This window comes from Salvelinus namaycush, chromosome 19 (assembly GCF_016432855.1).
Source record: "Salvelinus namaycush isolate Seneca chromosome 19, SaNama_1.0, whole genome shotgun sequence".
In the NCBI taxonomy this organism is placed as follows: domain Eukaryota; kingdom Metazoa; phylum Chordata; class Actinopteri; order Salmoniformes; family Salmonidae; genus Salvelinus; species Salvelinus namaycush.
This window is the reverse complement of record NC_052325.1, coordinates 52,000,340-52,072,428: the sequence shown is the minus strand read 5'-3', so window position 1 is coordinate 52,072,428 and position 72,089 is coordinate 52,000,340.

Below are 72,089 nucleotides of genomic sequence, written 5' to 3'. Positions count from 1 at the left end.
GCAATCACAAGTGAAATATACCAAAACACAGCCGTGACTATCGTATCAGATTTTGAAAATATGCTTTACAGAGAAAGAAATCCAAGCTTTTGTGAGTGTATCAATCAATGCTACAACAGTTAGCCCCAAATTAGCATGGTCACGAAAGTCAGAAGAACAATAAAATTAATCGCTTACCTTTGATAATCTTCGGATGTTTGCACTCACGAGACTCCCAGTTACACAATAAATGTTATTTTTGTTCGATAAATATTACTTTTATAACAAAAAAACGCCATTTGGGTTGCTCGTTATGTTGAGAAAATTACAGCCTCGTTCCGGTGCTGAAAGGCAGAAGAAAATTCCCAAACGTATCAGATACAAAAATATTACTAAAAATATTTATAATCATGCAATCTCAAGTGAAATATACCAAAACACAGCTTAGCTTGTTGTTAATCCACATATCTTGTCAGATTTTGAAAATATGCTTTGCAACGAAAGCAATCTAAGCTTTTGTGAGTGTATCAATCAATGCTAGAACAGTTAGCTTTATATTAGCTTGGTTAGCTTGGTCACGAAAGTCAGAAAAGCAATAAAATTAATCGTTTACCTTTGATAATCTTCGGATGTTTGCACTCACGAGACTCCCAGTTACACAACAAATGTTATTTTAAAAAAACGCCGCTTGGGTTGTGCGTTATGTTCAGAAAACTACAGCCTCGTTCCATTCGACGAACATTCCAAAAAGTATCCGTAATGGTTGTAGAAACATGTCAAATGTTTTTTATAATCATTCCTGTGGTTGTTTTTAACTTCTTCTGGCTGCAGCCCGGTGTCGGTACACTTATGACAACAGCCAGCTCAAAGTGCAGGGCGCGAAATTCAAAAAATATATTTTTTAAATATTTAACTTTCACACATTAACAAGTCCAATACAGCATATGAAAGGTACACATCTTGTGAATCCAGCCAACATGTCCGATTTTTAAAATGTTTTACAGGGAAGACACAATATGTAAATCTATTAGCTAACCACGTTAGCAAAAGACACCACTTTTTTTACTCCAACAGTTTTTTACTCCATCAGTAGCTATCACAAATTCGACCAAATAAAGATATAAATAGCCACTAACCAAGAAACAACTTAATCAGATGACAGACTGATAACATATTTATTGTATAGCATATGTTTTGTTCGAAAAATGTGCATATTTCAGGTATAAATCATAGTTTACATTGCAGCTACAATCAGAAATTGCACCGAAAGCAGCCATAATATTTACAGACACCAACGTCAAATACCTAATTACTCATCATAAAACATTTCTGAAAAATACATAGTGTACAGCAAATGAAAGACAGGCATCTTGTGATTCCAGACAATATTTCCGATTTATTAAGTGTTTTACAGCGAAAACAAAATGTAGCGTTATATTAGCGTAGCCACAATAGCCAGAAACACTTGGGCGCCGACGACCAGTTCACATGCACGACAGATATTAGAAATAGCATCATAAAATGTTTCTTACTTTTGGTGATCTTCCGTCAGAATGTTGGACAAGGTGTCCTTTGTCCAGAACAGTCGTTGTTTGGATCTGGAACGGCAACTTTCCCTCTTCATTTAGCATGCGCACTTGCCAAGTGGCACGGATCTCTCCAACGTCAACAAAGTCAGAGAACGGAACACGGCAAAACTCCCGAAAAAATTTCAATAATCTGATTAAACTATATTGAAAAAACATACTTTACGATGATATGGTCACATGTATCAAATAAAATCAGAGCCGGAGATAGTAGTCGTCCATAACGGCAGCTAAACAGAAGGCAATCCCATTGTCCACCTCGCGCTGCCAAGAGTACCGGAAATGAGGGACACGTCATACAAAGAGCTTGTATTCAAATTCAGATCAAGATAAACACGAAATGTCTTCTCTCACAGCCTCTTGACATCCAGGGGAAGGTCTATGAAGTGCACGTAGACTCTTACGTATCATGCCCATGTATAGGCAGGAAGTAGAACAGAGCATCGATTTCAGACTTTCCACTTCCTGGTCAGGAAGTTTGTGCCAAATGAGTTCTGTTTGACTCACAGATATAATTCAAACGGTTTTAGAAACTAGAGAGTGTTTTCTATCCAATAGTAATAATAATATGCATATTGTACGAGCAATAATTGAGTACGAGGCCGTTTGAAATGGGCACCTTTTATCTGGCTACTCAATACTCCCCCTGCAGCCCAAACAGGTTAACAAACATAATCGTTAATATTTCAACCAGACCGTAACCTATTCAATAAGAGAGAAAAGGAAAATGGAGAGCTCCCCTCTCGCGCGCAGGAACTATTCAGAGGACACCTGACTACTTTTGAAAAATCTCATTCATTTTTCAAAATAAAAGCCTGAAACTATGTCTAAAGCCTGGTCCCAGCCTGAGGAAGCAATTGGAAAATGAATCTGGTTGATACCCCTTTAAATGGAAGAAAGACTGGCCAGGAAACACAGACAAAAAAAAATATATCACTTCTGGGTTATATTTTCTCAGGTTTTCGCCTGCAGAATCAGTTTTGTTATACTCACAGACAATATTTAGACAGTTTTGGAAACTTTGGAGTGTTTTCTATCCTAATCTGTAAATTATATGCATATTCTACGATCTGGACCTGAGAAATAGTCTGTTTACCTTTGGAACGTTATTTAAAAAAAGAAAATCTGACCCCTAGCGTCAAGAGGTTAACCACATTAGCTCACGAACTAGCAGAGAACTCTGGGGTGGATAATTCTCTAACAAATTGGTTTGATAGTGTGTTTGGGAAATGGAAACATTTCATAATCACTGTGTTGTGGGCAACTTTCACCTGTATGAGTGTTTTGGTTCTGTGTGGATGCTGTTTAAAACCTGTTATGGCTGCAGCCCGGTGTCGGTACACTTATGACAACAGCCAGCTCAAAGTGCAGGGCGCGAAATTCAAAAGATATTTTTTTTAAATATTTAACTTTCACACATTAACAAGTCCAATACAGCAAATGAAAGGTACACATCTTGTGAATCCAGCCAACATGTCCGATTTTTTAAATGTTTTACAGCGAAAACAGCACGTATATTTATGTTAGCTCACCACCAAATACAAAAAAGGACAGACATTTTTCACAGCACAGGTAGCATGCACAAAGCCAACCTAACTAACCAAGAACCAACCAAACTAACCAACAAACAACTTCATCAGATGACAGTCTTATAACATGTTATTCAATAAATCTATGTTTTGTTCGAAAAATGTGCATATTTCAGGTATAAATCATAGTTTACATTGCAGCTACAATCAGAAATTGCACCGAAAGCAGCCAGAATAATTACAGACACCAACGTCAAATACCTAATTACTCATCATAAAACATTTCTGAAAAATACATAGTGTACAGCACATGAAAGACAGGCATCTTGTGATTCCAGCCAATATTTCCGATTTATTAAGTGTTTTACAGCGAAAACACAATATAGTGTTATATTAGCTTACCACAATAGCCAGAAACACAAGCCATTCCCCAGTAGCAAAAGTTAGCGATCGTAACAAACCAGCAAAAGATATATAATTTTTGACTAACCTTGATATTCTTCATCAGATGACAGTCCTATAACATCAGGTTATACATACACTTATGTTTTGTTCGAAAATGTGCATATTTAGAGCTGAAATCAATGGTTATACAGTGTGCTAACTTAGCTACTTTTTCCACAACGTCCAGATATTTTTCTGACACGTTTTCTGACACACATATTCTGACCAAATAGCTATTCATAAACATAACTAAAAAATACATGTTGTATAGGAAATGATAGATCCATTAGTTCTTAATGAAATCGCAGTGTTAGAATTCTATAAAATAACTTCATTACGACATCCAGCTTCGGTATAGCTAGAGTACCCAAAACTTGGGCGCCGACGACTACTTCACATGTACGACAGATATATGAAATAGCATCATAAAATGTTTTTTTACTTTTGCTGATCTTTCATCAGAATGTTGGACAAGGGGTCCTTTGTCGGGAACAATCGTTGTTTGGATTTAGAACGGCAACTTTCCCTCTTGAATTAGCAAGCACACTAGCCAAGTGGCACGAAGCTCTCCATGTCAACAAACGGAAGAGAACACGGCAAAACTCCCGAAAAAATTTCAATAATCTGATTAAACTATATTGAAAAAACATACTTTACGATGATATGGTCACATGTATCAAATAAAATCAAAGCCGGAGATAGTAGTCGCCTATAACGACAGCTTTTCAAAAGGCAAATCCATGTCCCTCTACGCGCCTTCCTGAAAACAGGAAATGGAGGACACGTCATTCCATGGGCTGTAATTCGACTCCAGATCAAGTTACACAGTCCATTTCTTCTCTCACTCCTTGTCGACATCTAGTGGAAGACGTATGAAGTGCATCTAAACTAATAAATAACATGGACTTTAATAGGCAGCCCCTGGAACAGAGCCTCAATTTCAGACTTTCCACTTCCTGTCAGGAAGTTTGCTGCAGAATGAGTTCTGTTTCACTCACAGATATAATTCAAACGGTTTTAGAAACTAGAGAGTGGTTTCTATCCAATAGTAATAATAATATGCATATTGTATGAGCAAGAATTGAGTACGAGGCCGTTTGAAATGGGCACCTTTTATCTGGCTACTCAATACTGCCCCTGCAGCCATAAAAAGTTAATTCCGTGTATGAGAGATTTGGCTACCAGGACTCTGGAGAGGTCAATGACGCAACAGATGGTGAGATACGGACCGATTCCGAGCTCCGGCCAGTGGGATGACGAATACAGGCCTCCAGGCCTAGGAGATGGCTCTGTTTCTTTTAACTACGAGGGGCCCATGTTGGATGAGACTGTTTTTGATGGTTAAGTCTTTTTTTTTTATGAAGATTGTAATAAAAATCCTAACAGGACACGTTATGATTGGATGTAGGCCTATAACAGTCATTGATGAATATTGAATGTACATACATGTATTGGTTTGAATTATTCTTGTGTACATTTATGTTTCCATATAGTATTCGAGGTTTCAGTGTGTATTATTTAGTCATTAACTTCTCTGCGCTACGGATACCGGTACCGGGTTTAAATTCGACAACATACGGTGATCGCCACAAATAGTCATATTAAACATTCCTGAAAATACAAGTGTCTCACATGCTTCAAAAGCCTAAAATCTTGCTAATCCAGCTGCGTTGTCAGATTTAAAAAAGGATTTACTGCGAAAGAATACGATGCGATTATCTGAGCACAGAGCCCCATACCAAAACACTATTTCAACCAGCACAGGCGTAACAAAATCACACATTGCAATGAAATAAATCGTTTACCTTTGAAGATCTTGCTCTGTTTGCAATCCCAAGGCTCATTGTTACACAATGAATGGTCTTTTGTTCGGTTAAATCCATTTTTATAGCCTAACACGAAACATTTTGTGAACGCTTATCTCGTTGAATTTCGTGTCATTCAATTTTCGACGAAACATTCGACGTAAATACACAGACTAAACCTGACTTTATCCAGTCATGTTTGATTTCCTTGCAATCAACTGTTTGTTTGTAACACAACCAAACTTGATGGGTCATTTCGCGGGACGTATTGACCCAAAGAAACCGATTGGAAGACAACAAGTAACGACCTCATTGTGCACCAATTATATGACCGCTGTTTCGTTGATTGACTGTATTTTAACCCAATGACCACTGATCGTCTTGAAATCTAGCTGGGTAGATAGCCAAAGAGCAGATGTAAACGGCAATATGTAATGTTTCTGTGTTGGAAGACCAACCCATGTAGTAAACTCCGGCGTAAAGACGGTCATTCGCCATTGAAGATTCATACTGGAAGGAGCCAAGCTCGTTACGCACAGCACTATTCTGGTAACACGCATCTTCAGCTGTTTATATATCGAACATCATGGCGAATAAGTCAGGGAAAGATAAATCTAAGACTAGATATACCAATGTAGACAAAATTATAGAGGAAATTGATCGTGAAAGTGAAACATATGCTTTTGGAAGACGACTCAGTTAGCGACCATGACTCAAATGGAAGCATATTTTTTGAACGGAGAGGACATTGTTTTGGACTGGTAAGTTCTTCTCATGCTAATGCCGTTGTTTGAAATTAATAATATAAAATATTATTTGTGATTGTTTTTACATTTTATTTGCAATATATACAAATTTAATGAAATGTGTAAAGTACACTGTTCATATTTACTCTTGAGGTGCTGTCCTGTTGCACCCTCTACAACCACTGAGATTATTAGTGTCTGACCCTGCTGGTCATCTATGAACTTTTGAAAATCTGTTCTGTTATAATCTCCACCTGGCACAGCCAGAAGAGGACTGGCCACCCCTCATAGCCTGGTTCCTCTCTAGGTTTCTTCCTAGATTTTGGCCTTTCTAGGGAGTTTTTCCTAGCCACCGTGCTTCTACACCTGCATTGCTTTAGGCTGGGTTTCTGTACAGCACTTTGAGATATCAGCTGATGTACGAAGGGCTATATAAATTGATTTGCTTTGAAAGTGTGTAAATAGTTACCCATGTTATTTTGTAAATGTATATATTTTTTTTCTTCATTTTTTTTTTTCAATCTTTTTTTCCCATTTTTTTTCCTTCATTTTTTCCCCTCCATTTTTTAGGGGGGTGTGTTAGAATACCATTTTGGTATTTTGTATATAGTTATTTGTTTCAAAATGTATACCTTCACCAATTTGGCCACTTGGGTACATTTGGGCTACTTGTGTGGGACACCTGGGTGACTTCATGATAAATGTCATGTAGCACACTCATTTTGGAAGTTATCATTCTGAAACTTTGCACAAGTACTGTTGCCCTCTTATGTTTTTCACTGAAAGTGTCCCCATATCCATATCTGAATGTTTGTTTTATCTTGTTCATTTTAAAGATGATGATACAACAATTAAAAAGAAAGAACGTATGATTTTTTCATTGTATTATCTAAACCAGATCTATTGTGTTATATTCTCCTATATTCAATTCACATTTACACAAACTTCAGAGTGTTTTCTTTCAAATGGTACCGAGAATATGCATATTCTTGCTTCTGGGCCTGAGCTAGAGGCAGTTAGATTTGGGTATGTCTTCAGGCGGAAATTGAAAGAAGGGGGGGGGTAGCTGTAAGTTAAGGGTGGATGTGTTGATGGAATTTATAGGTTTAAATGAATGACTAGAATATTCCACCCTGAAGCCATATAATTGTATGAAATTGATTAGAAATATAAAATGATAATCAATTACATGTGTAGTGCTAGTCAGTAAAATTATAATAAATTATGCGTGTAGTTTTAGTCATGATGTGTGTAGTTTTAGTCAGAATTAGGGTAAAACAATATAACTGTAACAATGTCTCTAAAGTAACTTAAACACAGACTGTCTGAGCAAGATTCGGTGCCGACCTTGGCTAGGGGCCACTGAGAGATTTGGGAAAGGACAGGGAGTGCTTCTCACGGTCCCTAATCATTGTCGGCTGGGTAGTGGGACAGTGTGTGCGTAGGATACTTAATGTTTGTGTGTGAAAGTATGTGCGTAGGATACCTACTGTTTGTGTGCAAATGTATGTGCGTATGAATTATGTTTGTGTGCAAGAGTATGTGCGTAAGGAGCTAGTATAAAATGAATGGTTTTGTACAACTAACCAGCTCGCTCGTGAATAAACCTTATTGACTATTTTAGTTGGGCCTCCGTCTGTTTCATTTCAATCAGTATCTTACAAATACTGATTAGCAGACTGAGTAATTTAATTGAATTGGTTAATGAACATCGAGAACATAATTCTCATGACACAGTCCCAGCTTTGATGCACCTGTACTGACTTTGCCTTCTGGATGATAGCGGGTTGAACAGTCCGTGGCTCGGGTGGTTGATGTCCTTGATGATCTTTTTGGCCTTCCTGTGACATTGGGTGCTGTAGGTAGAGGGCAGGCAGTGTGGCCCCGGTGATGCGTTGGGCAGGCCACACCACCCTCTGGAGAGCCCTGTGGTTGCGGGCGATGCAGTTGCCGTAACAGGCGGTGATACAGCCCAACAGGGTGCCCTCAATGGTGCATCTGTAAAAGTTTGAGAGGGTTTTAGGGGGCAAGCCAAATTTATTCAGCCTCCTGAGGTTGAAGAGGTGCTGTTGCGCCTTCTTCACCACACTGTCTGGTGGGTGGACAACTTCAGACTGTCAGTGATGTGTACGACGAGGAACTTGAAGCTTTTCACCTTCTCCACTGCGGTCCCGACGATGTGGATAGGGGCTTGCTCCCTCTGCTGTTTCCTGAAGTCCACAATCAGCTCCTTCATTTTGTTGAGGGAGAGGTTATTTTCCTGGCACCACTCCGCCAGGGAGCTCACCTTCTACCTGTAGGCTGTCTTGTCATTGTGGTATTCAGGCCTAATACTGTGGTTTCATCTGCAAATTTGATGATTGAGTTGGAGGTGTGCTTGGCCACGCGTTCATGGGTGAAAAAGAGTGCAGGAGAGTGATGAGCTTTGAGTGCACAATGGTGTTGAACGCTGAGCTGTGGTCAATGAATAGCATTCTCACGTAGGTGTTCCTTTTCTCCAGGTGGGAAAGGGCAGTGTGGAGTGCAATAGAGGTTGCGTCATCTGTGGATCTGTCGGGGCGGTATGCAAATTGGAGTGGGTCTAGGGTTTCTGGGATAATGGTCTTGATGTGAGCCATGACCAGCCTTTCAAAGCACTTCATGACTACAGACGTGAGTGCTATGGGTCGGTAGTCATTTAGGCAGGTTACCTTGGTGTTCTTGGGCACAGGGACTGTGGTGGTCTGCTTGAAACATGTTGGTATTACAGACTCTGTCAGGGACAGGTTGAAAATGTCAGTGAAGACACTTGCCAGTTGGTCAGGCATGCTCGGAGTACACGTCCTGGTAATCCGTCTGGCCCTGCGGCCTTGTGAATGTTGACCTGTTTAAAGGTCTTACTCACATCGACTGCGGAGAGCGGGATCACACAGTCGTCTGGAACAGCTGGTGCTCTCATGCATGATTCAGTGTTGCTTGCCTCGAAGCGTGCATAGAATTAATTTAGCTCATCTGGTAGGCTTGGCTCACTGGGCAGCTCACAGCTGTGCTTACCTTTGTAGTCTGTAATAGTTTGCAAGCCCCGCCACATCCGACAAGCGTCGGAGCCGATGTAGTAGGAATCAATCTTAGTCCTGTATTGAAGCATTGCCTGTTTGATGGTTCGTCGGAGGGCATAGCAGGATTTCTTATAAGTGTCCGGGTTAGAGTCTCGCTCCTTGAATGCGGCAGCTCTACCCTTTTGCTCAGTGTGGATGTTGCCTGTAATCCAAGGCTTCTGGTTGGGGTATGAATGTACGGTCACTGTGGGGATGACATCATCGATGAAGTCAGTGACTGATGTGGTGTACTCCTCAATGCCATCCAAAGAATCCCGGAACATATTCCAGTCTGTGCTAGCAAAACAGTTCTGTAGCTTAGCATCTGTGTCATCTGATCATTTCCATATTGAGCGAGTCACTGGTACTTCCTGCTTTAGTTTTTGCTTGTAAGCAGGAATCAGGAGGATAGAGTTATGGTCAGATTTGCCAAATGGAGGGCGATGGAAAGCTTTGTATGCGTCTCTGTGTGTAGAGTAAATGTGATCTAGTTTTTTTCCCCAGTTGGTTGCACATGTAACATGTAACATTCTAGTAGAAATGAGGTAAAACGGATTTAATTTTCCCTGCTTTAAAGTCCCTGGCCGCTAGGATTGCTTCTCGATGAGCATTTTCTTGTTTGCTTATGGCCTTATACAGCTGGTTGAGTGCGGTCTTAGTGCCAGCATCGTTTTGTGGTGGTAATAGACAGCTGTGAAAAATATCATGAGATGCTCTACCTAAGGCGATCAAAACCTCGAGACTTCATTAATGTTGTGCACCAGCTGTTATTGACAAATAGACACAGACCACCACCCATTGTCTTACTGGAGGCAGCTGTTCTATCTTGCCGATGCACGGAAAACCCAGGCAGCTGTATGTTATCCATGTTTTCGTTCAGCCACGACTCGGTGAAACACAAGATATTACATTTTTCAATGTCCCGTTGGTAGGATATTCTTGATCGGAGCTCTTCCAGTTTATTATCCAATGATTGCACATTGGCTAATAGGACTGATGGTAGAGGCGGGTTACCCACTTGCCGTCGGATTCTTACATGGCACCCCAACCTTCGACCCCTATATCTCCGTCTCTTCTTCATGCGAATGACAGGGATTTGGGCCTTGTCCGGTGTCTGAAGTAAATCCTTAGCGTCCGACTCGTTAAAAAAAAATCTTTGTCCCGTAATCGCTGTTCTGATATCCAGAAGCTCTTTTTGGTCATACAGGACGGTGGCTGAAACATTATGTACAAAATAAGTTACAAATAATGCGAATAAACACACAAAATAGCACAATTGATTCAGAGCTTCAGCCATCTCCTCCTGTGCCATTATATCAAATAGTTATATGAATAGTATTTTACAATGATGATATATTTAGCAAACCTGTCTAAATATAAAAAAAATTATCATGAATCGTATTCCACCTATTATTGAAAGAGTTGTGGCAATGTCAGACGAATCCAATTAAAATAAATTGAGCTGTTTGGTGGCCATATTGGGAAATATGTATCCTATGGTTAAATCAGCAGTAGCTAGGCATCATTGTTTAGACTTTTTTGTAGCTTTATGTAAAGTTTGGTGCACTGCATGAAGGTATTTTGCGAAAATGTGTTACCTGTACCTCTTTGCTGGACATAATGAATTACTATGGTATTTCATATAGACCTCATAGACCTCCCGGGTGGCGCAGTGGTCTAGGGCACTGCATCGCAGTGCTAGCTGCGCCACCAGAGTCTCTGGGTTCGCGCCCAGGCTCTGTCGCAGCCGGCCGCAACCGGGAGGTCCGTGGGGCGACGCACAATTGGCATAGCGCCGTCCGGGTTAGGAAGGGTTTGGCCGGTAGGGATATCCTTGTCTCAGTATGTCAAAATGTAATAAAATGTATGCACTCTACTGTAAGTCGCTCTGGATAAGAGCGTCTGCTAAATGACTAAAAAAAAAAAAAAAAATGTAAAATGTCATATACGGTGCGATGTACAGAAGAGGTTTCACATCACATGTCTTGATGTTAACACAATTTATAAAATCATATTGCATATCATTTTAATGAATAGACATCAGTGAAGAAATTATAGAAATGTGATGTTCAGTCTATTTTAATGGTTATTGCCTAATGTGAAAAAGGTGTAATGTACTGTAATTTACAGTACTGTAACATACTACATTCAAAGGGCAATTTTCCAACATGTATCTTACATTTCTTTCTATTGCATTAACTGGTTGTTAAAATAACTAAATTGAGAAGATATTGTTGTGTTTTGATGATTAAACTAATGTACTCATTATATTTCACAGTAAACTTTTTGGATCAATGGTTGTGTGGTGAAAGATGTCTACAAATGGAATGAATGCACAATGAAAGCTTTTGAATGTAAGACTGTCTGCGTTACAAGTGTTACCAGTTTGGTGTTTTGAAAGTGTTTTGAAAATTCACCACATATTTGTGAATATAGTAACAAAGCAATAGAAAAATACTATTGAAAATAGGCTGCAGGGACTGAGTCTATGATGACTCTATATAGCTTTGAAGAAACTTCCCCAATGGTTGTTCTCTGTGAAATGGAGTAGTTGTCATCCAGGGTACCATGTGATAATAGAGCACATCACTATACTGTCCATTCAGGCTCGATATACCCCAAAATGCATACATGTGTGACCTTTGACCCCCAAGGTCCATAGAGATGTCATTACCATTCCAATTGTTTCTTACAGTACCTTAATATGCGTTGTAGTATGAAGTTATGAAAATGTCAAATTGTCTTAGTTTGAGGAGATTGTTCCCTGATAGTACAAAATTACATTTCATGCCCTCAATTCTGTTGGCCCAATTAACCGCATAGGAGTCATAACATACTGTATAATGCAGTGATAACCACACTTAGCTACCTCCTCATTCGTGGCGATCAAACCAAAATATTACCCACAGACATGGACCGTAATGAAAATCATCATTCGACTTTTGCCCCGGTGCGCAACTTTCACTAGTGACAGAGGGGACATGTCCCCCCACATTCTGAAATGGCATTTTTGTCCCCCGCAGTTTTATCATTGGATGTGATACAAAAGGAGGCAACGGTATGCTTTCGGACCATGTGGATGGCTCCGAGCGGTCGGGTAGGCTGTTTGTAGTGTTATCTGGAAGAAAAATGAATAAATAATATATATAGGTAAGTCAGGGAAGTCAGGTACCAATACAAGCAGTCAGTCAGGAAAGCAAAGGCTAGCTTTTTCAAGGAGAAATTCACATCCTGTAGCTCTAACTCCAAAAAGTTTTGGGACACTGTAAAGTCCATGGAGAACAAGAGCACCTCCTCCCAGCTGCCCTCCCAGCGATTCCCTGATCCACCTCTACACAGACGACACCATTCTACCTACCTCATCCCCATACTGTTTTTGTTTTATTTACTTTTCTGCTCTTTTGCACACCAGTATCTCTACTTGCACATCATCATCTGCTCATTTATCACTCCAGTGTTAATCTGCTAAATTGTAATTATTCTCTCCTATGGCCTATTTATTGCTTACTTCCTCATGCTTTTTGCACACGCTGTATATAGACTTTCTTTTTTCTACTGTGTCATTTACTTTTTTATTGTGTTATTGGCTTGTTTATTGTTTACTCCATGTGTAACTCTGTGTTGTTGTCTGTGTCACACTGCTTTGCTTTATCTTGGCCAGGTCGCAGTTGCAAATGAGAACTTGTTCTCAACTAGCCTACCTGGTTAAATAAAGGTGAAAAAAAATATATATACATATATATGTCCCCCCCACTTCTAAAACCAAAGTTGCGCCCTTGCCTTTGCCACCCCAAGGTGGACAAATATGTGAAATTTGGCCTGCTGGCCCATGGACTTTTATGGTTGACTCATTGACTCATTCATTTACTTTTACACAATGGTACATTTCATTACTAAAGTCATATTGATTAGATCAAATTTCAGCGTCAGTGTGCAGTATTTCAACAGCTCAGCTATGAGTAGGGATTATTTCTGTGTGTGTGTGTGTGCCTAATTTCAAGGGTAGGGTTTGGTATATTCCTGGAATCTTTTCGAAGTTAACCAGTAAACTACCAGAATTTTCCAGTTTTTATTTTTAGAAAAAGTGGCATTTTGGGTGCTTCAGATTATCACAGGTGTCTGTAATTATCTCTGGCCCTCGGAGTGATTTTTAAATATAAATATAAACCATAAACTTGAATACCATTGATGTTTGATATGAGGGTTTCAGCATGAAATATCCTTTATTTTTATTTTACGCTCTTATTTATTCTAATGTCAATATGTCTCCTGTAAATATTTTGATACCAAACTGGTGTCAGTTGGGATAAAAGTCAATAGTTGGAGGAGTTGCAGAGTTAATTTAAAATAATGCCATTGTTGATTAGATGCTTTCTTAATTAATTTGCCTATTTTCTCTTGAACTGTATGGTCTATCCACTAGAAACACATGGACAAAATGGACACAGGTATAAAAAAAGGTATACTATATATGAATATATATTTTTTTAAGTTATTCAAGTATAAATGACCAAAATTACCATAGATTACCTGTTAATTACCAAAATCCCTGACGATTCTGGTAACTTGGTAAATTACCGGTAGCTTTGTAACCCTAGTCATGGGTCAGTGCCGCCCAGGCACTTGCTAGCACAGCTACTTTCTCCCTCCTTTTTGTACGTTACTGTTGATCAGAGTGAGATTAATCGAGGGGGGCTTGGCATCCATTTTCTCATATACTTCTCCAGTCATGGAGCTCCGAGGTCTTAGCGAGAGTCGTAAAGCACAGGTGGGAGTGCTTCTGGGTCTCACTGTCATTTAGCCCCTGTATCTACCCCAGTAGGACCATATATGAAAAGGGCCAACAACTGCACTGAGTTACGAGGCCAGACTCAATCCGTGCCATATTTATGGCACAGCGCGGGAAACCATTTTCCGCTGAAATGCCTCTTGCTGCAGATTACTGTGGTAGTATTTCCTGAACTGGAACTCTGTGGTTGTGACTTTGGAGGCAATCTACCTGACACAGCTTTAGTTGACAGACTCTGCACAGCTATGACTGGCTGAATAGCTGGCCAGCCCCTGACATTGACTGGTAAAAATGGCCCACTTTATCAAACAATGGTGGAGAGGTGCTTTTTATTGATGACAGACAAGCCTGTGGTACCAACCAACCCAATACTCAAGAAGCCTATCTATAACCTTGTTTTTAAGAAATCAGGCCTATAGGGCCATTTTCCCAAACCCCAAATAAACCTTGTCCAGGACTAAAGAACTATTTCAATGAAGAATCTCCATCTTAATCTGGGTCCAGAGAAGCAACCCTTACTATAGGCTTGAGGAGCAACAATCATAGATGTTAGAAAATGCACACACATGATGTGCCTCGTTAAGTACCTAGATGAGTCAAATTCAGGTCGGCTATCTTTGATGTGGTTTCCTACATTTGATCCTGGTAAACATCGGGGACGTGCTGCTTTGGGGTGCCATGTTCGTATAAATCTTCTTTGCCGCCATGCTGTTGTTACTGAGAGTTCTTGTCACTAGCCATACCGGGAGCAACCCGGCGGGCTCCCCGCGGCTCCCTATCTCTCCTGGAGGCCAGACAGCAAGGGAGGACGAGCGATGAGTTTTAAATATAGGCTCATTAGCCACCTGTAACCCTATCTAACAACAGCCCATGGACTTTTCATTCCTTTTAATTGTGTTGAGGCAGTAGAAAGGCAAATGCCGTCGTTCATTTCCTCCCAGGCCGGTTGTCCTAGCCAAGTCTGCATCTCCCCCTCCATCGATCGATGCTAGCAGGGAGGCTCCGCCAATCCATCTCCATCAGAGGTGGGAATTCGACCACTTAAATATCCATTGACAAAGTACCTGCTACACTTTGCCAGAGAAGAGCAGATCAAGATTTTATACTTGACCTTTATTTAAGCCCCACTGTCTGCAATGAAAAAATAAAGATGTAGAGTACAGTGACAGGAGAGTATGTGTGTGTGTGTGTGTGTGTGTGTGTGTGTGTGTGTGTGTGTGTGTGTGTGTGTGTGTGTGTGTGTGTGTGTGTGTGTGTGTGTGTGTGTGTGTGTGTGTGTGTGTGTGTGTGTGTGTGTGTGATGTAAATAGAGACATTATGATACAACCTAGGAAATATCTGTTATATTTTGATCTATCCAAATGCTGTGATTGAAAATAACTCACACATCCTACTCGACACATCCGTCAGGGAATAGATTGTGGAGAAGGACCTATGGGTCATTGGTTTTCAGCCTGAGGTCTGCAGCCTCTTAGAGATCAATGAGAGGAATACATGGAGTCATTGAACACTACACTCTTTGAAGTACATGTGTCATTTGGGTTGCCACACCGGCGGAACCTTTCCAGTTAAAAAAGGTTCCTCGAGGAACCCCTCTGTAAAGGTTCAAACCAGAAACTTTTCGTGACGGGAGGGGTTTAATTTTGAACCTTCTTAATAATATATTGTGGAAGTGGTTTATTGGAGGCGTGGCTTTCAGATAGATATTTTTGGTCACCCGTTAGCGTAAATGTCATTCCTGTTCATCATGTTAATTTGTGCACTGCAAATTAAAATGTTCTTTGAATATATATGCATATTACATACTCTAATATAACATTAATAATATTAGCATTGCTGATTACATAGAGGTTGTTGAGGAACTCATACACCTCTGTAAGCCTCATTGAAGCTACAAAACTGTCAGTGTTCAACTTTAACATGTGATGGCAATACCACAGAACAGATTAAAAGGAATTTGATTTACTCTAACGGGTGGCCCAAAAAACGATCTATTGAAAACGGTCAGATTGACCATCTTGGTGGTTCTAGCATTAAAGCCATAATGTGTGGAGGTGTGGCTCCCTACAAAGCCACACCTCCACTCCAGGGTTCCTCCAGGAACCCTTTGCTACCTTGAACCATTAAAGGATCCTCCAAGATCCACTCAACTAACCAAAGATGGAAATATGAACCATTGGCTAGCAGTGGTTTCTTCAGGAACTGCAGGGTTTCCTTGAGGATCTCCAGGGTTCCTCGAGTCACCACTAATTCTAAGAGTGTATGGTAATTGGTATAAGTGTTTGGGACTTTAGAAAGAGTGTCACGCCCTGGCCTTAGTTATCTTTGTTTTCTTTATTATTTTAGTTAGGTCAAGGTGTGACATGGGGGATGTATGTGTTTGTACTGTCTAGGTTTTTTTTGTAGAGGTATGGGGTTGTGTTCATTATAGGTGTTTATGTAAGTCTATGGTTGCCTAGATTGGTTCTCAATTAGAGGCAGGTGTTTATTGTTGTCTCTGATTGGGAACCATATTTAGGCAGCCATGTTCTTTGGGTATTTTGTGGGTGATTGTTTCCTGTGTCAGTGTTTGTGCCACACGGGACTGTTTCGGTTTGTTCACGTTTATTGTTTTTTGTATTTGTGTTCATGTTCAGTTTTCTATATTAAAACATGGACACCTACCATGCTGCGTATTGTTCTGATCCTTGCTACACCTCTTAAGAGGAAGACAGCCGTGACAAAGAGTCTCTAATCTCCGTATGAAATATCCATTGCTGTATGTTAAAGGAATAATGGTCACAAGCACAGACTTATCATTTCCTGTTTTACTTTCTGGCTGCTGGTCCACCCATCATGGCACATTTGTCACAATCGTCGTATGGTGGAAGAGAGGAGGACCAAGGCGCAGCGTGATAACAATACATCTTCTTTTAATTATAACGAAGACGAAACGAAAAACACTGACAAACTATACAAAACAACAAACGAACGTGAAGCTATAAAACGAAAGTACAGACATAAGCAACTAATGTATAGACATAGACAATCACCCACGAACTACCTAATGAATGGCTGCCTAAATATGGTTCCCAATCAGAGACAACGATAGACAGCTGTCTCTAATTGAGAACCAATCTAGGCAACCATAGACATACATACACCTAGACTATACACTGCCCCATAAACATACAAAACCCATAGACAATACAAACACATACATCCCCCATGTCACACCCTGACCTAACTAAAATAATAAAGAAAACAAAAATAACTAAGGCCAGGGCGTGACAACATTGACTTGAATGGGTAGTCACATTCTAATAATTATATGTAGATGGTCACAAGACAGCTTGTGACAGTTCTGTCTCCCTTATCTTATTTCAAAGTTCCACTGTGCAATAATTCCTTATTTGGAATCAAGATTTTAAAAATGAACAACGGACTACATTCCATTTTTCCCCCTGAATTTCTCCCACTTAATTATCTGTTATTCGCAGTATTGGTGATATTCATCAAAGCCATAAGGGCTATTTGGTAATATTACATATCTGCAGTATTTGATTAATGGTATAAAAACACACTTTATGAATTAGTAAATGAGTGTGCCAGGTACAGTGCATTCAGAAAGTATTCATACCCCTTGACATGTTGTTGTATTATAGCCTGAATTCAAAATTACTTTAATAGATGTTTTATTTCTCACCAATCTACTCACAATAGCCCATAATGACAAAGTAAAAACATGTTTTTAGAAATGTTTTCAAATTTATTGCAAATGAAATACAGAAATATCTAATTTACATAAGTATTCACACCCCTGAGTCAATACATTCTTTTTGGATACATCTCTAAGAGATTTGCACACCTGGATTGTACACTATTTGGACATTATTCTTTAAAAAATGATTTAAGCTCTGTCAAGTTGATTGTTGATCATTGCTAGATGGCCATTTTCAAGTCTTGCCATACATTTTCAAGTAGATTGAAGTAAAAAGTGTAACTAGGCCACTCAGGATCATTCAGTGTCATCTTGGTAAGCAACTCCAGTGTAGATTTGGCCTTGTGTTTTCTGTTATTGTCCTGCTGAAAGGTGAATTCGTCTCACAGTTTCTGTTGGAAAGCAGACTGTAACAGGTTTTCCTCTAGGATTTTTCCTGTGCCTATAGCTGTATTCTGTTCCTAGCACTATTCCGTTTCCTTTAAAAAAGTCCTTGACGATGACAAGCACACCCATAACATGATGCAGCCACCACCATGCTTGAAAATATGAAGAGTGGTACTCAGTGATTTGCCCCCAATTTTTTTTGGGGGGGGGAGAGTATTACTTAAGTGCCTTGTTGCAAACAGGATGCATGTTTTGGAATATTTGTATTCTGTACAGGCTTCCTTCTTTTCACTCTGTCATTTAGGTTAGTATTGTGTAGTAACTACAATGATGTTGATCTATCCTCAGTTTCTCCTATCACATTCATTCAACTCTGTAACTATTTTAAAATCACAATTGGCCTCATGGTGAAATCCCTGAGCAGTTTCCTTACTCTCTGGCAACTGAGTTAGGAAGGACGCCTGTATCTTTGTAGTGATTGGGTGTATTGATGCACCATCCAAAGCTTAATTAATAACTTCACTATGATCAAAGGGATATTCAATGTCTGCTTTTTTTTACCCGTCTACCAATAGGTGCCCTTCTTTGTGAGGCATTGGAAAACCTCCCTGGTCTTTGTGGTTGAATCTGTGATTGACATTCACGACTCAATTGACGGACCTTAATTCGCTTCTCTCTCCCGGATCCGGGATCCTCCTCATCAAAAAAGCTGACTAGGATAGCCTAGCCTAATGCGACAGGGATATCATATAATATAATTTCATGAAATCACAAGTCCAATACAGCAAATGAAAGATAAACATCTTGTGAATCCAGCCATCATTTCCGATTTTTTAAATGTTTTACAGCGAAAACACAATATATATTTATATTAGCTCACCACAATAGCCAAACACACAATGCCATGTTTTCACCATGTTTCCACCGCAAAGGTAGCTTTCACAAAACCCACAAATAGAGATAAAATTAATCACTAACCTTTGAACAACTTCATCAGATGACAGTCTTATAACATCATGTTATACAATACATTTATGTTTTGTTCGAAAATGTGCATATTTGAGGTATAAATCGTAGTTTTACATTGCAGCCACCATCACAAATAGCACCAAAACAGCCAGAATAATTACAGAGAGCAACGTGAAATAAATAAATACTCATCATAAAACATTTATGAAAAATACATGGTGTACAGCAAATGAAAGATAAACATCTTGTGAATCCAGCCAATATTTCCGATTCTTTAAGTGTTTTACAGCGAAAACACAATATATATTTATATTAGCTCACCACAATAGCCAAACACACAATGCCATTTATTCACCGCAAAGGTAGCTTTCACAAGACCCACAAATAGAGATAGAATTAATCACTAACCTTGAACAACTTCATCAGATGACAGTCTTATAACATCATGTTATACAATACATTTATGTTTTGTTTGAAAATGTGCATATTTAGAGGTACAAATCCTGGTTTTACATTGTGAATACGTAGCCTGATGCACCAAATTGTCCGGAGATATTTTGGACAGTCACGTAATCTAACCAAAGAACTCATCATAAACTTTACTAAAAAATACATGTTGTACAGCAAATGAAAGATACACTGGTTCTTAATGCAACCGCTGTGTTAGATTTAAAAAAATAACTTTAGTACAACATACAGCATGCAATATTGTGAGACAGTGCTCACCAATTCTCCGCCTTGTTGGAGCCAACACAAACCACAAAAATACGAAATAACATCATAAATATTCTCTTACTTTTGATGATCTTCCATCAGAATGTTGTGCAAGGAGGCCTAGTTCCAGAATAAATCGTTGTTTTGTTTTAGAATGTCCATTTCTTCTGTCGAATTAGCAACTTTGGCTAGCCATGTGGAGGGCACATGTCCAAGAATTCTTTGCGCCTGGAACGAAAAAATCCAAAAGTCCCAATAAACGTTGAATAAACTGGTCAAACTCGGTTGAAAATCCTACTTTATGATGTTTTTCTCATATGTATCCAATAAAATCAGAGCAGGAGCATTTCGTCGTGTATACCTAACGCTTTTCAGAAGACAATGTGAGGTTCCCTGGTGCGCAGTTGAATACTGACAAAAGAGCGGACCTGTCACTCCAAAAGCTCTCATTCGGTCTCACATCAAGCTAGACACCCCATTCAACCTTCTACTGCCTGTTGACATCTAGTGGAAGGCGTATGAAGTGCATACAGATCCATAAATATAAGCCAGTTGAATAGGCAGGCCCTGACACAGAGCCCCATTTTCAGAATTTTCACTTCCTGTTTGGAAGTTTGCTGCCAAATGAGTTCTGTTTTACTCACAGATATAATTCAAACAGTTTTAGAAACTTCAGAGTGTTTTCTATCCAATAGTAATAATAATATGCATATTGTATGATCTAGAACAGAGTACGAGGCCGTTTAATTTGGGCACGATTTTTTCCCAAAGTGAAAATAGCGCCCCCTATTAATTAAGAAGAAGTTAATAATATCAAATATTATTCATTTGAGTTGTTTGAGATATTTGTATTTTATTTGCCTTATATAAAAATATGACTAGGACATGAAATATAAAGAACACATAAGTATATTGAAATGTAGAAAGTACATATTGCTCTACATTGTGGGTGTATGTCTGTGTCTGTGTCTGTGTGTCTGTATAATTATTACATATTTTTTTACATGTATTTTATATCTAAAAATGGAATGGACAACACCTCACCATAGTCACTTACTCTATATATAATCTGTGTCTGTGTGTCTGTATAATTATTACATATTTTTGTACATGTATTTTATATCTAAAAATGGAATGGACAACACCTCACCATAGTCACTTACTCTATATATAATCTGTGTCTGTGTGTCTGTGTCTTTATTTCACAGTCCCAGCGATTCTGATTGGGAGCCACGGTGCAAATCCCCCACTGAAGCTGGTCCATCCAGCTGGACCCCTGCTGTTTCCGGAACCACACCTACCCCCGCCCGGCCATCAAGGGGTGTGAAGCCGGCGGCAAAGAAGCGGAGGAAGGGCAGCGTGGAACCGTCCAGAGCGTCCAGCGTGGAACCTGCTAGAGCGGAGGAGGGCCGTTGGCACTCTGTTCTGGAGGAGGATGTGACCCCACTACCTCCAATTTTCCGACCAAAAAGGCCAGTAGGCCCTCAATTGGACCTAACATCCAAGTACAGCCCCATGCAACTTTTCCAGTTGTTTTTCACCTCGGCAGTTGTTGATACCCTGGTGATGAACACGAATAAGTACGGCGCTAAGAAGCAGGAAGGCAAGACAGAGACATGGAAGGCCATTTCCATGTCAGATCTGTTTTGCTACCTTTCTATGGTCATCTACATGGGTCTTGTAAAGCTTAAAACCCTGAAAGAATACTGGAAAACTGCACCCCTCTATCAACTGCCTTTCCCCTCCACGGTCATGTCTTGCAAAAGGTTTCTGACAATTTCACGGGCGCTTCACATCAGTGACCCAGAAGTTGATAAGGACAACGAGACAAAACGAGGCACGGCAAGGTTTGATAAGCTCTGCAAGATTAAACCTCTCTACCACGATATCATTGAGACCTGCAAGACTTATTTTCAGCCCGCCCAGAATCTTTCCATAGATGAGAGGATGGTAGCCTCAAAGGCCAGAATTGGCCTAAAACAGTACATGCGTAACAAACCGACTAAATGGGGTTACAAACTGTTTGTTTTGGCCGATTCTGCGTGTGCATACACGTGCAATTTTTTTGTCTATGAGGGGAAGAACAGTTGTGCGAGCGGTAAGGGACTTAGCTATGACTCCGTTATGCAGTTATTAGATTTCCAGCTGCTAGGGAAGGGCTACAAACTATTTGTAGACAACTTCTACACAAGCCCTACCCTGTTCACAGACCTGAGGAAGCTGGAGATGTGGGCCTGTGGCACCATTCGGACCAACAGAGTGGGCTTTCCAAAAACCAGGGTGAACGACATGCCTAAGCGGGCTGAGCAGGGTACCATGAGATGGATCCGTGAAGATGGCCTGCTCTTTGTGAAGTGGATGGACACCAGAGAGGTGGTCATGTGCTCCACTATCCACAACTCCTTCAGTGGGGATCACGTTGTTAGACGTTTGAAAGGTCCTACAGGCGCTTGGACCACCAAAAATGTCCCCATTCCAGCTGCTGTGAAGGGTTACAACAAGAACATGGGAGGTGTAGACCTATCAGATGTGCTGATAGGCTACTATAATGTTCTTCACAAAACCATGAAATGGTACAAGACTTTGTTTTACCATTTCATTGACATTGCTGTGGTGAATTCCTTCATCCTCCAAAAGGAAATGGCTAAGAGCTGTGGACAGCCCCCCATCTCACAGCTAGCCTTCAGGGAACTGCTCATCCAGGAGCTTGCTAGCTACAGCAAGAACACTGTAGCACCTTCTGTCCCCTCTACCTCTGTCCCTTCTGCTCCAACCAGTGGTACGCACATGCTGAAATTCATCATTGCAGGCAGGAATGTGCCTCAGGGAAAAAAGGGCTCAGTAGGGCGGCTTCGTTGTGCCCTTTGCCATAAGAAGTCCCCTGTCACCTGCACCACCTGTTCTGTGACCCTCTGTTTCACACCAGAGAGAGACTGCTATGGGCTATGGCATCAGGAGCGCAACATTGTGTAGAGGACTGAGAGTCTTCACATGATTGAACATTGAAGTGTAAATAGTTACCCTTGTTATTTTTTTTGTTGTTGAAATATTCATTTCTTTCTTTCTTGAATTTTTCAAATATATATGTTTTGGGGTATGTTAGAATAATAGTTTTGTATTTTGTATATAGTTATTTGTATCAATGTACCAATTCGGCCACTTGGGTACATTTGGGAAACTTGTGAGGGACACCTGGGTGACTTCATGCTCAATGGCATGTACCTCACTCATTCCTGAAGGTATCTATCTGAAACTTTGGTCAAATACTGTTGCCTACTTATGTTCTGATTTGAAATGATCCCCAGTATCATAACTGAATGTTTGGCTTTTCTTGTTGATTTTAAACAGACACCTTGGTGCATTCAGCATGTGAACACTTCTTACAAAAAAACAAGTAGTGATGAAGTCAATCTCTCCACTTTGAGGCAAAATGTAATTTAAGGTGCTCCAAAGCTTTTTTACTCTCAAGCTTTGTCATTTATCTTTATTTCTTAGTATAGTTTCTTCTTCTTTTTATTCTGTTTAGTCACATTATTTCTCAATTTGCAGTACGTTTGCCAATCGGTTGTGCAATCAGACATATATTTTGCCATTCCTTTTGCCTCATCCCTCTTAACTATACAATTTTTCAATTTCTTATCAATCCACAGGGATTTAACTTCTCTGGGGCAGGTGGGACGCAAACGTCCCACCGGCCAATAGCCAGGGAAAATACAGCGAGCCATATTCAAATAACATGATATAAAAATCAAACTTTCATTAAATCACACATGTAAGATACCAAATTAAAGCTACAAAAGATATAAAATTAATCACTAACCTTTGGACAACTTCATCAGATGACAGTCTTATAACATCATGTTATACAATACACTTATGTTTTGTTCGAAAATGTGCATTTTTAGCGCTGCAATCGTGGTTATACATTGTGAATATGTAGCAACATTTTCCCAGAATGTCCGGAGATATTTTGGACACTCACCTAATCTGACCAAAGAACTCATTATAAACTTTACATAAAAATACTTGTGGTATGGCAAATGAAAGATACACTGGTTCTTAATGCAACCGCTGTGTTAGATTTTTAAAAATAACTTTACCATAACATACAGCTTACGTTATTGTGAGTCAGCACTCACCAACACGGCGGAGAATAGGAGTCAATATTTTACACAGAAATATGAAATATCATCATACATTTTTTCTTACTTTTGCTGAGCTTCCATCAGAATGTTGTACAAGGAGTCCTTGGTCCAGAATAAATCGTTGTTTGGTTTTAGAATGTCCATTTCTTCTGTCGAATTCGCGCCACAATGCTAGCCAAGGTTGATAACATTCCCATCCTCTCTTGACGCAAAGAACTGAAAACTCCAAAAGTCCCAATAAACGTTGAATAAACTGATAAAACTCGGTTGAAAAAACCTACTTTATGATGTTATTATCAAATGTATCAAATAAAATAAGAGCCGGAGATATTCGCCGTGTATACCGACCGCTTTTCAGAAGACAATGTGGAGCTCCTTCATGCGCCTTGGAAAACTGACAAAATGGCTGACCTGTCACTCCAAAAGCTCTTGTTCAACCTCAGATCAAGCTAGACACCCCATTCTACCTTCCACTGCCTGTTGACATCTAGTGGAAGGCGTATGAAGTGCATGCATATCGATAAATATAAGGCAATTGAATAGGCAGGCCCTGAAACAGAGCCTCGTTTTCAGATTTTTCACTTCCTGTATGGAAGTTTGCTGCAAAATGAGTTCTGTTTTACTCACAGATATAATTCAAACAGTTTTAGAAACTTGAGAGTATTTTCTATCCAATAGTAATAATAATATGCATATTGTATGATCTAGAATAGAGTACTAGGCCGTTTAAATTGGGCACGATTTTTTCCAAAGTGAAAACAGCGCCCCCTATTGACAAGAAGTTTTAAAGATGCAACAACAGTAAAAGAACAAAAAAACGTCTGTTGATTTCCTTGTATTTTCTTCTACCAGATCTATTGTGTTATATTCTCCTACATTCAATTCACATTTACACAAACTTCAGAGTGTTTCCTTTCAAATGATACCAAGAATATGCATATCCTTCCTTCTAGGCCTGAGCTACAAGCAGTTAGATTAGGGTATGTTTTCAGGCGGAAATTGAGAAAATGGGGAGGGCTATCCCTAACAAGTTTTAAACAGACACCTTGGTGCATTCAGCATGTGAACACTTCTTACAAAAAACAAGTAGTGATGAAGTCAATCTCTCCACTTTGAGGCAAAATGTAATTTAATAAGGTGCTCCAAAGCTTTTTTACTCTCAAGCTTTGTCATTTATCTTTATTTCTTAGTATAGTTTCTTCTTCTTTTTATTCTGTTTAGTCACATTATTTCTCAATTTGCAGTACGTTTGCCAATCGGTTGTGCAATCAGACATATATTTTGCCATTCCTTTTGCCTCATCCCTCTTAACTATACAATTTTTCAATTTCTTATCAATCCACGGGGATTTAACTTCTCTGGGGCAGGTGGGACGCAAACGTCCCACCGGCCAATAGCCAGGGAAAATACAGCGAGCCATATTCAAATAACATGATATAAAAATCAAACTTTCATTAAATCACACATGTAAGATACCAAATTAAAGCTACACTCGTTGTGAATCCAGCCAACATGTCAGATTTCAAAAAATCTTTTCGGCGAAAGCATAAGATGCTATTATCTGATGACAGCACATCAGTAAACAAACAGAGTAGCATATTTCAACACTGCAAGCACGACACAAAACGCAGAAATAAAATATAAATCATGCCTTACCTTTGATGAAATTCTTTTGTTGGCACTCCAATATGTCCCATAAACATCACAAATGGTCCTTTTGTTTGATTAATTCTGTCGATATACATCCAAAATGTCAATTTATTTGGACTGTTTCATCCAGAAAAACACAGCTTCCAACTTTCGCCAAGTCACTACAAAATATATCAAAAGTTACATGTAAATTTACCAAAACATTTCAAACTACTTTTGTCATACAACGTTAGGTATTTTTAAACGTTAATAATCGATCAATTTGAAGACGGGATGATCTGTGTTCAATACAAAACGAAACCAAACTGACGCAACTTTTTTCATAACGTGACTCTCTCCAAACATTTACTTCATATGACCCTCATTTACGGAAGCCCTACTTCTTCAGTACACAAAGGAATAACCTCAACCGATGTCCAAGGACTGGTGACATCCAGTGGAAGCAGTAGGAACTGCAAGCAAGTCCTTTAAAATCTGGTGTCTCTAAAAGAATTCATTGAAAGGACAGTGACATCAAAAAAATACAAATTCTGAATGGTTTGTCCTCAGGGTTTTGCCTGCTACATAAGTTCTGTTATTCTCACAGACATTCTCAAACAGTTTTAGAGACGTCAGAGTGTTTTCTATCCAAATCTACTAATAATATGCATATCTTACATTCTGGGGATGAGTAGCAAGCAGTTGAATTTTGGTATGCTATTTTTCCCGAAAGTGAAAAAGCTGCCCCCTGCCCTCAAGAAGTTAACTGTTTTTATAGTCATTTTCTTAACGTGTGCATGCTTATTAGAATGCTACCAAATACTAATTGAGTGTATAGTTGAAGTCGGAAGTTTACATACACCTTAGCCAAATACATTTAAACTCAGTTTTTCACAATTCCTGACATTTAATCCTTGTAAAAATGCCCTGTCTTAGGTCAGTTAGGATCATCACTTTATTTTAAGAATGTGAAATGTCAGAATAATAGTAGAGATAATGATTTATTTCAGCTTTTATTTCTTTCATCACATTCCCAGTGGGTCATAAGTGTACATAGACTCAATTAGTATTTGGTAGCATTGCCTTTAAATTGTTTAACTTGGGTCAAACGTTTCGGGTAGCCTTCCACAAGCTTCCCACAATAAGTTGAGTGAATTTTGTCCCATTCCTCCTGACAGAGCTGGTGTAACTGAATCAGGTTTGTAGGCCTTCTTGCTCGCACACCCTTTTTCAGTTCTGCCCACAAATCTTCTATGGGCTTAAGGTCAGGGCTTTGTGATGGCCACTCCAATACCTTGACTTTGTTGTCCTTAAGCCATTTTGCCACAACTTTGGAAGTATGCTTGGGGTCATTGTCCATTTGGAAGACCCATTTGCAACCAACCTTAAACTTCCTGACTGATGTCTTGAGATGTTGCTTCAATATTACCACATAATTTTCTTTCCTCATGATGTTATCTATTTTGTGAAGTGCACCAGACCCTCCTGCAGCAAAGCACCCCCACAACGTGATGCTGCCACCCCCGTGCTTCACGGTTGGGATGGTGTTCTTCAGCTTGCAAGCCTCCCCCTTTTTCCTCCAAACATAATGATGGTCATTATGGCCAATCAGTTCTATTTTTGTTTCATCAGACCAGAGGACTTTTCTCCAAAAAGTACAATATTTGTCCCCATGTGCAGTTGCAAACCATAGTCTGGCTTTTTTATGGCGTTTTAGGAGCAGTGGCTTCTTCCTTGCTGAGGGGCCTTTCAGGTTATGTCAATATAGGACTTGTTTTACTGTGGATATAGATACTTTTGTACCTGTTTCCTCCAGCATCTTCACAAGGTCCTTTGCTGTTGCTCTGGGATTGATTTGAACTTTTTGCACCAAAGTACGTTTGTCTCCTTCCTGAACGGTATGACGGCTGCGTGATCTCATGGTGTTTATATTTGCGTACTATTGTTTGTACCGATGAACGTGGCACCTTCAGGCGTTAGGAAATTGCTCCCAAGGATGAACCAGTCTTGTGGAGGTCCACAATTTTTTTCTGAGGTCTTGGCTGATTTCTTTTGATTTTCCCATGATGTCAATCAAAGAGGCACTGAGTTTGAAGGTAGGCCTTGAAATACATCCACAGGTACACCTCCAATTCACTGAAAATATGTCAATTAGCCTATCAGAAGCTTCTAAAGCCATGACATAATTTTCTGGAATTTTCCAAGATGTTTAAAGGCACAGTCAACTTAGTGTATGTAAACTTCTGACCCATTGGATTTGTGAGACAATGAATTATAAGTGAAATAATCTGTCTGTAAACAATTGTTGGAAAAATTACTTGTGTCATGCACAAAGTAGATGTCCTAACCGACTTGCCAAAACTATAGTTTGTTAAAACTTCTTAGGGATAGGGGGTGACATTTTCACTTTTGGATGAATTGGTGCCCAAATTAAATGGCCTTGTACTCTGTCCTAGATCATATGATATGCATATTAGAAAACACTCTGAAGTTTCTAAAACTGTTTGAATTATATCTGTGAGTAAAACAGAACTCATATGGCAGGCAAACTTCCAAACAGGAAGTGAAAATTCTGGAATGAGTCGCTGTGAAAGGCATCGCCTATTCAATTCTCCTATATTTATGGATCTGTATGCACTTCATATGCCTTCTACTAGATGTCAACAGGCAGTAGAACGTGGAATGAAGCGTATAGCTTGATGTGGGACCGGATGAGAGCCATTGGAGTGACTGGTCAGGCATATTGCCAGTTCTTGGCCACGCACACTACGCATGTGATGTCCTTCCTTGCTATCGGTTATATAGATATGAAGAAATGCTCCGTCTGGGATGTTATTGGATATATATGAGAAAAACATCCTGAAGATTGATTCTCAACTGAGTTTGACCAGTTTATTAGATTTATAATATCACTTTTTGAAGTTTTCGTTCATTAGCGTAAAGTTCTATGGACACGTGAACTACACATGCTAGCCAAAGTTGCTAATTAGACAGAAGTAATGGACATTATAAAACAAAAAAACGATTTATTGTGGAACTAGGATTCCTGGCACTGCATTCTGATGAAAGATCATCAAAGGTAAGGGAATATTTATGATGTAATTTCGTATTTCTGTTGACTCCAACATGGCGGAGAATGGCTGAGCGCTGTCTCAGATTATTGCATGCTGTGCTTTTTACTAAAGTTATTTTTTAAATCTAACACAGCGGTTGCATTAAGAACCAGTGTATCTTTCATTATATGTTAAACATGTATCTTTCATCAAAGTTTATGATGAGTATTTCTGTATTTCACGTGGCTATCTGTAATTACTTTCGCTATTTTGGAGCCATTTCTGAACCTGGCGCCAATGTAAAACCACGATTTGTGGCTATAAATATGCACATAATCGAACAAAATATACATTTATTGTATAACATGATGTCATATGATGAAGTTGTTCAAAGGTTAGTGATTAATTTTATCTCTATTTGTGGGTTTTCTGAAAGCTATCTTTGCTGTGAAAAAATGGCAGTGTGTTTTTGGATATTGTGGTGAGCTAACATAAATATATGTTGTGTTTTCGTTGTAAAACATTTTAAAAATCGGACATGTTGGCTGGATTCACAAGATGTTTATCTTTAACTATATGTACAACATGTATTTTTCATCAAAGTTTTATGATGAGTATTTCTGTATTTCACGTTGCTCTCTGTAATTATTCTGGCTATTTTGGAGCCATTTCTGAACATGGCGCCAATGTAAAACCACGATTTGTGGCTATAAATATGCACATAATCGAACAACACATAAATGTATTGTATAACATGATGTCATATGACTGTCATCTGATGAAGTTGTTCAAAGGTTAGTGATTAATGTTATCTCTATTTGTGGGTTTTGTGAAAGCTATCTTTGCTGTGAAAAAATGGCTGTGTTTTTTGGGATATGGTGGTGAGCTAACATAAATATATGTTGTGTTTTCGCTGTAAAACATTTTAAAAATCGGACATGTTGGCTGGATTCACAAGATGTTTATCTTTCATTTGCTGTATTGGACTTGTGATTTCATGAAATTATATTATTTGATATTCCCTGTGGCGCTAGGCTAGGCTATGCTAGTCAGCGTTTCTGATGACAATGATCCCGGATCCGGGATGGGTAGTCCAGATTAACAAGACATTTGTGGAGTGGTTAAAAAACGAGTTTCAATCACTCCGACCTAAGTGTATGTAAACTTCCGACTTCAACTGTACATTTTATGAGCCCTATATTAAAGGCATTTAATGAGGCCAAGCCCCCCAAAAAACGAACGATTGTGCTATTATCCAACACACATATGATGTAGGTTACTGCACATTACGAGTGATGGGAAAAACATAAAACCCATAGATGTATCCATCTACCATGCATTCGGAAAGTATTCAGACACCTTTACTTTTTACACATTTTGTTACGTTACAGCCTTATTCTAATATTGATTAAATACATGTTTTTCCTCATCAATCTACAAATAATACCCCATAATGACAAAGTGAAAACAGGTTTTTAGTAATTTTAGCAAATGTATTAAAATACAGAAACAGAAATACTTTATTTACATAAGTATTCAGACCCTTTGCTATGAGACTCAAATTGAATTCAGGTGCATCCTGTTTCCATTGATCATCCTTGAGATGTTTCTACATCTTGATTGGAGTCAACCTGTGGTCAATTAAATTGATTGGCATGATTGGGAAAGGCACACACTTGTTTATATAAGGATCCACAGTTGACAGTGCATGTCAGACAAAAAACCAAGCCATGAGGTTGAAGGAATTGTCCGTAGACAGGATTCTGTTAAGGCATAGATCTGGGGAAGGGTACTAACACATTTCCCCAAGAACACAGTGGTTTCCATCATTTTTTAAATGGAAGAAGTTTGGAGCCACCAAGACTCTTCCTAGAGCTGGCCGCCCAGACAAAATGAGCAATTGGGCCGGAGGGGCCTTGGTCAAGGAGGTGACCAAGAACCCAATGGTCACTCTGACAGAGCTCCACAGTTTCTCTGTGGAGATGGGATTACCTTCCAGAAGGACAACCAGTCAGGCCTTTATGGTAGAGTGGCCAGGCGGAAGCCACTCTTCAGTAAAAGGCACATGACTGCCCATTTGGAGTTTGCCAAAAGTCACCTAAAGGACTCTCTGATCAAAAGAAACAAGATTATCTTGTCTGATGAAACCAAGACTGAACTCTTTGGCCTGAATGCCAAGCATCACATCTGGAGGAAACCTGGCACAGTCAGTACGGTGAAGCATGCAAATGGCAGCATCATGCGGTGGGGATGTTATTCAGCAGCAGGACTAGGAGACTAGTCAGGATCGAGGGAAAGGTGAATGGAGAAAAGTACAGAGAGATCCTTGATGAAAACCTGCTTCAGAGCGCTCAGGACCTCAGACTGGGGGCGAAGTCTTCCAACAGGACAACGACCCTAACACACAGCCAAGACAACGCTTCGGGACAAGTCTCTGAATGTCCTTGAACCCGATCGGAAATCTCTTGAGAGACCTGATAATAACTGTGCAACGACGCTCCCCATCCAACCCGACAGAGCATGAGAGGATATGCAGAGAAGAATGGGAGAAACTCTCAAATACAGGTGTGCGAAGCTTGTATTGCCATACCCAAAAAGACTTGAGGCTGTAATTGTCAAAGGTGCTTCAACAAAGTTCCCAAGTAAACAATCTGAATATTTATGTATTTTTTGAGCGTGAACTGCATTACTGTACTGTATTGTATTATATTTTATTATATGGACTGGAATCGTTCAAACCATGATAAAGCAGGTGAGAACATAATAGGGCCTATTTGTATAATTAGTAGGCTTACGCATATATACCTTCCATAACATTTCTCCTAACGTCTTTAGCCTACCTCCTTTTAGATTAACTATCTTCAAAGTAATGACTCGGGATGTCTGGTTTGATATGAAAGCTTCTTTTAGTAATAATACTTGTTCACGTTACATTTACAAACTTTAGATTCTACAGAACAATGAATAATGAGTTGCTAGCGAAAAGGTCAAGATAATCACTTGTCAATTGCACTTAACTAGCGCGTTCTCTTTCTACTTCCTGTCGCAAGGCATTCTGGAACTTGCAGTCAAAAGCCTAATTTAATACGAACCAGTACAAAATATGTATGTGGTTCTCTCAATCTCCAACACACAAATTCGAATACAATTACAAATATCTTTAGATAGAGCTCGATGAATTAACTTAAACATTAACTCTGTAACCCATTAAAGTTACAACACCTCCTCTTTCTCTATTGTTGCTTCATTCCTTCCACGCTTTCAACAGTTAAATTAAATACGTATTCTTGTTCTTATCTTCATCATTATAATGTATAATATACGACTAGAATTAGATGCAGAAGGCTTTTACTTGTCTTCACAAAGATTGAATGGTTATGGGCAACGTTCCCTCTAAGGTGCATGTGTGCGCAGGCGTGCAGTAGCCCAGAGACTGCCCTGCAGCTCCCCAGGACTGCTGCACAGAAGAAATACAGTATCAGCCTACAGAGAGAAGCACGAGATTGAACTTCACGCAACTTTCTAGTTTCCCTGTTAGTTAACACTATCAACGTTTCCCTTTACCTTTGGCAATTGTGATCAAATCAACCCAATATTAGCCACTTTGAATGCAAGAGAGCAAAACAAAACAAACTATGCAAGAGATTTTGTTGTAGGCAGAACACATCGGAGTAGGATTCTTTTGCATTGACATGCTCTACACAGACCTGTGCGGCATAACCAATCAGAGCTGCAGTAGGCTTACATGCAAATAGGCCTTTGCCATATATTGATCTGTGCCATTTACTTTCAACTGGACTGTGTTTACAGCATGAGCGGTCAAGAGTAGATGCGCTTGTTTCGAGATCAAAGCGAGAGCTGCATTTAGCCACGTGTGCACATATTGCTAAAATACTTAGCTAGTTAGGTAGTTATTAGCCCAGTTATAGATACTTTGTAGTCAGCAATAGAGGAGTGATTGCTTCCTTCAAGAGCACAAAAGGTGTACATTTGCAAGTCAGGTAAAGAGATTTTTTTTGTCTTAAAGGGGCAATGTTGTACTTTGAGACAGGCACGGATAAGCTAAGTAGCCAATAGGCAGAGGTAGCATAATTTGTCTAATTCTCTGTAGTAGTGTTATGGGAATAATAATGCATTTTATTTTGTAAAGTGGTTTCTTGCATCAAACAACGCAACAAAATTTTTGTCACCTCCTTGTCTGAAGGACAAGTGGATAAACAGGTTAATTTCAAGCCCTGCGTGTTTTTTTTCAAGTCTCATTGAATGTAGGCCAACACCACACATTGGCTGTTACTGTAGGCTGAATGATAGAACAGCTATTTCCATGTAAGCATGTTAAGGGATGCATTTTCTCCATTGTTTTTGATGGTAGGCTACTGGTAGGCCTACATTATGATCAAATAGCCACAGTAGCCTACTGTTAAAACTGTAACTTAAAGCGGGTACAGCTTCACTATTCACAACTCTCTGAATTTTCACAACGTTCATGCGCTCAGCAGACCTGAAATTTGCTCAGTACTGAATTTTTTTGGAGGGAACATTGGTTATTGGTCAGAATAAATAATTGCTATAGCCTACCGCATCGCGCGTTCACTGTTCTTTCATACTAAGATGGGCTGTCTGGCCACACCCTGAGCGTTGATGATTCATCATGCAGAGGCCGTAGAGAAGCCAGATTTAGTTTGAGTTTATTTAGTCTGCTCACAGATAAAACTGAAGAAATGCAGAATTACTTATAATTGTAAAACACTCATTTAAAAATACATAACACGTGACATAAATATAATACAGAACACTTGATGGAAATTGAAATATTAAAAGTGTGATTTAAAAAAAGGGAATTTTTGGGAAAGCCATTTAAGAGCTAGAGTTATTATGCAGTCTGATAGCATTGGGTAGAGTGACGTTTCGCAGGCGGTTGGTATGGGCAGTTATACAGGACAGGTTGTGGCTGCTTCTCAGGAGCTTGGTGGTGCAGTTACCTCTTTTGGAGGGAGCAGGTCATTCAGTGGATGGTCATGAGTGTGCTTCTGCACTGCAGTGATGGGAGCTTTGGTTGGACTGCTACACCTCTGGAGATGATCCTCAAGGCCCTCCTCTGCACCCTGTCTAGTTGGGCCTGCTGCTTTTTACTGCATCCAACTAACAACACTTCACCATATTCCAGACCAGTGTAGTATAGACTGTGACTAGATCTTCAGTGGGTAGGCCATTTCTGTCAAGAACAGTCAAAAAGTAAATGCGTTTTGAGGCCTCCCTCACTGACTGCTCGACATGTGTGTCACCATTGAGGTTATATGAAACCAAGACACTTAGTTGTTGTTACCACTGGTACTTCCTGTCATCCTAGGATGAGTGTTTCAGGTTGTGTATGGTCTCTAGAAAAACATTTCTGAATGTCCACTGACTTTTTCATGTTGTTGGATGTGGTCCACTCTTCCAGCTGCTTTGCCTCCAAGCCCATGGAAGTGTCCTCTTTGATGCTGGTTAATGGTATGGCTCGGGACAGCCCTACATCGTCTGCATACCCAGTGTCCAGAGTGTCACTGAAAACAACTTTTCGGGTGGCACACCAGAGGTGACCTCTGACCAAGGGATAAATGTGCCATTTGCCATCACCCTCTGCCTTCTTCCGGTGGTGTAGCTGTGGAGCCAGGCTAGTAACCTTGGACACAGTTCAATGTCAGACAGATGTTGCAGGAGCTTTGCATGATCTACTCGATCAAAGGCTTTGGACATATCAGCAAATAACACTCTCAGCATTGTTGGTTTTGGTGGCGTCTGTAGCTGTCAGCCAGGAGTGTGTGGCTTTCACAAGGGCGGTAGGAGTGTATACTGATGCGTGCACTCAGATAGAACTGTTGGCATGAGTTTTTTTATGAAGAAACTCTCCTGGATTTTTCAAAGGCATGAAGTTAGAGAGATGGGCCTCCACTCATTGCACATGGGTTTGACACTTTAGGTATGGGACACACATCTTCCAGGCAGCAGGGACAGTCCCCTGCTAGTAGAAGGTGTTAACAATGTGTGTGATGACAGGGGCTAGATCTTCTGCATGCTCTTTTTTTTAGCCAGGCTCGAATGCCATCTGGCCCACATGCTTTACGTGGATTGAGTCTGGTCAGAGCTTTCTTTATCTGGTCAATGCTGTACCTTTTCTCAATAGGGGGTGCTGTTTTCACTTTGTAAAAATTTAGTTCCCAAATTAAACTGCCTCGTACTCAATTCTTGCTCGTACAATATGCATATTATTATTACTATGGATAGAAAACACTCTCTAGTTTCTAAAACCGTTTGAATTATATCTGTGAGTAAAACAGAACTCAAGTTGGAGCAAACTTCCTGTGAGGAAGTGAGAAATCTGAAATCAGGCAGGCTGTTCTGGGGTCAGTTTATTAATTTGCATGTCTTCTATTGGTCGAGATGCACTGCATACGCCTTCCCCTAGATGTCAGCAAATAGTGAGAATTGGAATGGAGTTGCTAGGCAGATCTGAGGCCATATAAAGGGTCTGGGAACGTGGGGTGCACTCTTTTCAACATTCGCCATGACGCAAGACAGACCTCAGGATGGCGTTCTGGAAAGCTCCCGTTATAGGCCTTAGATATATCCGGCTCACATTTTATTCGATATAGGTGTTAAAGACATCATAATGTTGTTATTTTAAACCAAGTTATATCAGTTTATATCAGTATATTGCGATTTTCGGATATTTCTTTGTGCTGCGTTATAGTGAGTTGGGCACGTCTGGCCCACATGGCTAATGTTTACTGCTAATTCCAAAGTTGAAGGCGACAATCTACAACCGAGCAACGATTCTTTTGGACAAAGGACAACTTGCCCAAGATTCTGATGAAAGCTCATCAAAAAGTAAGAACTATTTATGATGTTAATTCGTTGTTCTGTTGAAAAATGTAAAACTCCTATTCCGCCATTAATTTCGGTGCGGTCTCGCTTTAACGCACGCTGTATGTCGTAGTAACGTTAATTTTAAAAATCTAACACAGCGGTTGCATTAAGAACTAATGTATCTTTCATTTGCTGTCCAACCTGTATTTTTTAGTCAAGTTTATGATTAGTTAATGATTAGATTAGGTGCCTCTCCCAAGATTTCTCCCGACATTTTGTTGGCAGCTTGGCTACTATTCTCATTGTATAACCACGATTTGTGCCACTAAATATGCACATTTTCGAACAAACTCTATATGTATTGTGTAATATGATGTTATAGGACTGTCATCTGAAGAAGTTTGAGAAGGTTAGTGAAAAAATTAATATCTTTTGCTGGTTTATTCGTTATCGCTATTGTTGGCTTGAATCAATGCTGCTGTGTGGTTGGCTATTGTAGTAAGCTAATATAATGCTATATTGTGTTTTCGCTGTAAAACACTTAAAAAATCTGAAATATTGGCTGGATTCACAAGATCTTTGTCTTTCATTGGCTGTACGCTGTGTATTTTTCATAAATGTTTTATGATGAGTATTTAGGTAATTCACGTTGGTCTCTGTAGTTATTCTAGTTGCTTTGGTGAGAGTTGTGATGGTGGCTGCAATGTAAAAGTATGATTTATACCTGAAATATGCAAATTTCTCTAACAAAACATATGCTATACAATAAATATGTTATCAGACTGTCATCTGATGAAGTTGTTTCTTGGTTAGTGACTATTTATATCTTTATTTGGTCGAAATTGTGATAGCTACCTATGCAGGAAAAAAATGGTGGAGAAAATAAAGTTGTGTCTTTTGCTATGGTGGTTAGCTAATAGAAATACATATTGTGTCTTCCCTGTAAAAAAATTTAAAAATCAGAAATGATGGCTGGATTCACAAGATGTGTATCTTTCATCTGGTGTCTTGGACTTGTGATTTAATGATATTTAGATGCTAGTATTTACTTGTGACGCTATGCTAGGCTATGCCAGTCAGCTTTTTTACTGATGGGGGTGCTCCCGGATCCGGGATTGTGATGAAGTAGAAGTTAACCTGCCTTGTAGGCATGGGCAGAGGGAAGATGGCAAGAGGTGTGATGCTTGTACAATTTAAAATAAATTAAAAACATCGTCTTCAATTCCCTCGACCTGTATTCTCCCTCCTGATGTTTTCTTTCGTCCCAGTCCTTTGTTAATGAAGTCCCACCATTCCTTAGGGTTTTTCTTCTGTAGGTCCCGGATTTCAGTTTTGAAGTAGTTTGTTTTTGCTTCCTTGATAAGCATTTGCACTGTGTTTCTGTATTTTCTCGATTTCATTGTTTTTTCTCATCTGTTGAAAATCTTCTGTCTTTTCCTGATGGCAGCCTCTTATTCGTTCAGTCATCCAGGACTTGTCCAGTGTCCTTGTTTACTTATTTCTTATTGGCATGCATACATCAAGTGCAGTTTGAATGCAGAAGTCGAACTTCTCCATCTTTGCATTGATGCTCTCCACCTCATATATGGCAGACCAGTCAGTACTGGCCATACATCGTGCCAAGGCCTCCTTTCTGTTCTGGGTTACCAGACACTTTTTCCGTTGCACCTCACTTCTCCCTCCTGATGTTGTGTTTGGGGAGAACAGCAGACATTTGTGATCACTGGATCCGAGAGGACCAAGTACAGTGGGGGTGGTGTTGTGATTCTTCATATTTGTAATGATCAGATCTAGGATGGCCTCCCCTCTGGTCTTGTCTTTGACCACTTGTTTCATGTCTGGATGGGAGTTTGTCAGCATCTTGATAGGCAGGTGATTAAAGTCTCCACACAGGATAAGACCCATTTAGGGAGAGGACATCCTGATCACATTGACAGTGTTTATGAGATAATCCACAGTGTTCTGCTGAAGTGTTTTCTCATTTTCCCATGGTAGATGGTAGAGTACACCCACTACCAGAGTTGAAACTGAGCCGGGGAGTCGTTTAAGACGGAGCTGAAGCCACATTCACTCAAATTCCTCTTTCTCTAGGTCAGTTCTTCTCTTTGCCTGCATACTGTCATGCCCTGACCTTAGAGAGCCTTTTTATGCCTCTATTTGGTTTGGTCAGGGTGTGATTTGGCGTGGGTATTCTATGATTTGTATTTCTATGTTTTGGCCGGGTAGGGTTCTCAATCAGGGACAGCTGTCTATCATTGTCTCTGATTGAGAACCATACTTAGGTAGCCCTTTTTCCCACCTGTCTTTGTGGGAAGGTGTCTTTGTTTGTTGGCACTATAGCCTTTAGCGTCACGTTTTTTTGGGGATTGTTTATTGTTTTTGTCGGCTTCATATAAATAAAGTAATATGTACGCCTACCACGCTGCACCTTGGTCGTCTTCATTCAACGGCCGTGACACACTGTGATTCACATACATGGCCACGCCCCCTCCTCTCCTCCCCTCTGGATCTGTAATTTATGAACAGCTGATATTCTTGTATGAAAATATCTGGGGGGGTTTTGTGGGCCCGTTTCAGTGACACATCCTATGTCTACATTTACTGATTGAACAAGCAGGTCAAATTCATCCACTTTGTTTATCAATGATCTTGAATTACTAACAAGCACATTCAACGTTTCTGGGGCATTTTTTTCTGGGGTATATGCGACATCACATAATTCAGTTAGAACTCTGCATTCACTTGAGCGATTGTGTTTTTGATGTATTTTAAGTCTGTTACCTTCTACTGTCAGTATTTTCCTCCATCTGCCCTTACCAGCTGTAGTCCCTCTCACCCAGCTTCTTGCGCGGATTATACCAAAGCACCGAAGTTTGTCTCGGATATGCAGTGGAAAGTGTGATGAGTATTCCACAACGTTTGTACAATCCATACTTAATCCGTTAAAAGAGCAAGGAAAAGTATGCAGTGCAACCCAAAAAAAACAATAACAAACATTTCAAACATTGTTACTCTCGAGCGGCTACCTGGAAGCGCCACCTGATTCTTGTGCACATTATCCCTAAGATCTGGATAATTGTTCTGTACTCACACACTGAGAAACATGTTTCCTTCCAGGATAGCTGGTGCTTTAGACATTGAATATAATTTAACAGTTCCGTTTCACACCATGCTGTTCATATAAATAATTTATTTAAAATGCACTGGTTTCTCGCAGTTATTTATCCCGGAAAAAGGGAGTGCTTTTGGGCAGTAAATCGGTAACCGGGTTCCCGCCATTCAACCCTAGCGACAACGGTAGCTAGCTAGATTGGACAACGGTTGTCAGGCACTGTTTCCTGCAGTTCTGTTAACTTCTTGCGACTACAGGGGGTGCTGTTCCGAATTAGCATTTTGTCGTCTCCAAATTAAACTGCCTAGTACTCAATTCTTGCTCGTACAATATGCATATTATTAATTCTATTGGATAGAAAACACTTTCTAGTTTCATACAACGTTGGAATTATGTCTGTGGGTGACCCAGAACTCTTTCTACAGCGAAATCCATGACAGACAGTGAAAGGTCTGAGAGCGAAGCTCTGGTTTCAGATCAGTTTTTAAGGTCTCTGTGTATCCTATGGAACGACACGAACTGCACCCGCCTTCCCCTGGATGTCAGTAACCAATGAGAAGTGGAATGGGCCTTCTACGTAGCTCTCAGAGTTTATAAAAGACCAAGGAGTGAGAGTAGCCCCCCTTTCGACGCTCGCCCTTACGCAGGAAGGGACCTCCGGATGCCATTTTCAAAGGCTCGGTTATCAACGTGAAATGTATCCGTCTGTAATTTAATTCGATATAGGAGTTAGAAACATCATAAGGTAGTTAATTTAAACCGTTTTATAGCAATTTATATCCGTTTAGTGCGATTTTGATGCATTTCTATGTGATGCTCTATGAAGCACCGGGCACGTTTAGGGGTCCCGGTCGAACGTTAGCGGGCATTTCGACGGACAAAGGACATCTTTCGACCAAAAGAAGATTAGACCCAAGAAAGAATACATTGCCCAAGAATCTGATGGAAAATCACCTCATAGTAAGTAATATTTAATATGATAAATCGTTGTTCTGTCGAAATATTTTAAACGCATATTTCGCCATCTTGTTTTCTATCCCTTCGCTTGGCGAACCCTGTATTGCACAGTAAGGATAATTTTAGAAATGTAAATCAGCGATTGCATTAAGAACTAATTTGTCTTTCGATTCCTGTCAACCCTGTATTTTTTAGTCAAGTATATGATTAGCTATTGATTAAACTAGATCACTCTGAAAGATGGCGACCGACTTCCTGCGTCACATTTTCGAACAAACAATATATGTATGTTGTAATATGATGTTACAGGAGTGTCAACGGAAGAATTCTGAGAAGGTTAGTGAAAAAATTAATATCTTTTGGCGATGATTACGTTATCGCTCTCTTTGGCTTGAATTGATGCTCTGGTATTGTTTGCGCATGTGGTATGCTAACTTATCGATTTATTGTGTTTTCGCTGTAAAACGCTTAGAAAATCTGAAATATTGTCTGAAATCACAAGATCTGTGTCTTTCCATTGCTATGCTTTGTCTATTTTTATGAAATGTTTTATGATGAGTAAATTGGTCATACACGTTGCTCTCTCTAGTAATTCTAGTCCAGTTGTGACTGTGGGTGCAATTGTAAACTGTGATTTCTACCTGAAATATGCACATTTTTCTAACAAAACCTATCCTATACCATAAATATGTTATCAGACTGTCATCTGAGGAGGTTTTTTCTTGGTTAGTGGCTATCAATATCTTAGTTTAGCCGAATTGGTGATAGCTACTGGTGGAGAGAGAAAATGGTGGACAAAGGAAAAATGGTGTATTTTGCTAACGTGGTTAGCTAATAGATTTACATATTGTGTCTTCCCTGTAAAACATTTTAAAAAACAGAAATGATGGGGTTATTCACAAGATCTGTATCTTTCATCTGGTGTCTTGGACTTGTGATTTAATGATATTTAGATGCTACTATTTAATTGTGACGCTATGCTAGCTATGCTAATCAGTGTGGGGGGGGTGGGGGGTGATCCCGGATCCGGGATTGAGGTTCGGTAAAGGTTAATGACGGCGAAGGGAGGCGGGATAGGTAGCTTGCTAGCACACCGGTAGACAGTTGGAGTGCTACGCATGCTGATCAAAGAATGAAAGAAAGCTTGGTTTGTGGTTTCTGAAAGTTTCTGAAAGAACCTACCTGAAACAGCCTATCTGTTTAATTTGGATTCTGTGATGTGGTTAGCCTCAGTTGTCAGGACCGCTACTATCTGTCCCGGGATACTGCCAAACCCTAAAGTCTGAAGAGCTGCTGCTTGGTGAAGCAGCTAGCCTAGCTACTAGCTGTCAAGCTACCCAGGTTTCCTTGACGGTTTGAACACAGCACGCGATGCAGTTAGCACTTGTGGCTGGGATCACAGATTGTCCCAGGCTTGTGGCTGTTTAAATCCCTGCTGTTTGTTGACATTTCCATGGGCCCTGCGAGCTGTGCTGGCAGGAATAGCCTACCATGACAAAGACCAATGCCGGTGGGAGTACCATTGAGGACAGTGATGTCTCTCTATCAACGGTGAAGGATCTTTTAAATTAACACAAAGAGTTATACAAGCAGTTGTTACAACAACTAGAAAATAGCTTAAAGTGTCCAAATACTGGTGTAGTCAATTAATAAAATAATGGTCGATCTGACCAGAGAGGTTCAGGATCTGAAGAACAGTTTGCATATTTAATTTTTTTTTTATTTAACATTTATTTAACTAGGCAAGTCAGTTAAGAACACAATCTTGTTTACAATGACGGCCTAGGAACAGTGGGTTGTTCAGGGGCAGAACGACAGATTTGTCAGCTCGGGATTTGATCTAGTAACCTTTCAGGTTACTGGCCCGACTCTCTAACCACTAGGCTACCTACCGCCCCAAGATCTCCCAGGGTCAACTCGATTAGTTTATACAGGAGAAAAGCAAATTGACAGCAATCTGTAAGTCTTTGAGACATCAGTTCTGTATGTGAATCCAAGATAACAATGACGGAGAAATTAGATTTTCTCGAGGGACAATCAAGGCGGAACAACATTGAATCTCCACATGAGACCTGGACGGAGTCTGAGGGCAAAGTCAGGGAAATGATCACTGAGAAACTGAAGATGGACCCCAGGATCTTGCGAGCCCTGCTATCCCGACTTGGAATAATTGGTCATCAAATATTTTTACCTTCTGAGAGAGTTCTCAGGGATTATCGCCACGGCTGTGTGCATCCCACCCCAAGCCGACACTAAAAATGATCTCAAGTTTCTTCATTGAACCCTGAACAAACTGGAGACCGCATACCCAGAAGCAGCTTAATTTGAAGACCGTGCTCCTAAATTACTATCAACATATTGACTCTCCAACTCATGGAAATTACACTCTTGACCACTGCTATACACCTTTTCGACACGGGTATAAGGCCCTCTCCCGTCCTCCTTTCGGCAAATAGGAACCACGACTCCATTTTGCTCCTCCCCACCTACAAACAAAGACTTGAGAGAAGTTCTGGTTGTTAGGTCTGTACAACACTGGTCTGACCAATCAGAATCAATGCTCCAAGACTGTTTTAACCACGTAAACTGGAATATGTTCAGAGTCGCCTCTGGGGCTAACATCAATGAATACGTCGACTCAGTCACCGAATTCATAAAAAAATGCATAGATGATGTGATACCAATGGTGTCTTTCAAATCTTACCCAAATCAAAAACCGGGGATTGATGGCAGCCGTGTAGGAAAACTGAAAGGGAGATGCTGCTTATAAACAAGGCAAGGTGACCGGGGACAATAGTATGGTTAACTTCTTATGGCTGCAGGGGCAGTATTGAGTAGCTTGGATGAAAGGTGCACATAGTAAACTGCCTGCTCCTCAGTCCCAGATGCTAATATATGCATATTATTATTCGTATTGGATAGAAAACACTCTGACGTTTCTAAAACTGTTTGAATTATGTCTGTGAGTATAACAGAACTCACATGGCAGGCAAAAACCTGAGAAGTTCCACTTCCTGTTTGAATTTTTTCTGAGGTGGCAGATTTTCAACTAAGCTCTCATTGAAATTACAGCGAGATGTTGATGAGTTTTCACTTCCTACGGCTTCCACTAGATGTCAACAGTCAATAGAACTTTGTCTGATGACTCTAATGTGAAGGGGGGCCGAAGGAGACAGGAATTAGTCAGGTCTGCCACGAGCTGACCATGCTTTCACATGCGCTTTCACATGCGCGTTCACATGAGGAGGACCTCCGTTCCACCGCTCTTCTGAAGTCAATCTAATTCTCCGGTTGGAACGTTATTCAAGATGTATGTTAACAACATTCTAAAGATTGATTCAGCACATTATTCTTTTTTAAATTCTTCAAGCTCAGTCAAGTTGGTTGTTGATCATTGTTAGACATCCATTTTCAAGTCTTGCTGTAGATTTTGAAGCCGATTTAAGTCAAAACAGTAACTAGGCCATTCAATGTAGTCTTGGTAAGCAACTTCAGTGTATATTTTGTGGGAGTAGTTACATGTCCCCCTCCGTAAGGGGGCGCAAGATGACCGAGTTGATAAATACTGTGTTGAAGCGAGATAAACTCACTCTTGTTTCGTGTCCACGTCCCCTCACTTCCTAAGTTAACATGTGGTTAACAACCACCCTGCTCGCATCTCAGAGAATCAGAAGAAGTAGTCAGTTTTATTATGTCATGGTTTCGAATGAAAGAGTAGACGTGAGAACAAGTTTTACCGGCATTTTCATTGTTAATGTCCTCAGCTAACTTGCCAGAAAGCAAACAAACTAGCTAGCTACATTTAGAACAGTGATTGCTAACAAGTTACAGAAGCTAGCTAAAGACCACGTTGGAACCACAGCAAGATGATAATCAGAATGCAGAACAAGCGCAAGCTCACATGAACGAGATGGCATAACAAGCATTATTCCAAATATCTACCCCATCTGAATTCAACTTGACTCACAGTGGTTTACCTGCTTCCAATGTTTCAGACAGGCATCTGGCTTGGAAAAGCAGCCGCAAGACAGGCAAGTGAACACACTGCTATTTTCAATGGAAGCAGAGGCCAAGGCTATAGTACGCTCCAGAAATCTGTCAGCTAACAAGCTAATGATATATGACACTGTCACAGCAGCGCTAAACAGCCACTTTCTGCCAAAATGGAATGTGATTTTTAAAGAGCTCAAATTATTAAACACATCCAGAAAAGTGGGGAATCAGTGGACAGGTTCATCATTGCTTTGCATGAGCTCAGTGAACAATTTGATTATGGACAATTACGTGATAATCTAATAAAGGACAGATTAGTGGTAGGTCTTTGTGACAGCCCTGTCAGAACAAATGCAGATGGATTCAGCCCCTCCCTCAGAGAAAGCTAAAACCATGGCTCATTAAAGATAAATAATAAACAACAATTCTTACGATCAAAGACAAACAGTAGAGGCTATATAAGGAACACTAAGTTGCCTTTCCAACCCTCTAGGTGACCAAGATACAAAAACACTGCTAGTGACCAAACAGGGTTACACAGAGAAGTGACACACAGTGGAAAAACACAAATCAATAGACAAAACCATGTTCATGGTGTGGAAAGGGCCACCATTCTTTATTGTTTATCTTCTTTTTTGCAAGGACAGGTACAGTGCCTTAGGAAAGCCTTCAGACCCCTAGACTTTTTCCACATTTTGTTTTAAGTTACAGCCTTATTCTAAAATGGATCAAATAAAATAAAATCCTCAACAATCTACGCACAAGAACCCATAATGACAAAGTGAAAACAGGTTGCTAGATTTCTTTGCAAATGTATAAAATATAACTGAAATACCTTATTTACACAAGTATTCAACCCTTTGCATTGAGACTCGAAATTGAGCTCAGGTGCATCCTGTTTCCATTGATCATCCTTGAGATGTTTTTACAACTTGATTGGATTAAATGGAAGAAGTTTGGAACCACCAAGACTCTTCCTGCCCGCCCAAAATGAGCAATCGGGAGAGAAGAGCCTTGGTCAGGGAGGTGGCCAAAAACCCTATGGTCATTCTGACAGAGCTCTAGAGTTCCTCTGTGGAGATGGGAGAAACTTCCAGAAGGACAAACATCTCTGCAGCACTCCACCAATCAGGCATTTACAGTAGAGCGGTCAGACAGAAGCCAGTCCTTAGTAAAAGGCACATGACCGCCCGTTTTGAGTTTGCCAAAAGGCACCTAAAGACTCTCAGACCATGAGAAACAAGATTCTCTGGTCTGGTGAAACCAAGCCTGAATGCCAAGCGTCACGTCTGGAAGAAACCTGGCACCATCCCTATGGGGAAGCATGGTGGTGGCAGCATCGTGTTTTGGGGATGTTTTTCAGCAGCAGGGACTGGGAGACTAGTCAGGATCGAGACAAAGATGAACGGAGCAAGGTACAGAGAGATCCTTGATGAAAACCTGCTCCAGAGCGCTCCGGAACTGAGACTGGGGCGAAGGTTCACCTTCTAACAGGACAATGACGCTAAACACACAGCCAAGACAATGCAGGAGTTTCTTCGGGACAAGTCTCTGAATGTCCTTGAGTGGCCCAGCCAGAGCTCGGACTTGAACCCGATCGAACATCTCTGGAGAGACCTAAAAATAGCTGTTCAGCCACGCTCCCCATCCAACCTGTCAGAGCTTGAGGTGATCTGCAGAGAAGAATAGGAGAAACTCTCCAAATACAGGTGTGTCAACCTTGTAGCACCATACCCAAGAAGACTCAAGGCTGTAATCGCTGCCAAAGGTGCTTCAACAAAGTACTGAGTAAAGGGTCTGAATACTTATGTAAATGTGATATTTAAATGCTTTCCTTTTGTTAAACAGTTTTTGCCTTGTTATTATGGGGTATTGTGTGTAGATTGATGAGGGGAATAAAAAAATATAGAATATGGCTGTAATATGGCTGTAACCTAACAAAACGTGGAAAAAGTCAAGGGTCATACTTTCCGATGCATTTTCACCTTTTTCTCTCCCAAAAGAAGCAAGAGGCGTATTTTTTTTAGGATCAAATGCAGGCAATAAAATAACATGTATTATTTTTGCACTGAATCTTAGATTTTTCACATAATATGGTGGTGAAGCGGGGCGGGGATTGAATCCTGACAGCCCTGACATTTGTTAAATCCAACATCGGCCCCGTCAATAGCAGCCTTGTCGCTACTCCTAGTTCTCTTGAATCTTTAACGGGAAGATATCGTGTGTTCTAAGGCGCCCCACTGAGAGGTATAATTTCAAAGCCATTCAAAATCTCATCAGGTGACGCTTAAAGCTGATCTCGCTGAAATATGCTCCACTTACTTTTGATGATAGCGTAATGAGCAGGGAATACAGTCTCAGGAAAAATTTAATTATTTTGTATTCTAAGCATGGAGCTAAGTGCTCCCATGTACCAAATGTGCCATGTGCATGATGTGCCAGTCTGTGGGAAGAAATACTTTGGTGGTGGAGGCCACACTTCACACTAAATGCCGCATCTTTGTTGATGTATCTTTCCACATACTTGTGTAACTATACTGAACAAAAATATAAATGCAACATGCAACAATTTCAAAGATTTTACTGAGTTACAGTTCATAGAAGAAAATCAGTCAATTGAAATACATTTATTAGGCCCTAATCTATGGATTTCACATGACTGGGCAGCCATAGGCCCAAACACTGGGGAGCCAGGCCCAGCCAATCAGAATTTGTTTTTCCCCACCAAAGTGAGGATTACAGACAGAAATACTCCTCATCAGCACCCCCCGCTCCTTAGACAATCCCGCAGCTGAAGAAGCCGAATGTGGAGGTCCTGGGCTGGCATGGTTAGACATGGTCTGCGTTTGTGAGGCCGGTTGGCTGTACTGCCAAATTCTCTAAAACAACGTTGGAGGCGGCTTTATGGTAGAGAAATTAACATTCAATTATCTGGCAACAGCTCTGTTGGACATTCCTGCAGTGAGCATGCCAATTGCACGCTCCCTCAAAACTTGAGATATCTGTGGCATTGTGTTGTGTGACAAAACGGCACATTTTAGAGTGGCCTTTTATTGTCCAGCACAATGTGCACCTGTGTTTAATCAGATTCTTGATATGTCACACCTGTCAGGTGGATGGATTACCTTGGCAAAGGCGAAATGCTCACTAACTGGAATGTAAACAAATGTGTGCACACATTTTGAGAGAAATAAGGATTTTGTGTGTATGGAACATTTCTGTGATCTTTTATTTCAGCTCATGAAACATGGGACCAACACTTTACATGTTGTGTTTATATTTTTGTTCAGTTACATAGCATCTATACTTTGAATTAATATAAAACAATAAAAAGTGTGTAACATGTCATCAGTTACTTACTGTGTAATGATGATTAAATTGTAAAGACCAAAATAATGAGAGTAATTATGGTATAGTAGGCCATCATTGTAAATATGAATTTGTTCTTAACTGATTTGCCTAGCTAAATACAGGTTAAACAGAAAAAAAAAAAAATTGGTCGATTAGATACACAGATAAGGCCATATTTATCACAAAGAAAGCAGAAGCCATGCGCCAAATCACAAAAAGAGTCTCTCTTCCTCTGCCCCTCCCTCTCTCTCCCGCTCTCTCTCTTCAGCACTCATTTTTCTATAAGACACCTCAAAGCTGTGGTTTCCCTGGAGATCACACAGCATTTTTTATGAGACCTGTCACTCAGGGGAAGAATGTGTCCTGTCATTCTTCATGCCCCCATCTTCTTTCTCTCTCTCTCTCTCTCTCTCTCTCTCTCTCTCTCTCTCTCTCTCTCTCTCTCTCTCTCTCTCTGTCTCTCTCTTTCAGCATGTGTTGACACACACACCATGTAACAATACATTTTCACTGAACACATAATAATGCATTTAATGTGCTACATATACACTCACCAGACAGTTTATTAGGTACACCACCCCGTTCAAGAAAATGTATCGCTACAGAGTCACATAGTTGTGGTTTGCTATATAAAGCAGGTAGACAGGCATTGAGTCATTCAGTTACTGTTCGATTGAAGGTTAGAATGGGCAAAACAAGTGACCTAAGTGACATTGAGGGTGATATGATCATCGATGCCAGGCACGCCGGATTCAGTATCTCAGAAACGGCAGCCCTCCTGTGCTTTTCACGCACGACACTCTGTAGAGTCTCTTGAGAATGGTGCAACAAAACAAAAACATCCTGTCAGTGGCAGTCCTATGGGTGAAAACAGCTCATTGATGAGCGAGATCGAAGGAGAATGGCAAGTATTGTGCAAGCTGAAAGGCGTGCCACAAACAGACAAGTAATGGCGCAGTACAACAGTGGTGTGCAGAACGGCATCTCAGAATGCGCAACTCGTCGATCCTTGTCACTGATAGGCTCTTGCAGCAGACAACCACACCGGGTTCCACAACTATCAGCTAAAAACAAGAAGAAGCGGCTCCAGTGGGCACGCGATCATCAACACTGGACAATTGAGGACTGGAAAAGCGTTGCCTGGTACGACGAATCCCGGTTCCTGTTACATCATGCTGATGGCAGAGTCAGGATTTGGCATAGGCAGCATGAGTCCTTGGTCCCATCCTGCCTGGTGCCAACTGTACAGGCTGGTGGTGGTGTGCCGCCGTCCAATCTGCAGCAACTGCATGATGCTATTGTGTCAGCATGGACCAACATCTCTGTGGAATGTTTCTGACTTGTAGAATCCATGCCTGAAGAATTCAGGTTGTTCTGGAGAAAAAGGGGGGTCTGACAACGTACTAGAGGGGTATACCTAATAAGCTTGCCTGTGAGTGTATTATGTATAATATTCACGTCTGGAAAATAATTTTCTTATTATACCGATTTAAGAACGTAGGATGGATTATATTTTCGAAAAATACAGTATATACACATATTATGAATCTACGTGATGAGGATTTTAGGTAAGATTTCTATTTCACTTACATCAAAAATCCATCTCTTATCAATTTTTTTCTCCAATTAAACCCTTTTCTCAGATTTAATTTAGACTTAATTCGTCTTCTTTCAACCAGGCTCCTCAGAAGCCATCCATGGCCCACAGCACAGCAATATTAAGCTCATTTGATATATAAAGATTTCATTACGCTACAATCATTATCATAATTGTACGAGTTTTCTGTCACATTTGTTATGGAAATCACTTTTCAGATGGCCCCATCTCCCGACACACCAAATCCATTTTTCCACCTTCCGTCATGATCCATCAATTTAATTTGAATGATCACAAGCGTGCTTAGCCACGAGCAATGGCAGCGTTATTCAATAAGCAGGCGATGCCTCGTCCTTATCTGTCAGTGGTGCCTGCTACCGTGGAGCAGGGATGACCCGACAAACAAGGAATATGTCTTCCAACACAGGCAGCTAGCTCATGGATGTGTCACATCACATGGAGATGTATGGATACAAGTTGAAGTGGTCAAAAGATTTAAGATGAAATCTTTATAGCATTAAAGATTCAAGGTCAATTGATTTCGTTCACCAATCATGTGTCTTATGATACACCAGGAGAAACCAGAGGTTTTGCATGTGATACTCAAGCCTCAATGAGAAAGACATAATAAAAAAAAGTGTTTTTGAGTTTGCCTGAGGCTGAGTAAAGAGAGAGGGACCATTTCCACTTCCTCTCCATTATGCATCAGTGCTATGGTTGCAAAGCTAGTACCGGAATGTTCTGTAATTAAACAAATTAATAAGTAATCTATGGCAGTCTATGGTAACTTTAGTAATTTATACTTGAATAATATTTTCATATGCGTGTCCATATTGTCAATGAGTTTTTGGTGGATAGACTATATGGTTCAAGAGAAAACAGGCAAATTAATAAAAGAAAAAGTATCTAATCAACAATGGCAACAGTCCCAACTATTGACTTTTTTCACAACTGCCATCAGTTTGGGGGCAAAACATTTACAACAAAGACATATAGAGACACATTTACAACAAAGACACATGTTAAAATAAAAGTGTGTAATTTTTGAAAATATATACTATATAAAGGATATTTCTTGCTGAAACCCTCATAATAAAAACCAATGGTATTCACTATGTTGATGGTTCATATTAAGGATAATGTTTTACAGATATGTCATCCTATTTGACATTTTTGAATAATCTTATTCTTTACACTCTGAGTGTACAAAAAGGTGTCATTGTTCCAAAAAACCTTGAAAGTTACATACATTCTGGTAGTTTACTGGTAAACTTAGACATATCCCAGTAATATACCCTCTCTTTGCAACCCTGATCACTGCCAATCAATATCTGTTGAGCTGATACGGCCAAATCCAGACTGATTTGTGAAGACAGCCCCTCTGAATTTTCCCAACATGACCTGACTAGATATTGGTGGTCCTGATGGCACACACAAATATGAGCACGTAAGCAGGTCGGGCAATGAGAAATACAAAAAACTGAAGTAGCCATTCTTACACCAAATACAAACAAAATTCACATTGAGGATGACAACAAAATGATAGATGTAAGTGTAATAGTGTTTCCTCCATCCCTCTTCTTACCCTATTCTGGGATCAAACCAGAGACCTTCGGAACACATCATGTGACACCCATGTAGTTGTGCCACAAAAGCTAAGGCCCTTGCTGAGCAATGGAAGCAACTATTTGATGGGGGCATGAAGAAAGTCTCACATCGTGTGATGTCACCGATTGAACGCAACTAGTGTACCGCTAACTAGCTACCTATTTCACATCGGCAACATAAGGTTACACACCAAAACAGACAACTCATTTGTAGGGGAAGTTAATATCTCATCTAGCATCTATAACATATTCACCAAAGTATGTACACCTGCAAGGACATTTGGCTGGATAAAAGTGCTGCATTAAGTGTTTCATGATGTCAGTTGACATTTGGATTGGAGGAAAAGGCTTTCAGCTTGAGTCCATTAATAAAAGCCCAAAACAAGAAGTGGAGGAGATAACCCAGAGTTATTCCTCCAAAGGTCAAGTTGAGCCTGTGTAATTACTGAGTGACGGGCCACTTACAGCCTGGGAATTTGTTAGAGACAAGATAGCTGAAGAGAGCAGTGAAAAGGTAAGGACATAGTGAGTAGGGGAGAACAAAGAGAGGAAAAGTTTGCCCTTGAGTGATCGTCAACCATCTGGAACGAACAGTGTGTGCGTATGTGTGCACGGGTGTGTGCATGTATTCGTGTGTGTGAAAAAGACAGTAGCCTTGGCTTGGACTTCGCCAAAAAGGAACATGCACATACTTGGTATTCATATCACAAAATATATAAATGAGCTCTCCACAATGAATTTCAATAGAAAAATAGTAAAAATAGTCAAGATCCTGCAAACATGGAGATGTAAATACCTGTCTATTTATGGGGGAATTACATTGATTAACTCCTCAGTTTACTCACTTACTTATGGCACCCCCTACTTCTGATGATTCGTTTTCAAATCATATGAGCAAAAAATATTTTGCTTTATCTGGGATGCTAAACCAGACAAAATAAAAAGCGTGCCTATCTATATAATGAATATGAACTGGGTGGGTTGAGATTATTAAATATAAAAGCACTAAACTTCTCTCTAAAAACGTATTTTATACAAAAGTTTTACTTGAACCCAAAATGGTTCTCAGGTAGATGACTAAGAAAAGCTCATCCATTGTATAAAAATGTCCTTTTTGTCTTTGTGCAGATTGCCATATTTCATTTTCGATTAATTGAAAATGAAACCTTGTTCAAAGTATCTTTCTTTTTCAAACAAGCTGGTTACAATTTCAATGTCATCCCCCTTATAAGATAGAACAAATATTACAACAAATATTATAGTTGTACTCAAATGTGCTGGTTGATAAAATACCTGTATTTATGGAAAATCTGTTTGAAAAGGATATTTTGTTTTTAAATTATATTGTAAATTAGAATGGTACAGTTTCATAGAGTTATCGGAAGGTCTGCTCAATCCAAGATTACAACTAACTGATTACAGCATTACCCCAAAAATGGAGGAGGTACGAAGCAGCGGAAGGAGGTAGAGAACTGGTCTGTCTGCCCAATATACTTTAAAGGATCAAACCCGGTGGAGGAACAAAAATAGCATACATAGGAAAGTACACCAGTTTAATTTGAGGACCAGGATGTTGACAACTGTGTCTTACAGATTACAAAATAGCTGGGAAGAGATGTTTGATGTACCGATTCCATGGCACAGAGTGTATGAGTTGATATATAAAACAACGCAAGATTCAATACTTCGTGCTTTTCAGCTAAAATTATTGTACAGAATTCTTGCCACCAACAAAAGGTTGATTATTTGGAGCATACAATCATTGCAGCATAGCATATTTTGTTGTGAGGATACAGAATGAATAGACCATTTGTTCTGGTATTGCCCTCAGTTAGCCTGTTTTTGGTCTCAGGTTCAGGAATGGCTGACAAAGCATAAAATTAATCTAAAATGTACCCTAGAAATAGCATTGTTGGGAGATCTGGAGAGAACTCGTCAGTCAATTACTAATATACTGAAACTCTCAGTTAAAGTATTTATCCTCTTTGGGCTCAAGGGGCAGTATTGAGTAGCCACATAAAAGGTGCCCATTTCAAAAAGGCCTCGTACTCAATTCTTGCTCATACAATATGCATATTATTATTACTATTGGATAGAAAACACTCTCTAGTTTCTAAAACCGTTTGAATTATATCTGTGGGTGAAACAGAACTGGACTTAGAGCAGTTTTCCTATGTGTATGTCAGAATGCAAAATTTTGCTGGCTGTTCTGAGACCTGTGTATTAATTTGCCTGTCCTCTATTGGTTGAGATGCACTGCATACGCCTTCCCCTGGGTGTCAGCGAATAGAGAGACTTGAAATGGAGTTTCTACGTAGTTCCCAAAGGTTATAAATTGCTTGGAACCGAAGTGTCCCATCTTTCCACTCTTCGCTCTGACGCAGGGAGGGTCTTGGCATGTCATGTTAGAAGCTCTTGTTTTAGCTCCTAGATATATCCGGCTCTGTTTTTATTCGATATAGGTGTTAAAGACATCGTAATGTTGTTATTTTAAACCGAATTATATCAGTTTATGTCAGTATATTGCGATTTTCGGGTATTTATTTTCGTGACGTTGTAGGTAGTTGGGTATCTCTGTCCCACATGGCTATTGTTTACTGCTAATTGCAACGTTGAAGACGACGTTCTCCAACCTAGCAACGATTCTTTTGGACAAAGGACACCTTTCCCAAGATTCTGATGGCAGTTCATCAAAAAGTAAGAACTATTTATGCTGATAATTCATTGTTCTGTTGGAAAAAGTAAAATGCATAAGATGCCATTACTTGCAGTGTAGCCTTGCGTTATCGCACCCTGTATTGCGCAGCAACGTTAATTTTAAAAATGTAATTCAGCGATTGCATTAAGAACTAATTTGTCTTTCAATTGCTGTCCAACCTGTATTTTTTTAGTCAAGTTTATGAATAGTTTTCGATAAGAATAGGTGTCTTTCCAAGATGGCGCCGGACAGATTGCTTGAGTATTTTGACACTATTGTCATTGTATAAGCACGATTTGTGCCGCTAAATATGCACATTTTCGAACAAACTCTATATGCATTGTGTAATATGATGTTACAGGACTGTCATCTGAAGAATTCTGAGAAGGTTAGTGAAAAAATTAATATATTTTGGTGGTGAATACGTTATCGCTATGTTTGGCTGGAATCAATGCTATTGTGTGGTTTGCTATTGTGCTAAGCTAATATAACGCTATATTGTGTTTTCGCTGTAAAACACTTAGAAAATCTGAAATATTGTCTGGATTCACAAGATCTGTGTCTTTCAATTGCTGTACGCTGTGTATTTTTAAGAAATGTTTTATGATGAGTAATTAGGTAATACACGTTGCTCTCTGTAGTTATTCTAGTCGCTTTGGGGAGAGTTGTGATGGTGGCTGCAATGGTAAACTATGATTTATACCTGAAATATACACATTTTTCGAACAAAACATATGCTATACAATAAATATGTTATCAGACTGTCATCTGATGAAGTTGTTTCTTGGTTAGTGGCTATTTATATCTTTATTTGGTCGAATTTGTGATAGCTACTGATGGAGTAAAAAACTGATGGAGTAAGAAAAGTGGTGTCTTTTGCTAACGTGGTTAGCTAATAGATTTACATATTTTGTCTTCCCTGTAAAACATTTTAAAAATCGTACATGTTGGCTTGATTCACAAGATGTGTACCTTTCATATGCTGTATTGGACTTGTTAATGTGTGAAAGTTAAATATTTAAAAAAAATATCTTTTGAATTTCGCGCCCTGCACTTTGAGCTGGCTGTTGTCATAAGTGTACCGACGTCGGGCTTGCAGCCCAAACAGGTTAACTTCAATTCGCTATCTTTGGATTCTATTCCACAAGATAGATTCAAATTGTAGGTTAAACATCAAAACATATTTGAAAGATATATGGTGCATATATAAATCTGAAAAGTGTGAACAGCAGAGATAATTGGTGTAATGGAGTGCGTAACTGGCTGCAGGGAAGTCAGGCGCAGGAGAGCAGAAATGGGTAGCAAATCTGAAAAGTGCTCCGTAGCCCTTTATTGAAGCGAACAAAACACGGGACTCAGAAAACTAAACACACACGGGTTACAATAACCCGGCGCAAACCAGCCTGGAGTACACATACATTTACACATAACAATTCCACACACAGACATGGGGGGAAACAGAGGGTTATATGCAAGAAAAGTAATGAGGGAATGCAAACCAAGTGTGCGGGAAAACAAGACAAAACAAATGGAAAATGAAAGGTGGATTGGCGATGGCTAGAGGACTGGTGACGTCGAACGCCGCACGAACAAGGAGAGGGACCGACCTCGGCGGAAGTCGTGACAATTGGGATGGGCTGAGGGAAGCTGAAGGTTGGGATGTGGAACTGGAGACAAGTGGTAGTGGAGTTGCTGGGCGGGGAACAGAATAATGGTCAAAGATAAAAGTAAAAATCAAAGTCAAAATAAAAAACAACACAAAAGTAAGTTTGAATGACACTGAGGGGAAACGCTGTTACATCCATTGCCTATTTGCCTGAGACTGATGCCGCACGGGTGCTTGTACGCGTGTACACATGCATATATCCACACTCGCATTCAAACGTACACGTGGCCACCCGGACTATTTGCATTGACACCCGGACTATTGATTGATTGATTGATTTTTACGCTGCTGCTACTCGCTGTTTATTATCTATGCATAGTCACTTTACCCCTACCTACATGTACAAATTACCTCAACTAACCTGTACCCCCACAAATTGACTCGGTACCGGTAACGTCTTTAAATAGCCTCATTATTGTTATTTTGTTGTGTTACTTCGTAAATTAATTTTATTTTTTATTTTAGTATATTTAGTAAATCATTTCTATACTCTATTTTCTTAAAATTGCATTGTTGGTTAAAGAGTGTGTAAGTAAGCATTTCACGGTAAGGTTGTATTCGGCGTATGTGACAAATACAATTGATTTGATTTGATTGTGATGTGCGCACACACGGATATACACATAGTGCCACATATGCACTGGAAAGTCTACAGTTGGCCTTGATGTTTTCCATAGTTTTCAGTGGTTGTTGGTGCATTGGACAGTGGAAAATATGTAAAGGAATTACCAACATTTTTTCAAAGAAATTACTGTAATTGAATTGGCTACAATGGGAAATCATAGTAGTCACAAACCACAGTTGGGTCACCTGCTACTGTCCTCCCTTCCACTGGCCTACTGTTATGTTGAGATCATAACAGTTTTTTCTTTCTTTCTGGCGTCTGGTGGTCAAAGCAAGACTGTAAAACATTATTTTATTATTTAACCTTTATTTAACCAGGAAAAGCCCATTGAGACCCAAAGTCTATTTTTCAAGGGAGACCTTACTAAGGCAGCAGCAACCATCAATACATTACAGAATTAAAACGCACAACAATACAATACAACATGATCCAGCCTAAAAAAAGCATTTACACTCCTCTGTAACAAAGTCTCCCATCAATATTTTTAATTAATTCATTGGTACTAACAAATCTAGATGAAGCATGGATTGTAGACTATTCCATGCCTTTGGTGCACAAGAAGAGAAGGCAGTCGTGCCTAATACTGTGAATGTCCTGGGGATTTTAAGTAGCAACTACCTATCAGACCGGGTATGGTAAATGCTGGTGGTGAAGGAGACCAGACTACAGAGCTATAGAGGGAGTTTACCCAAAAGGGCTTTGTAGATGAATACATACAAATGTAGCTTTCTGTGCACATAAAGTGAGGTCTAACCTATAATTTGGTACAAGGTGCAATGGTGGGTGATTGACTTGGCATTTGTTATAAAGCGCAAGGATGCATGATAAACAGAGTCCAGACTCTGTAAGATGGAGGAGGTTGCATGTATATACAACATGTCCCCATAATCAATTACAGTTTGAAAAGTAGCCTGAACAAGCTTCTTTCTAGCCATAAGCGGGAAGCAAGCCTTATTACGAAAATAAAAACCGAATTTCAATTTAAGCTTACTCACAATATTATCCATATGAACTTTAAAGGACAACTTGTCATCCAACCATATACCTAGGTATTTGTAGGATGACACTTTTTCAATGGATAAGCCACCAGATGTGACAATGCTAACCTTCTCTGGCGGAGTTCGAGCTAGTGTAAAATTAATGAATTTTGAAACCATAAAGGGAGGCCTGCAGTGACTGAAAAGCAGTCTGGAGCTCTTAAACAGCCGGAACCAGAGAAGGAGCACATCAATATATGACTGTATCATCTGCATATAGATGTAACTTTGCTGGTTGCATCCCATTTCCCAAATCATTAATACAAATTGAGAACAACACACTCTCCTTCACTCTGCCGCTCTCTCTCTCTCTCTCTCTCTCTCTCTCCAGTTAATGTCACCTAGCTCTTACTGACACCTACTACCTACACTCTTTCCATTTACTGTTAAAATAATTCTCACCCACTGAGCCCCGAATGACACCGGACGTCCATTGACGTTGAAAAATGAGTTGACATTTGATCAGTCCGCCCTGGCCAGACCAAATCTGATCCAATCATAGACGTCTATACTTCACACAGTACAGTAGAGCACAGTAAAGAAAAGTACAGTACAGTACAGTAAAGAAAAGTACAGTACAGTAGAGCACACTTGAATAGAGTACAGTATAATGTACTTTACTGTACTGAACTTTACTGTGCTGTACTTTACTGTGCTGTCCAAACTTACTTTTGAAACATTGATGTCTATGATTGTTTCAGATTTGGTCTTGTCCGGACCAACCAAATGCGGTCTTGTTTGGGGGTGGAGCTCATTACAGTAATAGCCAGCGTGTAGAATAATACCCAAACATGCAAAAGAAGGATATTGTATATTTCTACCTTTGTGTTCCTATTCAGGATACATCACCATGAAGAGAATGATATTCATATCTATAATTATGCATTTCTGTATAGTACAGCTCAGGGACCCATGATGTAATTCTGTTACCGTAATTCTGTTACCGGATGTAAATCCACTTCACCTACTGTAGTTCAAAAACCAAAATTGGTTTGTTCAAACTCAAGGTTTCATGTCATAGCTGACATGTCATAGCCTTCTTTCTGCAGACATTTTTGAATCTTAATTCGAAGCAGATATTTAACAGAGTTTTTGGAGAAATTGGTCATATAAAAACGAAGGGATATTTTAATTTGAAATCAATGGTTTTTGTTTGGCATACATTTTAAAGTGATAAAAAAACTCTATGTCACGGACATGCAGGAAGTGCAAGGAGTTAATAAAATACCAGTCCTCCTGTGACACAGGGTGGAACTAATAAATACCTCAAACACCCACATTTACTCAAGGAACTGATGAGACATATCTTCTTTCATAACACAGATTTAATGTGACACCCTCTCAGACACACATCAGAGCAACTTTGCAATCTCACTTACAAGCTTTTAATAAAGGTCCTTGCTCAGCCAGTCACTCACCCACTCAAAACACTTTGATTTCCTGCTAAGGAATTCACACAGAACTCAACATATCACTCTACTAGTCTGGTTATAATAAGAATATTTTTAAGATGGTGTCATGACATGACTATCAAATATGTTTAATTATTACGTGATTAAATGAATCATGTAACAATTAACTAATTAGTAACTTGTGGCACCACAGGAAAAGTTTGTTTAATGAGTTACCATTTCTCAAATGAACTCAAGAATATATCAGACTATCTTGATATCATAACAGTCAATAATCAATCATTTCCTCATATCAGGCTCATTCTGTACGTTGCATAATCGGTAAATCTGCACAAACCCGGGTCCCACTGATTATGCCATACCACACAAATTGATTTGATTATTTATTTACTAACAAGCTAAATGATAACATAAGATACACATACACGGTAAAGGTTATTGATTAGAAACTTAATACGATGACAACAGGTCCCTAGCGGACCAACACAATATGACACGTGTTACATAAGATGGAGATTTAAAGCGAGAGAGCAAGAGAGAAAGTAAAACAACACTTGGATACATTTGTAAACTACGCTTCATTTAGCCCAAATACCCCGAACTGGCCCGGAACTGCCGCTCTTATGGGTAAGAAGTGCAATGCATGTATTTACATGTTGAAGGTCTTTGTTGGGTATCTCTGTTGGGCCCTTTTTGAATGGCCTGTTCTTTCGTTCTCAGGTGTAAGTCTCTGATTGTCCACAAGATGTGACAATGTCCATTCTCTTAGTTGTCTGTTTACTTGTACTAGTTCTGGAGGAGTGGTCTTCTGAGGACGGCTAATCAGCTGTGTGGATGATCCCATCCGTGGGAATGAAAGCAGTGTAGACAAGCGATAACTTGAAGAGAATAACCAGATGGTTCTGCTTAAATTCACCTTCTTAGATACAGTGCTTTAGAACAGCTACTCAACCATAGCATTTATTGTTAAAAGGTTTCTTTGTCTTCTTCAACCTCGTGTTGCATTTCGGGTTTATGACTGTCCGTAGACCTTGGCTGCAGCGAGTGGTCATCCTAGTCTCTGTTAATTCTTAACTCACATAACTCACCCTCTGGTAGAAAGGGGGCGTTTCTGTCTTTATGACACGTTCTGAGTTCCCAGGGGCATAGCTCGTTATAAGGCAAGGTATCACAATTTACTATGATCTCATTTAGATAACTAAAATCACAGTCTCATCATCACAAAAACATTCTTTTTAATCTGGATATTTTCTACACAATGTAAAGTATGTAAACATCATATACACATTATGAAAACTCTTCAATTTACAATGTTTTTGTCATAACGTCTTCATTTAACTTTTAATGACATCACAAAATTAGACATTCATCTTCCACATTCCACATCTTATCGTTACCAGCATTTGGAGGATGAAACATATTGTCCCAGAGTCCATTTATTTGATGTTGTAGTTTTGGGCTGTAAACTCTTCATAAGGCACAAAGACATTCCAGTCACCCACGCTAGAGCAGAAATAAATCGTCTGTTGCCTTAGAAATTACGATGGGGGTGAGGTGTCATAAAACCCCCACCTTCATCCCTCTCCACCTCTGCAGGAGGGAGAAATCTCTGTAGAGCTGATCCACTGTAACCTGATCCTCATAGCAGAGTCATGACAATTGATAGGTAATAATTATATTATAATATTGAACAACCATTATTATAGGCTTTTATTTGCTGTATCAAGTTGGCATTATTATTTGGATTTAATCAGGATTGCCAAATGTCAGAGAATTTCTGGATTGTCATAGAATTAAATGTGAATTCCAGACAGGGAAAGTCAGGAAATTGAATAGATTAATTGATGCAATCATGGAAAATCAAGGAATATTACTAATTGGCACAAGTGTATAACCACAGGTGAATCTTCTTAAAGGGATAGTTTGGTATCTTAGCAATGAAGCGTTTATCTACATTACATGACCAAAAGTATGTGGACACCTGCTCGTCATTCCAAAATCATGGGCATTAATATGGAGTTGGTCCCCCATTTGCTGCTATAACAGACTCCACACTTTTAGGAAGGCTTTCCACTAGATGTTGGAACATTGCTGTGGGGACTTGTTTACTTTCAGCCACAAGAACATTAATGAGGTTGGGCACTGATGTTGGGCGATTTACATGGCTTGTAGTCGGTGCGCCAATTCATCCCAAAGGTGTTTCATGGGGTTGAGGTCAGGGCTCTGTGCAGGCCAGTCAAGTTCTTCCACACCAATCTCGACAAGCCATTTCTGTATGGACCTCGCTTTGTGCAGGGGAGCATTGTCATGCTGAAACAGGAAAGGGCCTTCTTCAAACTGTTGCCACAAAGTTGGAAGCACAGAATCGTTTTCTGACCTATTTTCAGACCTGACAATAGTGTAAAATAACATCCAGACCTTTTCTACACACATGTGCCATGTGTTTAAGTTTTATTGAAGTGGAAGAAGACTTAAACTTTAAACCAAAATTCTCCCAAGCCCGTACCCCTTAGCCTGGAAATCCAGACAGATTTCAGCTCAGTTTCACATTTGTTTCACTGCACTAACAATGGTGAAACATGGAGTGATTCCATCTGGGTTGAGGCTACGCTTGTAGATTTGAAAGGATCAATAAAGTAATACGGTAAAAGGTCCCCCCAGTCTATCAAAAGGAAAGGTGGTTTGTTCAGTGGTTAGGGTTCAGGGACAAGGGGTTGATTAGTAATCAGCATTGTAGGCTACCATACTTACATAACTTGGAGACAGTAGTGGCTGGAGGTGGGAGATTACATTCCCCATGCAAATCTAAATACACAACAATATACAGAATAAAAACCATGCCAAGTAAATTGAATGGACACAAAATGTAAATGTGTGTTTAAACATACCAGTTATACATCCTTTGAATGTAGTTTTCTTTCGGTTCCTCTTGGAGATCTCCTCTACTTCACTGGCTTCGGTGATTTTGATGTCTTCACATTGCTGTTTTGATTTTTAACAACCAGCAGTTTTTACTCATTGCACTTTCAAGTATAATGTATCCTCTATTTACCTGATGTCAGTTTTATCCTCAGAAGCTGAAATTACTTTCATTTCAGAGAGGGTGTGGACCAATCCTATATTGCTTTGTCATATTTATTTGGGGGCCACCACACAGTTTGGTCTTTGATCCAATGCTCTTGAATAACACCTACTTCCTTCTCATTTTCCATCCACACTGCTCAGGCCCACATCCTCTGTGATTAGAACTTGGGGAAATAGACATTCCAAACTATTACAATAGATCTGATCTTACTTGGCAAAAGTGAGCAACAGAGGGATCACTATGTATTACCTATCAAAGTGCAGACATACAGCCTTGCTGATGAGGTCTTCGGGAAGAAGTAATTTATTTTACATTTGCCGATATTTGAGATGTTAGTTTGAGTATGGTGAATGACATCAAAGAAAATGTTTCCATCGGCTCTTTTTTATTTGATGAATGCATATTTGTCCTGCAGGAGGAAGCAACCATCTTGCATGTTATTCTTGATGCATGGTTGGATGTTTTTGGCAGTAAGCCTCACTTGGCATGATTCAGACAGTCACCTCGTCACTTGTACCAATGGATTATGTGGGCTTTTGATGGCACGTTTAAGCCACTGCAGATGGTTCTCAAACTAAAAGCAATTAAGGCCATTGAGTGACCAGTTGTGAAATGCAACATCTGCCAATTGAGTGAGACAATGTACAATGTACATTGTACACTGTAAATGTATCACCATAGACACTTTCTTTTCTCAACAAAGTGTATCAGCATCTGTTTGGCATAATCAAGGTAATACCTCCTGTCATAATCTGAATCTAGCAAAATTGACATGGCTACACTGAGGGCCAAAGTGGTGAGACCTTTTTAGAAACAACATCCTTTCAATACTATGGGACCCGTGTAGAGCATAACTTCCTGTACTCAGGGGCCTTCCATGGGTCAAGTTCTGCCAGTGACCGAGGTTGTCAGGGAAATTATTTTGGCAATAAGCCTCAAAAGGAGATCAGAGTCTGACAACCATGTAAGCCAAGTTAATGAATCCACCATCATTTCTCTCTGGATGTGTCCCCTCAGAGTGCAACTATTTAGAGACTATTTAAAAATGTAAAACATTTCTCTTTATAAGACTTGGTACAGAATGGGCATGACACAAAATGTAGAAATAGTAGCTTACTTTGACAACAATTCAGTGAATTAGATGTGGTGGTGAACAGGTTGGTGTTAAACACCAGATCTGAAAAAACAAACAAACAGACTCCTACCACTTAAAAACAACTCCAAAACCTCTGCCACTGTCACTAGGCTCAGGCTGTGTGGTACAAGGGTGAATGGTGGGACTTGGGGCAGACGCACTTCATGGAAACGTAAGCTCCCCTCTCGGGTGTGCTCTCCCTTTCCCTCTCCTCCTCTCTATGTTAACCTTCATGTTCCCCTCCCTCCCTCCACTCTCCTCTCCCTCTCCTCTACTCTCCTCTCGCTCCACTCCTCCCTCCAAATTTCATCTGGAGTACCAGAGTGTGCTCTCTGCATTCGTAAACTCAGAGCATTGTCAGTTTACCATTCGTAAATTCAGAGTGTTTCACTCTCGGAGCGTTCAGAGTGCACACTGGACACTCTGGCCGAGGAGAAGGGTTGATCCAAGACTTCTGACCTAACAACAGAAGTCAAGCACCCAAGCTAACTGGCTAAGGTTGTCTAGCTTGCAAGCTACTTCCAGACACAAATGAGAGAACAGCTTAACTTCTTTAGTGTAGGGGGCAGTATTTTCACGTCCGGATGAAAAGCATGCCCAGAGTAAACGGCCTGCTACAAAGCCAGGCTTTTGCCTGCCATATGCATGGATATGCATGGAATATGCATATTATTAGAAGATTTGGATAGAAAACACTCTGAAGTTTGTAAAACTGTTTGAATGATGTCTGTGATTATAAAAGAACTCATATGGCAGGCAAAGACCTGAGAAAAAATCCAACCAGGAAGTGGGAAATCTGAGCTTGGTCGATTTTCAACTCAGCTCCTATTGTTGATACAGTGGGATATTGGTAATGTTGCACTTCCTAAGGCTTCCACTAGGTGTCAACAGTCTTTAGAACCTTGTCTGATGCCTCTACTGTGAAGTGGGGCAGAAGGAGAGGGGAATGAGTAAGGTCTATCATGACCTGAACATGCGCTGACCATGCGCGTTCACATGAGAGCGAGCTCTGTTCCATCACACTTCTGAAGACAAAGGAATACTCCGGTTGGAACATTATTGAAGAATTATGTTAAAAACAACCTAAAGATTGATTCAATACTTCGTTTGTCATGTTTTTACGGACTGTAATATACATTTTTTACTTTTCGTCCGTACTTTCCACTGAACTTGCGCGCGCGTCGTGAGTTTGGAAAGTGTACTGAACGCTAGAACAACAAGGAGAATTTGGACATAAATTTGGACATAAATGATGGACATTATCGAACAAAACAAACATTTATTGTGGAACTGGGATTCCTGGGAGTGCATTCTGATGAAGATCATCAAAGGTAAGTGAATGTTTATAATGTTATTCTGTTGACTGCATAATATGGCGCATATGTGTCTTGATTGGGCTCTGAGCGCCGACCTAGATTATTGCATGGTTTGCTTTTTCCGTAAAGCTTTTTTGAAATCTGCCACTGTGGCTGGATTTACAACAAGTGTATCTTTAAAATGAGGTAAAATACATCTATGTTTGAGGAATTTTAATTATGGGATTTATGTTTTTTTCTATTTGGCGCCCTGCAGTTTCACTGGCTGTTGAAGAGGTGGGACGCTACCATCTCAAGTACCCTAGAGAGGTTAACTTCTACTTGGTCACAATCCCGGATCCGGGAGCACCCCCATCAGTAAAAAAGCTGACTAGCATAGCCTAGCATAGCGTCACAAGTAAATACTAGCATCTAAATATCATTAAATCACAAGTCCAAGACACCAGATGAAAGATACACATCTTGTGAATCCAGCCATCATTTCTGATTTTTAAAATGTTTTACAGGGAAGACACAATATGCATTTCTATTAGCTAACCACGATAGCAAAAGACACAACTTTTTTTTTCCACCATTTTTTTCCTGCATAGGTAGCTATCACAATTTCGACCAAATAAAGATATAAATAGTCACTAACCAAGAAACAACTTCATCAGATGACAGTCTGATAACATATTTATTGTATAGCATATGTTTTGTTAGAAAAATGTGCATATGTCAGGTATAAATCATAGTTTTACATTGCAGCCACCATCACAACTCTCACCAAAGCAACTAGAATAACTACAGAGACCAACGTGAATTACCTAAATACTCATCATAAAACATTTATGAAAAATACACAGCGTACAGCAAATGAAAGACAAAGATCTTGTGAATCCAGCCAATATTTCAGATTTTTTAAGTGTTTTACAGCGAAAACACAATATAGCATTATATTAGCTTACTACAATAGCCAACCACACAACAGCATTGATTCAAGCCAACAATAGCGATAACGAATAAACCAGCAAAAGATATTAATTTGTTCACTAACCTTCTCAAACTTCTTCAGATGACAGTCCTATAACATCATATTACACAATACATATAGAGTTTGTTCGAAAATGTGCATATTTAGCGGCACAAATCGTGGTTATACAATGAGAATAGTAGCCAAGCTGCCAACAAAATGTCGGGAGAAATCTTGGGAGAGGCACCTAATCTAATCAATAACTAATCATAAACTTGACTAAAAAATACAGGTTGGACAGCAAATGAAAGATACATTAGTTCTTAATGCAACCGCTGTGTTAGATTTTTAAAATTAACGTTACTACGACATACAGCGTGCGTTAAAGCGAGACCGCACCGAAATTAATGGCGGAATAGTATTTTTACATTTTCCAACAGAACAACGAATTAACATCATAAATACTTCTTACTTTTTGATGAGCTTTCATCAGAATCTTGGGCAAGTTGTCCTTTATCCAGAGGAATCGTTGCTCGGTTGTAGATTGTCGACTTCAACTTTGGAATTAGCAGTAAACATTAGCCATGTGGCGAAGACGTGTCCAACTCACTATAACGCAGCACTAAGAAATATCCGAAAATCGCAATATACTGATATAAACTGATATAACTCAGTTTAAAATAACAACATTATGATGTCTTTAACACCTATATCGAATAAAATCAGAGCCGGATATATCTAAGGCCTATAACGGGAGCTTTCCAGAACGCAATCCTGAGGTCTGTCTTGCGTCATGGCGAATGAAGAAAAGACTGGACCCCACGTTCCCAGACCCTTTATATGGCCTCAGATCTGCCTAGCAACTCCATTCCAATTCTCACTATTTGCTGACATCTAGGGGAAGGCGTATGCAGTGTATCTCGACCAATAGAAGACATGCAAATTAATAAACTGACCTCAGAACAGCCTGCCTGATTTCAGATTTCTCACTTCCTCACAGGAAAATTGCTCCAACTTGAGTTCTGTTTTACTCACAGATATAATTCAAACGGTTTTAGAAACTAGAGAGTGTTTTCTATCCATAGTAATAATAATATGCATATTGTACGAGCAAGAATTGAGTACGAGGCAGTTTAATTTGGGAACGAAATTTTTACAAAGTGAAAACAGCACCCCCTATTGAGAAAAGGTTTTAATCTGACAATTTTAGTCGCACTAGCAGAGCTGGTTATGCTGTTTTTATGTTATCCAGAGCATTGGGGACTGCAACTGTGCTGCTGATCTAATAATGGCTGCCGTTTTACGGGCTCCTAATCAATTGTGCGTGTTTTTTTTGCGTTATTGTAACTTATTTGTACATAATGTTTCTGCCACCATCTCTTATGACCGAAAAGAGCTTCTGGATATCTGGACAGCGAACACTCACTTCGTGCTGGATAAAGATTTTTTCGTTAACGAGTCAGACGTGAAGGATTTACTTCAGACACCGGACAAGGCCCAAATCCAATCATCTGCTTGAAGAATATATTATATATACATAATATAATATATTCAGATATATTGAGGACATAGGAGCAATATATCTGTCTCTTCTTCATGCAGATGATTGGATTTGGGCCTTGTCCGGTGTCTGAAGTAAATCCTGCCTTGTGCCTTGTAAGGATCCGACGCCGAGTGGGTAATCTGCCTCTACCATCAGTCCTATTAGCCAACGTGCAATCATTGGATAGCAAACTGAATGAGCTCCGAATCAAGATGATCCTACCAACGAGACATTAACAACTGTGATATCTTATGTTTCACCGAGTCGTGGTCTATGTCTATTTGTCAATAACAGCTGGTGCACGAAATCTAATATTAAGGAAGTCTCGAGGTTTTGCTCGCCTGAGGTAGAGTATCTCCTGAAAAGCTGTAGAACACACTATTTACCAAGAGAGATGATCTATATTTTTCATGGCTGTCTATTTACCACCACAAACCAATGCCGCCACTGCCTACACTCAACGTGCTGTATAGGGCCATAAGCAAACAAGAAAATGCTCATGCAGAGGTGGTGCTCCTAGTGGCCGGGGACTTTAAAGCAGGGAAACTTAAATCCGTTTTACCTCATTTCTACCAGCATGTTACATGTGCAACCAAAAAAACTCTAGACCACCTTTTCTCCACACACAGTACAAAGCTCTACCAGATGAGCTAATTGACGTCTATGCACGCTTCGAGGCAAGCAACACTGAAGCATGCATGAGCACCAGCTGTTCCGGATGACTGTGCGATCACACTCTCTGTAGCCAATGTAAGAGTAAGACCTTTAAACAGATCAAAATTCATAAGGCCGCAGGGCCAGACGGATTACCAGGCATGTACTCTCCAAGCATGCGCTGACCAACTGACAAGTGTATTTAAGTAATATCTTCTTTAATACAAGTAACAAAACAAATATTGTCCTACCCATTGGGTATCTCACCGCACCACCATATGTTATGTCTTGAATGCAGATAGATGGATTAAAAGTAAACACACATTGTAAAACTTCCGACAGCCAGCTTTCTAATTCTGCCCATAACTTTTGGACTTTATAGCACTCCCAGAAGGCATGAATTATTGAGTCATTGTTGTGCCGTAGAATGTGAATTTTGTCTCGTCTAATATATTATATACATAAATTTATACTGGATTAAGCGTACTTCTTTGTTACTGTAATTTTGTTAATTTTGTTCCAACAATCCCTCCATCTTGTGACAATATCAGTTGTTTTTAAGTCTTGTTTCCAATAATTTATATTTTTTTCTTAGAGATTGTCAGTTGGATAGGCTTTTTACACAGTAAAATCACCAGTGTTAAATTCCCAGTGTCAAAAGGGATCGACACCCATATAGTTGTTTTAGCAACTGGCAGTGCCAAATGACCCCTAGTGTCAGTGCTGATAACTGGTATTAATTGCTAAGGTATAACATTTTACTCTATTAGTGTAGACTTTTACTCAGTAAGTGTAAACATCATCAGTAAGTGTAAACATCATAAATTCAGTTTCTGCATTCAAATGTCCCCTTTTCTTGACGCCATTGTTGGATCATCCAAATCCTAATTTGTTCCATGCAAAGTTGAGTTTTAAACAATTATTTCACTGATATTATTTAGCTATTTTAATTTAAATACTTGATGCTTGGTTGTCAGACTGCAGTGTAACATAAAAAGTCTAACAGTTTTGATTGTGTGTGTGGAGCTAATGTTAGAGTTACTTGTGTTTCACTTTTATTTGCAAGATAGCTAGCATTCTAGCTAACTAGCTCGCCCTGTCCTGTGCAGTTAGTCTGCTCCACGTGGTGGTTCCATGGGTGCGTGTCTCATTTCAGCAGTTTGTTCTCCTTATTTCAGCTGCTTACTATATATTGAGGACTAATCTGATTAAGGTGAGTTGTTTATTTAGCCAAATTCTAACATAATTTTTGACTTGTGGGTGATGCTTTTAGATAAATATTGTGGCCATTCAATTGGCAGCTAGCTAGTCTAAGTAATTTTGGCAGTCTGTAAGACTGTTCCTAGAACATGACAACATAATATATTGACTAGCTGGAATTATGCGTGTATTTTACTAGACTAATTAGGCCGTGTCCATATTTCGGGACAGTGAATGTGAGTTGAGTAGTCTGTTTGCTGTAGTTTGGGACCTGCTTCAAGTAATATCAGAGAAGTTGTGGTCATGATCCAATATTTAATAATATACTTGAAATTAGCATTGCTAAGTAAAGGAGTATTGGTGAAAACGTTTGTAGTCATCCTTATAATGTGTCATGATTGAAATACAAATGTAATGCTTTTTCATCCGTTTTGGTCTTATATTGTAAAATTAACTGCTTTCAGACCTAGTCATGCTGATCAGGGTGAAATTCAAATGGTGAACAAAAATACTTGAAAACCTTTGAATTGGAGGTACACTTTTAATTTGTGATTGGAAGTAAATGTATTGTTTTCATACATTTACAAGTCAGTCTGATTACTCTTACCATTACGATTGTAATTCTAATTGTAGGTTTTTGTTTTAATATTTGTCATCACAGCTTTCCTGAAATTTGAGATCCGACTTACTAGTTTATCAGAGGCAAAGCTGTATGATGGGTCTGGAACTGAAGTTGATGGGGATGTGTTTGAGGAGGTGGTGAAAACGGACAGATCTTGGTGTTTTCAAGCTCACACTGAACAATGATGCTAAAGGTATGAGTTGGTTTTCAAGTCTTGGTTACTTTGGCATCACTTTCAATATAACCATATATTTGACATGCTTGTATTGCCATCTTTGTGTATTTCAGAATCTTCCCTGATGAGTCCTGTCTCTGCCAGTTCTGTGATGGGTGGTTCAGACCATGAGTCAGATGATACAATCCTTTTGAGCGAGGATGGAAGCCCCTCACAAAAGCGTCAAAGATGATGAAGCAAAAAATTTACATTTGTAATTCATTCTTCAATTCACACAAATAGATTTTTCACTGCTTTTTATTTTATTTATTTTTTACAGCTAATAGAGAGCATACTGAAGAAAAAGACTGATGGAGAGGTTGTCATCAAGGAATACTCCAAAATATGATCAACATTCTTGTTTCGGCGATGACAGAGACACACGAGTAAGTTAACAGGAAATATTCATAATGAAAATTGTTGAGCATTACTTGCACCCATATCTGCTGAATGTTAAAAACAACTTCTGTATCAGTATCGCAGTCACATAATTGGTTAGGCTACTACTGACCATCCACTGCTATTGGTATAATATTTATCTTGCATCAAATTCGATGGGCATGATACTGCTTCAAAAATCACTCCTGATATTTAGCTGACTGGGGACCAATGCTGCTTGTGGAGATTCTGATTACCGCCTAAACATAACATTATATTCTTGTCAGGACATCACCACCGCGCAGTGTGAGAGAAACGTTTGCACAAGGCATCGTCTCCTTGTTCCCATACCTGAAGGATCCCTACACCGCAAATTGATATGTAAGTATAAATTACAACTGATAAAAGGCATCTGCGTTTAATTTGTCTGGTATGGTATCTGAGCAAATGGGACTTGGTTATTTGTTTTTTCTTATAAGATTAGTAACCATGTTCATTTTCTTAATAAGGAACATTATTACGACCCTAATAGTGGAGAAGGGTAGCTCTCGTATAGAATCAAAACTGTTCAGAGGAATTTGGCTTCATCTGAGAAACTGCCCACTCAACTATACTCTGGAGGGCCAACTGCTGAGAAGGAGTCCAGTCCATCCACTTTGTTTACCCTGAGTGAAGACCAGTGCAGAGAGGCCATTTATTTTATGTTTCTGATGAAGAAACAGTCAAACAGAAGATGAAATTGACCTTTGAGTACAGGAAGATGACCCACGACCAAGTAAATGTAAACTAACTGAATTTCCACACTTTCTGGATATGAAGTGCTTGGTAAGACTTTTGTTAAAGAACAGTTTAAATTCTATAAATTGCATTTAATCTCTAGATGCCAATTCAGGTTGGACAGTAAATTTAAACAAAAACAACACTTCCATCAAAGTAGTTAAATTAATGTGTATACTGGTGATTTACTCAAACTCTGTTTTGAATGTTAAAGTGGAATGTTTTGTGAGAAAGAAATTGACTTGCACGAAACAAATGTTTTGTTCTTTATCTTATTTGTTTCAGATTGAACAGGGTTTTGTGCTGCTGTTTGGAGAGGGAACATCAGCCAAGTTTGATTTTCAGGAGCTGATCCAGATGGCAGAATCTGCAGTTGATGAGGGAGAAGACATGATGGCTGACGGTTAGGTGATCATAATTTATCATTCATATTTCAAATAACTCTGAAATGTTAATGTCACTGATGATGGAATTTACCATTTTAATCAGGTTCTCTTCTTTGATTAGGATGGGGCGATGACCTTTCCCCCATCCTTCTCCTGCTCCATTTTTAAGAACCCAAACACAAGGCATGTTTAACTCAGGGCACAATTTTAGAGATGGAGTTTACTTTGATTTGGAAGATGGACTATATATGAAGAGACATCTCCTCTTTTCTAAAGAGAAAAATGCATTGCAAATTAAACTCTTTTATGACAACTTTGAGACTGCTAATCCATTGGGATCAAAAAAGGGTATTCACAGGTTGGGTGTATATTTTACTTTGAGAAATTTTCCCCCAAAGTTGAATTTAATTGGTCCATACCCAGGACCTTAAAACTTATGGATTTGATTCCATTCTTGAGCCAATAGTAAGTGATTTGAACGTGCTTGAGACTGAGGGTATTGAAGTTCCCTTCTTCAGTGGTCGTATACATGGCAGTATTGTCCAAGTAACTGGAGAGAATCTTGGTATACATTACCTGTTCGGTTTTGTGGAATCATTTAGTGCTCGTTATTGTTGCCGTTTTTGCCTCATTGAGAAAGTGGATTTTCAAACTGTGTTCTCTGAGGATGACCCAAGAGTGACTTTACAAACAAAACACATACACTCAGACCATTGTCAAATTATTCAGTCAAACCCAACACTACCTCATGTGTACGGTGTGAAGCATGCTTGCTTATTGAACTCTCTGCAGTTCTTCAATACTACAAAAATGTTTCTCTTGATATAATGCATGACATTTTAGAAGTAGCACAATGAGGTAAAACTTGTGTTACAGTATATACAAGCCAACTTTGTGACTCCTAAAGATGTGTACGGTAGAGTTAAATAATATACAGTAACTATGGCTACACAGAAGAGGAATCATCCACCTGCACTCAAATTGGATGATGGGAGCAATGATTTGGGTCTAAATGTTATTCAGTCTTGGTGTCTTCTCCGTAATTTGCCATTGATATTTGGTGATCTGGTACAGAAAGATGATAAATACTGGCAGCTGCTTCTGTTACTACTATAAATTGTAAATATTGTGTTTTCTCCTATACTAAAAGAGGGCATGACTATCTATCTGAAGCACTTAATTGCTGAACATCATAGGTTTTTCAAGTATTTGTTTCCTGATAGAAATCTGTTACTGAAATGCCACTTCATGATACATTATCCTCGTTGTATAAGGAATATTGGGCCCATTCTTTACTCGTGGTGTATGCGCTATGAGGCAAAACACCATTTCTTTAAAAAGCAACTGAAGAGTTTTAATAATGTCACTATGACCTTAGCCAAGAAACATCAAAATTACATGGCATATAATTGGGAAAAACGTTCAGCCAGGATAGACTAGCTATAGGTCCAGTAAAGATGTCAAGACTCAATGACTTGAAAGAAGGCCATGAGATTGCTGACAAGTTGAATGTCTCAGTGCACACAAATGTTTTGTCAGTTAAAAATGGGTAATGCACCATGGTACAGAATTTCGTCTCGATTTGGTCATACGTGGTGAAGTAGTCATTGAAATGCCTCTATTTTACAAAATTAAGGATATTGTTCTGAAAGAGGAAAATGCTTTTTTGGTTGGGTCAGCTCTTGAAACCTTATGATCATTTGCAATGATTTAAAGTTGTTTTGTTGAGAAGTCCACCATGCAAGATATTTCATGTAAATGACATGTACCAAAAACCTTTTGATTTGCTCATATCATATGGAGCAAGGGATTTTTTTGACTACATTGTCCACTACTGTCACTTGATAACAGTTTAAGCCAGGGCTTAGACTTATGGTTTGGTCATAATAAACATATTTGAATGTTGAAACATCTTTGCTTGAGTTTGTGAAATTCCAAGTGTTTTTACAAAATATAATTTCCATTTACATGGGGGAAGAGTAAATCAATTAACCCTCAATAGAGTAAACACATTTGTACTCTAATGGGAGTCACCCTAGATCAACACTAGTGAGTGTCACTATAACACTCAAAGTGTTGATTACCTCTTAGTGTTACATTTGATCAACACCGGCCAGCGTAGTGCAGTGTTAACTTTTTGCACTCCTCATTGTTAAATCAACACTGGAAATGTAACACTTTCATCAGTGTACTTTTTAACTCTGTGTAGAGTGGAACCATATGTACTCACTGACAGTGCTACATTTAACAATTAAAGTGTTGATTTAACACTTTCAAATTTACTGTGTACAGTTGAAGTCGGAAGTTTACATAAACTTAGGTTGGAGTCATTAAAATTAGTTCTTGAACCAGTCCACACATTTCTTGTTAA